Source organism: Papaver somniferum, chromosome 5 (genome assembly GCF_003573695.1).
Source record: "Papaver somniferum cultivar HN1 chromosome 5, ASM357369v1, whole genome shotgun sequence".
In the NCBI taxonomy this organism is placed as follows: Eukaryota; Viridiplantae; Streptophyta; class Magnoliopsida; order Ranunculales; family Papaveraceae; genus Papaver; species Papaver somniferum.
The window spans coordinates 92,189,579-92,261,667 of record NC_039362.1 but is presented as its reverse complement, the minus strand read 5'-3'; the positions used below and the strand labels follow the sequence as shown (position 1 = coordinate 92,261,667).

Sequence of the window (72,089 nt, the reverse complement as noted above, 5' to 3'; positions counted from 1 at the left end):
TACTATTCTAAGAAAAGTGAGGTCATCTTGGTGTACTAGGACGGGTAGGACCTAACGAGAATTCTGGTATTAACATTTGGCGACCACACCCGGAGGCTCGTGCCTAGTTTATCATGATGCAGCCGAGTGATACCAGCCCAAACGCGACAGGAAACCAACCAACCAGTCGTCCCATCAACTTGGATGAAGTAACAATAGAGGATGTGGATAGTGAAGAAGATGTTCCACTCGATGGAAAGCTAGGAAGCATCCCCCGAAATAGGGAAATAGGCATCACACATGGGGAGAGCACACAAACATCTCGACAATCGAAATCCGCGGCCCCAGACATGCAAGATATGTGGATAGAATTAGAAGAGCGATCACAAAAGAGACGAGCATTAGAAGAATGGATAGCACAAGCTGTAATAGCAGGACAAAACACCTCTATAAAAGCAGTGGAGACAGAAAGACATCAGAACACCAAAAAGACAACAACTACATGGGAGGAGATGGTAAGATACTTAGAGCAAAATTACCACATCAAGAAACAAGATGATCACCGTCAAACAAAAATCTCGTACCCAATAAACATCCGAGAGTATCAATATCCTGAAGATTATGTCCCTCCCAAATTCAAAACGTACGATGGAGAAGGAAACGGGCGGGAGCACCTTAGCCGATTCCTTTCAGTTATGAATGACAGGGCCTCTGACGAAAAGCTATGTCTAAGGGAGTTCCCCAAGTCTTTCACAGGAACGGCATTTACTTGGTATGATAACTTGAAGGCGGAAAGCATAGACTCTTGGATGACCATGATCCGATGTTCCTAGGAAAGTTCTAATCCACTAAGTGGAAGATTATGTTAATAGACTTAAGTAAAAATGGTCAGAGGATGGGCGAGGAAGTAGAAAAATATATCATGAGGTTCCGAAGGTTGGCATTGGATTGCCATGATGATGTCAGCGAGGAAGAGCTCGTGTAAATATGCGTATGAATAATGGTGCAATCCTTCAAAGGAAGTTTGATCAATTTCAGATTCCAAAATTTTGTTGAACTGGAAGAAGCAGCCGAAAGAATTGCCGACTGCATAGAAGATTTGCCCGCAACTCTCAATTGGTGCTACATGGTAAGTACCACGTCAGCAATCCCCTATAACCCGAGGCCTAACATTAATGAAAGTGGAAACCGATAATAAATGAGTGACCCTCCCCAAAAAAGAAGCATATGGAGCAGAAAATATTCAAGACCCCATCCTCCTTCGTTGCCATATGGGAGGGAACAAATAATTGGGCTCCTGAATCAATGGGTCTCCAGGGGCGAGCTCCAACTACCCCCAACAGTGATAGATATCAAAAAAATGAATAAAGATGTTGTAAGATACTGTCATTATCACAGGAGGACGGGGCACCCAACCGTAGAGTGTCTCGCAATAAGGAGTATATTCGTACGAAAATGCGAACTCGGGGAGTTTGAAGCGACGAGGCAGATGATCGAAAGCGACCCCTTCCCCCGTCATTAAAAAAAAGAGAAGAAAAAAGGAGCGAGCAACGCAGATGTAATGATACAATTTTAAGCTCCGATTCAAACTTGTAAATTGTGCTTTTCGATAAGGAGGAAGGTCATTTTTTTAAAAAAAAACTTTCAAAAGGTCGCGGGAACGACAATGGAGCCCGATCGAATGACAAAAGGTTGCGGAACGCCAATGGCGCCCAATCGACTGACGAAAGGTTTCGGGAACGCCAATGGCGCCCGATCGACTGACAAAAGGCTGCGGGGACGCCAATGGCACCAGATCGACTGACAAAAAGCTGCAGAGACGCCAATGGCACCCGACCGGCTTACAAATTTACTAAAGGTTGTGGGAACGCCAATGGCGCCCGATCGACTAACAAAAGGCTGTGAAACGTCAATGGCGCCCGATCGACTGACGAAAGGTTGCGGGAACGCAAATGACGCCTGATCGACTGACAAAAGGCTGCGGGGACGCCAAGGGTACCCGGTCGTCTGACAAATTTACTAAAGGTTGCGGGAATGCCAATGGCGCCCGATCAGCTAACAATTCATAAAAACTGCGGGAACGCTAATAGCGCCCGCTCGGTTAACACATACATCTCGCCCTCCCGATTCCCATCGAGAAAAACTAAGGGGAGGGGGGAGTAGGCGCGTTTAACATATACCCCGCTCTCCCGATTCCCATTGATAAAAACTAAGGGGAGGGGGGGAGTAGGCGTGCTTAACATATACCCCGCTCTCCCGATTCCCATTGAGAAAAACTAGGGGATAGGCGCGTTCAACATATACCCCGCCCTCCCGATGCCCGATTGAGATAAAACAAAGGAGCTCTCGAGGGAATAAACGCGTTTATCATACGCTGAGCATAATCCTAAGCACCAACGTGTAAGCATAGTACTTCAAAGCAAGTTCTTACAACAACAAACAACAAAACGAGAATAGAGAACATCCATAAATTTAAACAACGATAAAACTTTAAATATTAATCCAACTCCACAAGGGGGGTTAGAAAGGAAGAATGAAAATTGATAAAGCAAGCACAAGGTGAAAACACATCAAATGGATTGAAGAGAAGACAGTTCTTGCCGCTTCTGCTCAAGGGCATGCATCCCGAACATTCTTCTATGCGGTCTCCGCCCGGGTCATCTCATCACTCGCCACTCCTACCTCGGCAAGCAATTGGTTCATTACATCTTTCTTTTCCGCAGTTGTCACGGAACATTTCTTTAGTTCCTCATCGAGTTCAGTTATCCGGGCTGTGAGTTGGACGCGGGGGTCTTTACGATTCTTCACTTTCGGCAACATGCCCTCCAACCAGCTTATAGGAAACTTCAAATTAGTTGTCGCTCGTTCGGAAGATTCCCAGCTACTGATGGTGGTCGCGTCAATAGGACCATCCCCCACCTTGGTAAGTTCGTCGGCAACCTCCAGCAGGTTCTTATAACACAACGTCCTCATATCCTATAGCCCGGCAGTAACCATGTGGCCACCGGTCCGCTCCACAATGTCCTTGTAAACGTCAGCAAAAGATGACGGAACCCAAAACCCATAAACTAAAGTATGGGTGGTGGGGTCGATCCCAGCCGCGACAGCATCCACCACCACAGGAAATTGGAGTTGCGCGCCCGACGCCACGAGGGGAATTTCTATTTGGGTATCAGGGGGCACACCCGTCTGAGATCCACCGTGGTCCTTACGAATGCGCTTGGAACCACTATTACCACCAACACCTATGCGCTGCCCGACATCCACACTAGGGGTCTCGGGTTTGCTCCCTCCCTTACGATTACTACCCATGATCTAATAGCAAAATCAAGCTTCAGTCAAGGACGTGGGTTTCAAGAAATGACAGGATACAAACATGTACATATTCTATACCAACCTCGGACGCGGCTTGATGTGGCAGAGGATCAATATCCTTGTCACGAGATATAGAGGAACCAGAAGATGATCCTGGAACACTAGCAGCACCTGGAAATTCAAAAGTGAGTAACATGGCGAACAAATGTGCAGATTTATAAAAAAAAAAGGAGAGAGAGACATTGATGACTTCAGACAGAATATTAGTCACCTTAAAAACCACCTGTGGGGACTACCACGTGGGATGAGGACCCACCAAACAAAAACCGATTGGACCCACATGGGCTTATCGATTCCAGGACAGCATTGGGACATACAAGAACCTCACCCCTAGCACGAACAGTCTGAGCCAGAGGAGGGTGGACGGGTAACACATTAAGACGCGGCGAGACCCATCTGCCACCCTCGAACAAACTAATTCCGAGATTGTTCAGCTGATCAACAAAAGAGGGATTGGGATCCTTGACGGCACCTTGAAAAGATTGTGATACCCCCCTTTGACGAAACTGTCCAAATTGCAAGGGAGACACGTTAGCGGAGGAACAAGGGCGCAAAAGAGGATCTAAAATTTTTGCTGCTTCACGCCTAGATTTTTTAGCAAGGCTCTTCTCGGACCAGTCACGCTCAGGCATGTTCAAATATTCCTCTATACAGTAAGACGGGGGTTTCCATCCCATGTAACTGGAAGGAGGAGCATCCTGAGAACACAATTGAGCCAGTCGCCTTTCAGCGTCCAGATTGGTTTCAAAAAAAAATAGGGGGATGAAGGGGACAAGATACTAAGAAAAATAAACGATTAATAATACCTGAGCTGCCAAAGAACTCGGAGACGGCTTGGATACGTTCAAACGAGGGGGTTTGCGATTGGAAAACTTCGTCTCTTTTTTCGGCCGAATGGGATCACAATCTTCAGGGGGTCCCAAGAAGTCACGATAAGCTCCAAAGGGCGGCCCTTGGTGCCCGGAGGAAGATGATGCGCCATTGCTACGACATCATCAAGTTTAATCCTCCCCGACGCGTGGAGTGCTTTAAGGTCTTGGTAAGACAAGTCTTTAGGGGGAATTCGCTCCGGCAGAGGGAAATTCAAAGCGCGGCATCGCATCAAAATTTGATAATCATTGGAACCTTCGGTAACTGCCGAGGGTCGATACGGAAGAGGATGCTTGAACGAGAAATTAATCCCCCGATCGGCCAAGCACACCGGTCCTTTGAAGACATAGGAGTTGAAACTAGCAATGATGTCTGAGGTGTCCGTGCTCTCCGGAGGGGGAAACTAAGAGGGACTCCTTGGTAAAATCCGACTTGACGAGCCAAACGGTCGGGGTTGTAAGACACGGCTATAAATTTACCAGCATGAAAACCAGGAAGATATCCAGGTAACACCGTCATCACCGAGTCAAAGTCTGATTCCGATAATAACTGAGTCGAATCCAAATTCATGTCAAAGGGTGTAGTAAAGTCGTAGTGGGCCGGACCGGATCGACCGTCATGATAGGGAAATGGCTCAAAATCTTTAGTCGTGTCTAAGAACCCCGCTATATCACCCTTCGGTACTTTCCCCTTCTTGCGCCAGAGTGCCATGCGGGGATAACTGTAATCAACTGGAACCTTTTTCATTGATCCATCGTCTTGGTCGACATCCTCTTCGCGGCGGATTTCCAATTCATGGGTATCAGGGGAATATGGAGTAATGTGTTCCCAAGACCACGCAAGCATGAAGGAGGCAGGAATATAGGTCTCGACCTTGTGGGCCGACCCCCCCCCCCCCCGATTGAAGATCCTGGAAAAAAAATCCAAGTGCCGGTATAGGCCGCCCAAAAACATAGAAGCGAGAGGAAAGGAAACCCCACGGGACAATGACACCTCCATTGGAACCAGCTTATTCTTTATCGTGTCCTGAGGACTGTAATCGAATACGTCGCGACAGAGCCAAAGAAGAATAAAAGCAGCCAGCTCAGCTCGTGGATTAGGCTCCTTGCGCTCCGGGGGAAGCACCTTCCCTCTACCAATCGCGGGGCCCAAAATCAGATCCAAAGAGGAAAAGACGCGCGCTTGCTATCCTTGGCAACCCATTCAGAGTCAGGTGCAACAGCCAAAGCGTTAGGACCGTGAATTAATTCATATGCACGGAATGAGCTACTAAGTAGACGCTCCCCCGAGGGAGGGATCAGAGCGTTCTTCCTTTTCTTACTTTCAACAAGCGCAACTTTCCCTTTGACAGCAGCCGAGGACCCCGCTTTTCTCGCGTCCACAGTTTTTCCCTCCGTAACGACGAATTTCTTTGTTTCGCCTTTTTGGGTCGATGCCTTGTCCTTTCGTACCAGTTCAACCTGGGAAGCATCCTTGCAGTCTAGCAAATAACCCCACAGAACCCGGTCAGCCGGGGTAAGTGATTCATAGACGGCTGCCTCGTCATAAGAATGGGTCCCATGAAGAGGTAAGACAGTGAGTGCGACGACATCCTCTAAAACGACAGTGGCTTCTCCCCATGTTGTAAGGAGGGTATGAACGGGAGATACCCAGCGGCAGAAAAGTCGCGTCATGTCGCATTTGCATCTCTCTACTTCTCGTTGAAGAGAAGAATATATAGCCTCATTGATCCCATCCATGCGAAGTATGGCCGCGTGGTCAGGATTATCACGAATATAAGCTACCCAATGTGGCCATATCGGGGGAGTTTTCGATGTAGATCAGGTGTCAATATCTGGGAGCTCATAATCACCACGATGGATAGCCATGCGGGGTACCCTTTTCAACGAAAAAGTAACCATATCTGCCGGCTTTGGGCACATGAGCCACCCAGGGGCGGTTGGGTAAGGCAGCATCGGGGGATTCAAAAGACGAGGAGTGAGATTATCATCTAGAGGCATCGCGCGTTTGTCCCCGCGGAACTCTTACAGTTTCAGCGCGCTCTTTAATATAGGGGTTCCGGCGAACTCCGCGAGTGTATAGGATTTTCCATCAGCGGGGGGAGGTAAATGAACCTCCTGCTCTCCTGAGTAACAGCTCTCTTCCGAGCCCTCGCTCTTTACTTTCTCTGATTCGTCGGACTCGTCGGAGGAGCTACCATTAGAAGAACTACTGTACATTGCGCGTGTATGGGTATGATATGTGAGAAGGTGAATGATAAAAGAAGTGAAAGAAACAAGTAAATTGGAGGGCTCATATATATAGGGAATCTGAAGGCATAAAGGCGACAGTTGCACAAACGGACACGATAATTAATAAGGAACTGAAGAGATCGTGCTAGGATGAGTTTAAACGTCGCCCACGAACGCCAAGAGGGAAGATATCCAGATAATGACTATAAGGTTATCTTACGATTAACCTCATTGTCAGGGGACTAATGTTGATACATGAAAAATAATTTCCCTTAACTAGGTTGGGGTTCCCCAAAGAAGGGGAAGGTCACACAAAACATGGGGACTGAGGCCCAAGTCCATCAAGGAAGTATCCATAAGATGGAAGGGACAATGAAGGGATTAACAAGAAAGAAGAAGGTCATATTAGAGAAGGTATGTCGTTAATAGTAATTAAGGAGGTTTAGGACACATGGCAAGATGTCATAAAAAGAAGGGGCTTTTGGAAAGTCTATATAAGAAAGGAAAAGGTATAATGGAAATACAACTTTCTCTCATACTATTCTAAGAAAAGTGAGGTCATCTTGGTGTACTAGGAAGGGTAGGACCTAACGATAATTCTGGTATTAACACACATCATCAGAGGAAGAAGAAGAAGAAGAGCTTGATCCAAGAAATTTTCCCAAGGCATCTGACTTTTCTGGAGTGAACCCCTATTACAATGAGGCTGGTGACTGCATAGGTCCAGTGAAGGGAAAAGCAAAAGCTGATGCTGGTGAGAAAGCTAGTGATGGTGAAAAAGCTAGTGATATGGAGGAAGATAACAACAGTGAGAAGGATCCATGAAACTTTGTTTGTATATGTTTGCGTTATTATGTTTCCAATATTATGTTTTGAACTCTTAAATTGTGGTTTTAGACTTTTCAGTAACTCTTAAACTTATGTTGATATTTAGTTTCACTTCCTTTAGAAACTTATTCTTTTTTCTGAAGGTTTAAACAATATTAAAGTTGTAGTAAGTCGGTATGGTTTGAAATGCTCGACTTTGCCGACCATCTTAGGCTTTATGTTACAGTGTTGTCAGGGATAAGTAGTTGGCATGGTTTGAAATGCTCGACCTTGCTGACTTTTTATAACAATGTTAATGTTAGTAGTATAAAAATATTACTTATAAGTACAAAGTACAACCCATTGAATGCTCAACGTCTAGAATTTTCAAAATCAAGACATTAAGTGTGTGTTGTTATTATAAAAGTACTTTCAACTTTATATTCAACCATGCATAAAGAATGGAAGTTTCAAGTGCAACACAACCAAATATTTGTAGTCTTTGTACATTAAGTGGTCATATTGCAAATGATTGTCCCTTTGAAGGAAGAAAATACACCATTGATGGTTGTAAGGGTTCTTATTTCTCATGAAAGCTGCAATGGGAGATGTATATCAGCCCTATGCTTCAAAATGCACCTGCTGTGGGTTTTTCTATTGGATATATGAGCACCTAGATCCATATGAAGATTAAGTTGCTAAAATCAACCTTGTACCATGCACAAATCCATGTTGCGACGGTAAGATGAAGCTAATTACCTCTCCTAAAAAACTGTGTACCGGAATAAGATACTATCTATGTCTCAAATGTGTTAGGGTTAATTTTTTAAGGTTTGTATGCTCTAATTAAGTGTTGAGTGCATCTCAATGTACCAAGAATGTTACAGTCGGCATATTTTAGTTTATATAAAATGGAGACTTCTTCATAGTCGTGAAGATTGATCCATATTACTATAAGTTATTTAATTTCATTTTAGTCGGCATTATACAAAATTCTAAGAATGCCGACGGCAAAACATCCGGCAGTCAACAAAATAGTAAACGTGCCAAAGAAAGTACAGTCGACAGTATATTTATATAATACAATGCCGACTATAGTGTGTATAACATCCGGGAAAAATTGCAATTTTAAACCTTTTGGTCGGCAAGGTTGGCTTCTTCAACCCTGTCGACTAACAATTAGTCGGCATTGTAGGACCATAACCATGCCGACTATAGTGTGAAGAACATCCAGGAACAATAGCAAATTTGTCCCTTTTAGTCGGTAAGGTTTTCTTCTTCAACACTGCCGACTAACAATAAATCAGCATTGTAGGAGGACCAAGAACATGCCGACCGTCCCAGGCTTTCTTTTCCATTGATGTCAGGCATATGCAGTCGGCAACCTGAAAAATTCTAACATGCTGACCCTGGGAAAAAATTCAAACTAATTGTATAGTCGGCAAGGTCGTAAAGCAATTACAATGCCGATGGTACGGTACACGCTTAAGTCGGATGGTTAGAAAATACAAACCAATGGCGACATATATAAATTGAAAGGAGTAAACACCGAAAAAAAACCACATCCATTTCATTTCATTCATTTGTAGTACTCCAAAGTACATTACACAAAACACGAATGCGATTACAAAAAGATTCCTTATTTCCTAAGCGCAATCACCCATCGCTCAAATCTATTGGAGGGAGTTCATTCAAATCTATGGACCTTTGTTAGACTCATCTAAAGCATTCCAAAGGTGCATATTGTCCTCATAAAACTTCTTGTCTTTTTCTAGTCGGGCATCCATCTTCTTTCTTATGTATTGGCATTAGGTGAGATTCTCCTCAACCGCTCCACCTAGGTGTCCCAATTGTTGGGAGGCAACGTGAAACCCACAATTTCCGTCGTTTTGGACGTCGTCGGTACCAATAACGAACTCTCGAATAATTTCAGGAAGTTGTACGTGATACTCTTCCAATACCGGTTTTACTACCTTCCTCGGACGACCTCTTTTCTTCACAACATCTCCTTGACTTGCTTGACTCTCAATAGGTGTAATCTTTGGATCCATGGGTTTTTCTATTGGTGTGGGTGTTTCCTTCCTCATCTGACCCCTTTTCTTTACAACAACTTCCACACTTGCTTGACTCTCAAGAGGTGGAGTGCTATTTGGATTCAAGTTTGAAACCGTTGGTGTAGTTGTTTCTTTCCTCGGACAACCTCTTTTCTTTTTAGCCAGCTCTTCTTTGTATTCCACCTCAGTATAATCATGTCCGGATGGATCGCATATTGTACTCAAATACTCTTTAATTTGTTCACTTTCTTCCGCCCTTGTCTTTGTGGCGGGTGGTCTACCCGTTGGATCTTGTTTCAATGGTTCTTGAAGTTCTTATATAAAAGGTTAAACAATCGGCATCAGCTTGTGCTTCATAGTTTGTTTTTCCAACATATTCAATGTGGGGTACTTGTCGAGGATTATTCTCCCAAGTTCCATGTCGCCAAACTCTTCACCGAGATCTTCTCTTGGAGCATGGATGAAACATAGTTGCTTCCAATAAGGATCAATATATTCAATCGGAATCGGAGTTTTATACCTACCAAGTATATGGCGACATTGAAGTCTGATAGCTTTCATTATCCTACACTTACAAGGAGTACTCGGATCGTCATACTTTTAATACAACTTGATATGTTTCATCATGAAACGTATTGCCCAATGCGAGATGTTGCAATGTATACCAACAAGCAACCAATCATCCTAACTCCTTCAACTTCTTGTACCCACTTTCTTCGAATTGCTTACTTATCGTGTTGATATCATTATTAGTGTACTCATGCGTCGCATGTTGCACCGTCATAATCCCATTTTGACTCGTGAAAAGTAGACCTTTTAGTCTCCCATGAGCTTGCTCTACCATACTTGTGGACTCAAGTTTGAAATGTTTATAGTCGTAAGTAAAAGCATACACAAACCTCTCTTTGTGTGGCATCAACCATGGTCTCTTGCAATATTCCACTACTTTGGGGTAATTAGTGCCCCAATCATCCTAGAACTCTTTCAATTTTGTCTCATATCTTTCCACACTCATCGACCAAACAAACTTATCCCAAGCTTTCATGAATAACCCAAATTTGATCTCACCTTTTTTCCATTCTTCGTCTTCTTTTATTTTTCTCTTCCTCTCTCTCCTCTTTGGTTAGTTTACTAAGACGTTCATCTTCCTCTTTTTCACGTTTAGTACCTTTCTTTGCCTTTGTCTTTTGGATATGATTCCTACAATTATTTCTAAGATTGCAGTGTATGTGCCACGTGCAAAGCAAATTTTATGCCTTGGGAAAACTATCCTCACGGCGTTCATTATTGCTTGCTCATTGTCGGTCACTACAACCCCGGGAGTCTCGTCTTCGTGGTAGAGAAGCTTCAAAGTTTCCAATTCCCAAATATAGTTATCATCCTTCTCACGATCCATAAAACACCATGCCACCGTGAATGATTGCTTGTCCGATATCTGTCCTACAATGTTCAACAAAGGCATGTTGTACCTATTCGTCTTATAAGTACAATCCATGAACAAAACTTGGTAAAAGCACCGGGCCAATTGAATCATATCGAGATGCGCAAGAAAAATACGATCCATCCTCCCCTCCGATGACTCATGGTGTCTCACTGTGTAGTTGTATTTGTGGACCAACCATTGTGATTCTTCCATTAACTTTCTTTCATCCCATTCAATTCTTTTGATAGTTGCCTTGGCCGCATAAATTATAGACAATGAAAAAAGGTTAGGCGGGTCATCACTCTTGAACTTACTAAGGAGCTTACTTGGTTTAATTCCCCAACTTGTTCTTACTTGTTCGAACTCGTGTGGTTTCAACTTGGAAACTTGGGAGTGTCCAACAAGACTTGCGGATCTTTATGGTTATGCCAACCAACATCAACTCTATTCATTCTCCACATGTTATCGGTGTCTTTGTTCCTCCAGAAAATAATCTTGAATGGGCATCCACACTTCTTTGACTTCGTCTTGTACACCCTAGTCATCTTCTTATCATACACATAACCCTTTATCTTGTGACTTGCGTCCCACCCACTACACTCGCATACCATTTCAAACCGCGAATCTTCTTGTTGGGTGTTTTTCAGTAGAACGCACATCTTCTCTTTTGCTTTCTCAACAATTCAATTGATTGCGTCGTCTTTTTTCCTTCCATTCCAAATCAGTAGCATAATGCGGAAGTATCAGGACCCCTAACCCTGTGAGCTTGAGGCTGATCCGTCATTGGTACCAATGCAATCTACAAAACATCACAAGTTAGTTGATATGTACTACAATAGTCGGCATGCTCGATATATAAAACAACAACGACCAAAGAACAGCCGACAGTGTCGAAGAATACAACAGTGCCGACCAAACTACAGTCGGCAGGGTAAACGTATCCAAAACAACGCCGGCTTAAGCATGTATCAAATCACATCTCCTGAGATGCAAAAATCTTATAGTCGACAGGGTTTATATTTTCGACCTTGCCGACTAAACACTGCTCATGAAAAGCATTTGGTAATAAAAACCATGCCGACGCTTACAGTCGGCAGGGTCGATAATCGTCGACCTTACCGATACTGGGCAGCAAAAGTGGAAGAAAAAATTGATCATTTGCATGGAAAAATCACAATCTTCACCACGTAAGTTGTTTACCTGATTACTTCAGCTCCCTTATCTTCTTCCGGGTCATTGGATTCTACATTTGGCTCAAGACATTCATCACTTCCATATCCATCTTGAGTTTGAGGAAAATAAAAGTGAGGATCATGCCTATAATCCATTTGATCATGATTTGGTAGATCATCATACAAGTACTCATCTGTAGGAGGAAAATTAGAAGACTCCCCCACTTCAAAATCAGGATTAGAATCACTCATCTCACTCATATCACAAATTTCTCAAAAACCCTAACTTTTCCCCCCCAAAACTTCCTCTACTACTACATTCTCTTTCTTACTCTCAATTATTTCCAAACCACTCATATAAATCAACTAACTAATCTAATCATTTCAATTAAGAAAATGCATGGTTAAGGGGTGTCCTGTTTTACTTCAAAACGACCCAAGTTTTGTCTCATTAGGTATACCCCAATCTCGCCGGTGTTAATCATTGCAGGGAAAATTTAGCCATTTAGAAAATATATGATTAAGAGGTGTCATGTTTTACTTCAAAACGACCTAAATTTTGTCTCATTAGATATACCCAATCTCGCCTGGTTATTAAAGTGTTTTATATGATTTTGAAACTAATTTAATGTTCTTATTAAAGTGCTTTATATTAGAACCACTTACTCCTTGACCACCATCCTCCTGCAAAACCACTGCTCCACGCCTCAGTTGTTGTGTATTAGTGTAAATATTACACATATATACTGTAAAATCGTAAAATCATGTCAACGTGTTTTAATATTGTATGGTATGTGCCGAATTTTGTGTCCCAAACTTATATCTTAAAAACAAATTATATACGTACGTATACCGTTCCGATTTATAGTCGAATCACAAACCGTTGACCAGATTTTATCTTTACAAATCCGAATAATACCCGTATGTTTGGCGTTCCGTACGTTTTTCGAATTCCGAATTGCTATATCATAAAAAAAAAAAATGGCAATCACAGAATACCTAAATGCTTATAGATTTTACCTCCACAAATAGTTTTACATAGAAAGGAATCGATATGTATTTTGACCTTGTTAAATACATCATGTAAATCACATAAACCTTGAAACCTGTGGCGCAACAGCAGCCAGCAAGTAAGTGTATCCTTGCTATATTTTACTCCTCAGGTCTTATCCATAAGCACACCAATGCATGCAACGGAATTTCTTTGATAATTTAAAACGTTTATTACTGCTTTGGGGTTAGGTGAAAGATAAGATTTAAGATCTAGAAAAAAGAGTAGACAATAATAATAATAAACATACATTTCAATACTCATTTTTTTCTTTAAATAGGACCATTTCATTTCAAGGTTGTATATTGTGAAGTTAGTAGGTAACAACTAACCTTCTTCTGAGAGAGATAGAGCTGAAAAAAAAAATGGTGGTTTCTAAGTCAATGTTAGCAGTGCTAACAATGTTAGCCATGTTAATTGCTGTAACATCTCTTTTGAGTGTGGTCGATGCTGAAGAACAAATAATCCTGGATGGCGAGGAACCGCTAACCACCTTCACAGATGGTAAGTATATATATAAGTTCATTCTCAAAATTTATTTAGGATATGTTTTGTAGTTTTCTTCTCTTATTCCAGTGTGTATTGTTTTGTACTGAACACAGGTCCGGTGGATAATAAGGCTAAAGCATGTTGTGATAGTTGCTTGTGTACGAAATCGATGCCACCACAATGCCAGTGCACTGATCAGAAGAAAAAGTGCTACCCAGGATGCAAGGCGTGTAGATGCACCAAATCTTTCCCTCCAACATGCCGTTGTATGGATATCAATGACTTCTGTTATCCACAATGTTCTCCTCCTCCATCACCATCATCCAGTAGTTGCAGTCCAGACTGTAAAATGTGTTTATGCACAAAATCATTGCCTCCATCATGCTTCTGCAAGGACACACCAGCACCAACGCTATCATCTGATAAGTGCAGTGACGATTGTTCGGTGTGCAGGTGTTCAATGGACGACCCTCCTAATTGCACTTGTATGGACGCATAATTTTAAAGACAAACTTGTTTCTGTATGGTGACCGAGGTCTAAGGTTGCAGGTGATGAAGTAGTAGTTTTAGTTTGCTTGGTAGAGTAGGAATGAACGAACTTCAATGTCGTGACAATAAGATTATGTACCGATCAAGAGTAGCATGTAATTCTCAATATGCTTGAGATTATGTATACTACTTCTTGATTAATATTTCAATCAGTTTCAGTCGATTAGTTTAGTACAATGTAAGTGTTCAAACAGCCAGCATTGTACTAGTTTAGCACAATGCTGCGCTCTATAGCTAATTATAATGTAGTGTTTGAGTATCTGTTAATGTTTCACCGGTGGATTTATCTTTTCATCGATAGAGCGTAGCATCTTCTAACTCTGTCGATCAAAGGGCCGTAGCTTGTTCTCGATTACTAAACTTATTATTTCGATGCATTTTCATAAATCTGAACTGGAAAAATCCGTGTCCTCCTTGGTTACACATGGTTTTCAGGTTTCTGGCTCGTAATATATAAGCAGCCCACTTGATATATACAATTTCAAGATTCTCTCGACTCTCGAGTGAAGATAGTGGACCTTGTTCCTCTATCCCGCAGTCCTCTGGTCTTGAGGATCACGTGGCTAGAGTAGTTTTTTCTCGTGATTCTTCCGCAGTTCCAATACATGAAGGATCAAAACATATCTCAAGTAAATTTTATTAATAAAAGCAGAGATAATTTATTAATAACACACGAGATTTTGGTACTATTATTGATCATCCGATCAAAAGAAAACAACACAGTGACATTAGGCATCATCTATACGGAACTTTAAATTCATGATGCGGCACTTGATCATGCTCCGTAATTGCACTCTCCTTCGCAGTAACAAAACCTAGCAATTAGTAGGAAAAGGTACGTGACATATGCCAGCTACCTTCTTAGCGTTGTCACTATTAACATAGCTTGCGAGGCTGGGATCCTTTATATACTGACAGAGACATGGTTTCTGCTCCGTTAAGGCAGTGCAACACCCAGGTGATGGTGGAACAGCGGATGACATCATAGCCGTGAGGCATGGTGATAACCCAATGGGGTTACAAACTACTGCTGTGGAAACCCATACTTGATTACTCAAAAAGAGCAACAGCATGGCCATGACCAGAGATGAACTGAAAGTTGCCTTCATTTTCTATTTTTCACTTCTATCTGGATAAGGCTAGCTTGAGAGGATGAGGGAAGGGAGAGATGAATTTTGGCGTGAGAGTTTCCAGAATTTATAGGAGAGCAGCACCGCTTAGAAGAGGTGACCCTGAAGTGATAGAAGAGGGAAGTTCCAAACGACTTTAAAGTGAATGACAAAAATGGAACAGTATTTGGATCGCATCTCAAGGTTGCAGTTAAAGCTTGTTCAGGAAAAAAAGAAAGAAAAGTGGTTTCAGTTAAAGCCAAAGCTCGCCTCTCAGGCTCTTTGAGTTCCACGTACAGTTACAAGTGTCGTTGCGCACTTGCTAATTTAGGAATTTGGGCTGGGCCTGTACCACACAGTGGGTTGCAAATTTGTCAATATTTCGCCTAATTATTAATTTGTTCGGGATGTATCGATTCGATACTTTTTTTTATATACAGGGTGTTTAGTTATACTTCGAAGTTTCTGTAGGAGTGGAAGGGCATACAATTTATCTGATCCATAGGAGTTTAGACAATTCAAATTGATTGTGCAAATCCTTTTCCCTTTCCTGGCCTCTTTTTCTTTTTTGAGGCATCGTTACCTCTCTTCGACAATGTTTCTTTTGTTTCCTTGTTACCCTTTTGGGAATCTTGGATGAATTTTAGTGAAGTTTGTTTGGATTTCTGTCTTCTGTCGTTCATCTTGTGCCTTTTTCAGTTTGTTGTGATGATAAATTCTCAGGGTGATTATCAATAGGTTAGGTTTTTGTTCTTCTTTATTTTATCTTTATTTTCTTGATTGTTAGTGACTTTTGGTTCTATTATTAGTTGTCATATGCATGTTGTATAGTAACTCAGATCCACAATTTTGCTCCGCTGACCTTTCAGACCCCAAAGGCTTGCTGTCTTAAAATTTTTGTTTTCTTTGTTTCTTTCTCTTTTGATACTTTTTAAAAGCTTTATTATAAACTTTTCTATTTGTTTCTTAAGTCTTTGGAACCAACTTATTCAGTAAGGACGTGGTCTCGGCTAAGACGAAGAACGAATTCATTTCAAGTTCACTAGCAAAAAAAGCATCGAACATGATTAAACTTTGGGCTATACAGGGGCCTTTTTCTTTTCAAACTTCTTAAAGATTATCTAGATTAGCAATGTTATTTCAAATGTTTACTATTTAAGTTCAATAGTTTTGTCTCTAAATTAAGAATACCTTAGTTTGGATACTTCCGACTTCCGCATTGTTAGGAATTTGTCTAGATTTTTAGAGGTTATTAAACCATCACATGGTCATTTAGCTTAGGAATCTTAGATCTAGTTAATAAAACAAAATCAATAGTTAAGTGTCTTAACATTTCAATTTTTTGTACAAAGTTTTTCTCCTAATCTTTCGATTCGCATTTATATTTTGTCTTAATGCTTCCATATCTTCTGAGTATCGCAGTATTTAGTACGTAGCCATTGATAATTCTTCCTTTCAAGAAAATATGACCGATCCTTTGAAACAACATGATGTTGAAATCAATGTTGGTTATGTATTGTCTAGGTCCGGTTTTATAAACCGTGACCATTCTACTTGTATTTCTTTGGAGATACATTTCTCATTTTATAAGTTCTTGATTGCAGAAAAGCCTAAAAGGGCATCTACAATCGCCAAGAGGACGAATTAACTATCATGTACAAGCCATCGTGACACGTATGTTAATCTTGTTATTGATAGAAGGGCTCAGGACCATACTTTGATAGTTCTATCGTGGGTGAAGGCACTCATCTTCCGCAACTTGCTTGTGGAAACATACATACAAGCAACATTAGAAGACAACTCATTGGGTACCGACGGAGAATAAAGATTTTCAATGAACTTGAAGAATTATAAATGTAATTTTATCTTTCTAGGTAGTCTTACAATAGTTTTATGGACTTTCAGCATTGCACTCTTTTCCTTAGCCAGGGGTTTACCACAATGGGTTTTCCTTGACAAGGTTTTTCATGAGGCAACAAAAGTCATTCTTTCCAAGTTTTCAATTTTATTTCCTATGTATTTCTTATTGTGCGGGTGATTTGGGTTGACATTAGAGGCATATCCCTGCCTAGGGCAACCTTTAATGATCAAGTTCTAGTTACTTAGACGATTTATTAATATAAATCAATTTATTCTCAAAAAAAAAAATAAGTTAGTTTTCGAATTTTAGAAAACGAAAAGTAAAAAAGAAATAAGTTTATCATAATAATTTTAAAATGATTAATTTTTAGAAGAGTATTACATTAACTAGTTGGAAGCCTAACAAGCTAAGCTCCAACAACGTACTACTACATTAATTGAACAGGTTGTCGTGCTAGCTAATGTGGAACAAGGTAAAAGAAAGCAATACTAGATTGCTATAAGCAAGAAGAGAATAGAATTCAAGCAAGAAGAGAAAGATAATTTTTGTGTTTAATAATTTGATTGAGTAATAGATAGCTCTTACAAGACTTAATCTAGCCTTTATATAGGCTTGAAGAATAACTAAATTAGGAAACAGAAAACTAAAAGGAAATCTAAAAGAATCCTAAAAATAAGAAAGACTGAAACTAGGAAACCATGGAAGCCAAACCTCTAAGTGGAATCTTCTGGAATTGTAGTATGCCCTGCATCAGTCCCCCCTTCTAGAGTAAAGCTCGTCCTCGAGTTGTCCAAACAAACCAGAAGTTCATTGTCACCATGAAACGTAAAAATCTCTTGAACATTAAATGTGTTGGATATATTCCAATCATTTGGTAGATCAATAACATAAGCATTATCATTGATCTTCTTTAAAACCTTGAAAGGACCATATTTCTTCATCTTGGTTTTGTTATAAGTACCCACTGGAAATCTCTCTTTTCTTAGATGTATCATCACGAGCTCCCCTTCCTTGAAGGTTTTAAACCTCTTGTGTTTATCAGCATCCTCTTTATATTTAGAATTGGACTTCTCCAGTTTAGATTTTACTTCATTATGTAATTCAGTTGCTTTGTCTACAAAAGAGTCGGCTGCAGTGTTTGTACTCTGTGTGGTGGGTAAGGCTACCAAATCAAGAGTATGATTAGGTACTTTAGAGTACACAATCTCAAATGGAGTTTTCCCAGTAGAACGATTCACAGAAGTGTTGAAAGCGAATTCCATGTGTGGCAATAACACATCCCACTGCTTACTATTATCCAGGCACTTAGCTCTAATCAAATTCCCAAGTGATCTATTAACAACCTCAGTCTGTCCATCAGTTTGCGGATGTGAAGTTGTGCTGAATTGTAAAACTGTGCCTAAGCGCATCCATAAACTTTTCCAGAAATAACTCAAAAAAATTTTATCTCTGTCAGAAGTGATAGACTTTGGAACCCCATGCAATCTTACTACTTCTTTAAAGAACAAAGAAGCAACATTAGAAGCGTCAGTTGATTTCTTACAAGCTACGAAGTGAGCCATTTTAGAGTAACGATCAACTATGACCATAACAGAATCATTACCTCTAGCAGTACGAGGTAAACCAAGTATAAAATCCATACTTATATCAACCCAAGGTGCATCAGGAACTGGTAAAGGAGTATACAACCCGGTATTTTGAATAGTACCCTTTGCTCTCTGACAGACCATGCATTTTTGTACGAACTTTTGTACATCACGTTTCAAATATGGCCAGAAATATCTTTCTTCAATCAGGGCAATGGTTTTATCTCTCCCAAAATGACCACCAAGACCACTTCCATGTAATTCTCGCATAAGATGTAAACGTAAAGACCCTTGAGGAATACATAATTGATTCCCTTTAAAAAGAAAACCTTCTTGTATAAGAAAATCATCAACCCCATGAGTTTGAGAACTGCATTGATCCCATAGTTTGCTAAAATCTTCATCTTCTGGATAAATGTCTTTGATATAGTCAAATGCATAACTCTCATTACGAATTGTTGTTAATAGATGACTTCTTCTACTTAAGGCATCAACAACTTGATTCAATTTGCCACTTTTATGTCTCACGGAGAAAGTGTATTTGTTGAGTGTGGAAAGCCATCGATCATGCATTCTGTTAACTTTAGCAGAAGTATTCAAAAACTTCAAAGCATGGTTGTTAGTGTTGACAACAAATTCCCTATGTATAAGATAAGTATGCCACTGCTTAAGAGATTGAACAAGATCCAATAACTCTAATTCATATGTAGACCATTTCTTTTGTGCATCTGAATTCTTCTCACTGTAATATGCAATTGGATGACCCTCCTGTGATAATACTGCACCAATACCAACAACAGATGCATCACAATCTATTTCAAAAGGCTTGTTGAAATTCGGAAGTGCAAGAATTGGTGTCGTACAAAGCTTTTCTTTAAGAAGAATAAAGCTTTTATCCATTGCTTCCGTCCACTCAAACTTCTCCTTCTTGAGACAGTCAGTCAAAGGTGCAGAAATAGAGCTAAAGTTCTTCACAAATCTTCGATAGAAAGAAGCCAAACCATGAAAACTACGAACATCACGAATAGAAGTAGGAACTGGCCAATCTTCAATTGCTTGAACTTTAGAAGGATCGACATGAATACCATCAGTAGAAATCACATATCCCAAAAATGTTACTGAAGAAGCCATGAAGGTACACTTCTTCAAATTAACATATAAAGAGTTGTCAGCAAGAACTTGAAACACTTGTGAAAGATGTTGGAGGTGTTCTGGCTCACTGCGACTAAAAATTAGTATGTCATCAAAATAGACAATAACAAATTTACTGAGAAAGGGTTGGAGAACCTGATTCATAAGTCGCATAAAAGTACTAGGTGCATTAGATAACCCAAATGGCATGACCAGCCATTCATATAAACCTTCACGTGTCTTGAATGTGTTTTCCACTCATCTCCACCTCGAATGCGTATTTGGTGGTAACCACTGCGTAAATCCAACTTAGTAAAAATAATAGAGCCCGACAGTAAATCAATCATATCATCAATACGCGGGATCGGAAATCTATAAGGAATGGTGATGCGATTTAATGCTCTGCAATCGATACACATCCTCCATCCATTGTTTTTTTACTAACCAAGAAGGCAGGACTGGCACAAGGACTGTTGCTAGGTCGTATCAAACCCTTTGTAAGCAAATCATTTACCTGTCCCTGTAATATCTCATGCTCAGCAGGACTCAAGCGATAGTGTGCTTGGTTTGGTAAAGAGGCTCCAGGAATAAAATCGATGCAGTGTTGAATATTCCGTAAAGGAGGTAATGCAGTTGGTAGTTCATCTGGGAATAAAACATTATATTGAAATAATAAGGGCTTCACCTTTGCAGGCAACTCAATCATAGGCTTAGAATCTTCATGGGAATGTAAAGAATGTTGTGGGTGCAAAGAACGAATAACAGTGGCTACGACAGCATCAGTCTGCGCACAAGAGTTTGAAGTGGAATTGGATGGACTAAGAACCTTGGTTTTCCCATTATGAACAAAAGTGTAAGTATTCTCGAATCCATTGTGAACCGCGTGAAGATCGTATTGCCAAGGTCTGCCAAGAAGAAGATGGTTTTCCGTCATATTAATGACATCACATAGAACTGTGTCTTCATAACCCTCAAAAGAGAATAACACATAACACTGAAGAGTAATCTTCTGTGTGCTAGAGGCATTAACCCATCCTACAGTGTAAGGTTCTGGATGAGAAGTTACTGGTAGTTCAAGCTTCTTAACTACGTGATCAACAATATAATTATCCACACTGCCACTATCAATTATCATCTTGCAGATTTTACCCCCAATATAACATCTGGATTTAAAGATACTGTGTCGCTGAGACTTGCATTGTTGAGTAAGAAATAATGGACGAATCATCCCAACAAACTCATCGTCATCACCAGGTGAGTCTTCATCTTCGAACTCATTAAGCGCACCAGTGACTTCATTAATGAACTGAGGTTCACCAATCAAAGCATTGAATTTCCGACAATCACTAGACGTGTGCCCCGATTGCTGGCATTTATTGCACTTATCTCCACGAAATTTTGCATAAGTATTAGTAGTTCTCTGTTGCGGTGGAAATTGTTGTTGCCTGTTATGAAACCGATTCCCTATAGTAGGAGGAGTTGGTTGCAGAGAGTGAGACTGATGACCCGGCTGAAGATCAACTGGATTGGCTAAGATAGGTGTAGCCAGAGGTGGAGTTTAAGGCACAATATGTCTAGGTTGTCGATGTGAATGGCTAACATCATCATAAGGAGGCCTGGGAATAGTCAAAACAGTATCTGGAGAAAATTTTTGAGATGAATTGGTACCCCTGGAATTATTTTGATAACGCCCTTGTCTGGATGGATAAGTCCTAAAAGAACGAAGAAGGCGATTTTCTATCTTAATAGCTTGCTGCACCGCTTCGACCATAGTAAAAACTGAATGAGTCATACCATTTTGTATTAATCTATTCATCCCCTCAATGAATCTTGCAACTAACTGTTCTTCAGATTCTTTGAGTTGATTTCGTGCCACCAAATTATAAAAATCTGACACATATTCTTCAACAGTACGTGCCCCCTGCTGAATGTTCTGCAATTTGATGAAAAGTTGCTGCATAAAGTCTCTAGGTAAGAACTTATCCCTGATCAAAGTTTTCATACGTGTCCAAGTACGTATTTTCGGTTTGTTAGCGTTTCTACGATCATCACAGATCTTATCCCACCGGGCTGCAGCTCCTCCTTTGAGCTTGTAAGTCACAAGTTTGACCTTAGAATCTTCAGGGACTTCCATAAATTCAAAAAAATCTTCTACCTCAAAGAACCAATCAGTTAGTTCTTCAATACGAAAATTTCCAGAGAAGTTGGGAATATCAGCTTTTAGCTTATATTCGGGTAAAGAACTGTAAGGGTTGTGACCAGTTTTTAAACGTCGTTCTTCAATCCAATTCTTCTCTAGATCGTTCTCACGTTCATCTTCATCATCACTATCGAGTGTAGGAGAAACTAGCTTCTTCTTTGAATGACCTATGAACCCTTCATACGGTTTCTTAATGTTTAAAGTACGCAATACATCTTTAGGTACTTCATCATTCTGTAAAAACTGAAGTGTATCGTTTTTAGTTTTTTCTTCTAAGTCTACAAGCTCAGGCATATCCAAATCTATATTTATGTGTTTTGCAACCTTGAAAAGCTGATTCTGCATTGCTTCAAGCTTGTTATCTCTTAACCCTAATTTTTCCTCCATGGACTTCTCAAGAGTTTCAGTAATGTTTTTTGCCAAAATCTCGGTATGAGATTTGATGAGAGCTTCGATTGCTGCTAGAGTAAATGGTTGAGCAGTCATATTTTTTTTTTTTTGTGTGTACTTAAAAGGAATGAAAAGGTGTTGTGGAAGCAAAGTAAAGGATCAAGTGATAGGATGAAAACCCTAAAACTAAGCGGGTGATACCAACTAATGTGGAACAAGGTAAAAGAAAGCAATACTAGATTGCCATAAGCAAGAAGAGAAGAGAATTCAAGCAAGAAGAGAAAGATAAGTTTTGTGTTTAATAATTTGATTGAGTAATAGATAGCTCTTACAAGACTTAATCTAGCCTTTATATAGGCTTGAAGAATAACTAAACTAGGAAACAGAAAACTAAAAGGAAATCTAAAAGAATCCTAAAAATAAGAAAGACTGAAACTAGGAAACCATGGAAGCCAAACCTCTAAGCGGAATCTTCTGGAATTGTAGTATGCCCTGCATCACTAGCCTACCAGCGAGCCTCATGGATAACCTAACTAAGGGAGCCGAAGCGGATGGGGGATGAGATTGTGTCACAAGGGGGCAAGCTAACTCTACCTTCCATGTTAATTCCTGCAATATTACGCCATTGGGGACTCGAACCTGGGACCTCCAAACTTTGGGGATGACCAGCTGAGCTAGGTGCCCGTTATAGAAGCAAAAAGTTAAACTTTTGTGAAGAAATTTTTTTCGCTCATGACTTCTTCTAGGATCGGCTTCTGTTTCTAGAAAAGCAAAAAACTTCTACTTCTAGTACCGTAACATGCTCTTATACAGAGAGCTTCCTATATTTCTTTCCAATTCTTTTCCTGATATTGGTGACACTTTTTCCTCTCTCTTAAGCAATATACAATTGAACCATCATCTCAAATTAAATCTGCGTCTTTATGTCTTGTTGACTCTGCTCATTCTACTGAACCCTTTATACATGATCATCAAAGCATTGCATGGTCCACGGTTTTATTTGTTGCGTCACAAGCTCAGAGTCCTTACTACCCATGGGCTTGAGGTAGTAGCAAAATGTATTTGACATTTCAGTTAGTTGTTTCTGTTTATGTTGTACTTATGTGATTCACTGGTGTGTGAGTCATTATTTTTATTTTTATTTTTCTGACATACAAATATTTCTAATGTGTGTATGGAGAGACGTGTGTTTTTCGTTTTTCATTTTTCATTTTAGAATTTACTTTCTCTCTTAAATTCTTCGTGGAATTCAGAGAAGACATTTCTTTCGATTTTAGTTTCATAATTCAAGATCAATACAAGTTTAATCATAGATTTATCAACGGTTAGGTCAGCAAAAGAGTCTTACACAACTAGCCGATGGCTACAAGAAAAAAATATTAGGTGTACCTTGCAAGCAATACGGATGACTAAACATACCAATACACTATGCATTAACTGACCGCAAAATTGTACTGGATATTACCGGTACTAGTGAAGCTCAACGTGAATCCCCTCTAACTTGACATAAGAATACGTTCTTTTGAGGGTTTGGTTTTGGACTTCAGATTTTTCTATCCATATCAATTATTGTACTGGAAAGATAAATTTTTTTCTTCAAACAAACGAGAAATTTTAGGTATTAGCATTTATCAAGCAAAAGTCTAACACTGAGTTTGCCTCGTCACTTTGTTTAGAGCAGCTACAAACCATTTCAACATCTCAACAATCTCCAAATTAACAGCATAATACATTTTATTTATCATAGTAATAAACAAAGTTGACATAATTCATTAATAAGTAACACACAAGATTATATAGCACCCGCTATTCGCCCAACTAATTGCAACACTCAACTTTATACGATGATCATCCATGGTAGTAATCGGGAATACAGAAACACACACATATATATATAAGAGACTGACATTTGAAATAGCATGAACATCATGTTCACACAACTGTAGACCCTATCTGGTTTTCTTAGCAATTAGGAAGAGGTGCGTTGCATGTATTAGCCACTTTCTTAGCGTTTTGAGTATTAACATATTGTCTGAGGTTAGGATCCCTCATATACCCACAAAGACATGGTTTTTGCTCTCTTAACTTATCGCAACAAGCTTTCGATGGTTGAGTACCGGACGACATCATCGCCCCTAGACATGGTGCTAGTTGAACAGCGCTACAAGTTACGGCCACTGAAACCTGGATTTGATTGCTCAAAAGAAGGGTAAGCATGGCTACGACCAGAAGGGAAGTGTATGTTGCCTTCATCTTCTACAAAACAGTGAGCGAGATAGAGAGACAGGTACAACAGAGAGAGATAGAGAGAGGAAAGTTGTAGATGGAAGTGACGAAATTAGTTCGGGAGTGTTCGCAATTTATAGGCGTAGAAGTGGCACTAGTCAAAAGAAGCGCGATATAAATTAATAATTAATTTAGTGGAAGAGGGAAGTCCCAATTGACATTGCCGGACCAAAAAGGCTACTATTTTGATCACAAACAAAAGTTGCAAATTAAAGCAAAGGTGCACTCGTTGAACCCACTCATGTCAATGTGCATTACTAGTGCGATCGACTCATCGTACACTGACATTTCTCTCATTGATCGTTACGAATTAGAGTGTGCAAATTTGAAGTAGGTGGAGGCTATTATTGAAGCGTCACATTCCATTAGAAGGGCATCACCTAATAAGATAAAAATGGGTCACCCACAAGTAATATGAAAAACCTCTTATCTCAAATAATTTTGTAATGACCAAACAACTCTTATGTAGTTAATTTTAATTTAATTAGATAATAATTAAATTAAGAAGACGAATTTTGTTAGATGGTAGAGAGGGTTTAACACAAAGTGATGATGAATCTCAACCAATTGAAGAAATAAATCAACAAAGTGAAGAACCAATGGTTGAAAATCAATAGGTACACCTCTAAACTATCTCCCATGGGTTCAATTTCACTCAAAACTAGCTTAAGTACGTAAAAAGTTTGAGATTTTTAGACTTTCATGGAAAATTACGGTTGGGTTGAGCTTCGTTGCCAACCGTAATTCAATTTTACGTCTGGGTTTGGAAGAACTCCAAACCGTAACTGGTTTCTAATAGGACAAAACCTGAATTACGTCTAGGTTAGATTTGTCATCCAAACCCAGTCGTAAATAGGTTTTGCATGGGTATTTATTGCTTGTTTTATGTCTAGGTTAGGTTAGCGTCTGAAAAAAAACACTTCAAAAACCCAGACGTGGGAGAATACGTCTGGAAAAAAATTCACAAACCTAGACGTAGTATATTACGTCTGGAAAATTTATTTTGCGAACCTGGACGTAGGAGGTTACGTCTGGAAAAGTTACTTAGCGAACGTAGACGCAGAAGATTACGTCTGGTAAAGTTGCACCACGAACCTAGACGTAATCCAATTTGAAACTTCTTCTATAAAACATACAGGAAGAATTACGTCCAGGTTGATCCTATAGAAATACAAACCGTAAATTGAAATTACATCTAGGTTTACAAAAGGAAAATTTAGTAAACTAACCTAGACGTAATACAACATTGGACGGTTTAATTCAAACAAAACCTAGACGTAACACTACATGCAAATCATATTTTACGGTTGGATTGAATTCAACCTAGACGTAAGTTATTCAATTTCAAATTTTACGTTTAAAAACCTAGACCCGAACCCAGACGTAACACGAGCAGATGAATAACTGAAACCTAATTTTACTCCGATTTCATTCAATCTAGCCTATTTTAAGCACAAAAAAGAATAAACAAAGATGGGTTTGAACGATTATTACCTAACATACACCATGTGTTGTTGTTGTGGAGTTTGAAATTGTGATTCTTGAGATGCTTGGAGCAGAGGAAGAGAAGAAAGATGAAGAGGAGCAGTTTTTTTGTTGAATTAAAATAGAAAAGATTAGGTTTTTAAGTTTTTATTTTAATTCAAGGGTAATCTAGACATTTTGTTTTGGTGTTAGGATAACCCATAACCACCTTTTTGGACACTAAAAACTCAAGTGAAGCCCCTCTACTAAAGTGTGATGTCCCAATAATAGTCTTCTTTGAGTATATGTGGGTAGTATTCCAAAAAACAATCTTGTGGAAAAAGTATTTCCAAGGGTCTCATATCCATTCCATCTATGCATTGTATTGTATTCCGAAAAACACAGATTGACTTATAACTTTGGGGTAGGATCGGTTGGCACGACTGGTCTGCATGCGATCTTACAGTTTTGCCAAAAAATATTGTTTTATTTTTCTGATTGACGACAAATGAAACCTGATTAGATTCTACGAAAATATTCATGTCAAAATTATAAGATAATATCGATCGAATGGTATCAGAGTCCAGCGTTGGTGGGCGTTTTAAAATCCAAGATTTTCCTTTTCATTCATTTCAATTTTTACTGTAACCGAGTGCTTAATTATGCATCAAATTACAGCACTTCTGGCTGTCGACACCTAGTACTGGATAGTGCTAGTTATCATTTCTACGCAATTATCAGTCTCCTTAGTGCCGGTTACCTTTTCCAAGTGCAGTCGGTGACACATTCATTGAAATCATGTTTCTACAATCTGGTTTCCCATTAGATATAGTGATCGGTACGGCGTAATGTGTATATTACTACGTATTAAGATCGGATGATTGTGCATAACAAGCATCACTTAAACAGACAGCAGTCACTCAGCCAAAAATAGTACGGTTGTAGATCTCACATATTTAATGTAATTCGATAAAAGTTCTGAAAATAGAGTACATCTTTATTGGTCTCTATGTATTACTCGGTAAATTTCGTTCCTGCTACAGACGCGTTATGGGAGTGCCACACGCAAATATGCTCGCCGGTTAAATAATTAAGACCTAACAAAATTATCATACTTTAAGTCCTATCCTCTAATTGTGTCATTAATGCACTAGGCACTAGCTAATCATGTTAATGCTCGCACCAAACGCACTAAAATTAGTTGGTTGCACCTACTAGCCCCAAATGTAGATAACAAACAGTGAAAAAAGGAAAGTGATCTTTTGATGTGTATGCGCCTCATATGGAATGCCTTGAATCATACATTTAGAAATATATTCTCCGTGCTGGCCCATGTCTTGTGTTAGCCCTCGGTACGAATTCCCACTTGCATTGGATGAGGGATTCTTCACTCCACTCTCTATGAGTTGGAGATGCGTGTAATTTTCCTGCTTAATGTTTCATCGCATTAATGCAATGCAAATATCTTTCTTGCACGGATTAAATTCTCACGAATAGAAAGGGACTTTCATTTGAAAGCTTGTCTCATCTTTGAGATGTAGCATCATAGAGAGGGGTACTTTTATTTGATAAATTTCAGATGGTTCGCAGATATTTCATTTGGACCATAGACCCCTGGACATTAAAAGTCGTTGCAGCAATTTCATTCATGGAGGTTATCAGGTCCAACAATTGTTCCCACGAGTAAAATGTTTTGTAAGTACCCAATGGTGAACTCATAGGTCTAACACAACTTCTTTTCAAATGATGTTAGCAACAACAACTAGAATCGCAAAATGCTTGCGGGTGCAGCACCCTATTCTAGCTGTTGATTCTAGAATATAAATGCCACATTCATCTAAACAAAACATAGTACCCATCTGAACTCTAATCCATTGCATTATAAACTGGAGATTTGTTATCATGTTTGTGCATATCATTACATACATATAAATAAATAGACAAACCCGTACTTCAAATTGAATTCAACAACCTCACAGAGACAACGTTTTCTGTATCTTAGTATACTGCAACTGTCGTCTCTGTTATGACTGTGATCTGAAGAAAAAAAAGAAAAGTAGAACATAGACTTGGCATAAATATATGGAAACAAAGGACCGTTTGTAATCTTATGTACTATGCATGTGATTTTGGCAATCAAACATGAATCTGCAGAGCAAACAAGTTGGAAAGCGAGATGTTGGGTAAAACTTACCATGCAATACTGTCCCAGTGAAGGAAGCCGCCGTGACCTCTGGCATTAGTGAACTTATAAACAGCACCAGAAACTGCAACAAAGTGATAATGTTCAGCATAACAGTTTTCAATTCCTTGTATCTACAATTACACTATGGATGAAAGATGTTAATATCAGGGTACAGAGTGGTTGCATGAGAAAGAAACATACCTTCATAACCCTCAGCAACTGGATCCTCGGAAAGTAGAAGAGGCGTATCAAGATCAATGAATCTGCAAAGTTGCCAAAATGAGAATATTTCAGAATTTTGATGCCTGGCTATAAGGGATCAGTGGATTAAAAAAAAAGAACAAAGAAGGAGACGTTACTTGAAACACCCTAGACCAGCGGCCAGATGACCAGAAAAACCCATGGCAAGTCTAGTCTCAACCATGCCACCAATCATGAGGTCCAGGCCTGATTTCCTTGCAAGCTCAATAATTTCAAGAGCCCCCAAAACCCCAATTTTTGCAAGTTTGATGTTTATAACATCAGCTAGGTTTCCTTCGATGATTTTCTCAACATCAACCAAGCTTCGGCAGCTTTCATCTGCAGCAACAGATATCCCATACTTTTGCTTGGCAACCTGAGTCACGTGACCTAGACCCTCCCAGTCATCCCTGTGAACTGGTTGCTCAAAGAGAATCGGGGTTACACCCATTTCTGCAACAATGCAACAGTATAGAAACGTTCAACAGTGTCGACAAATATATATATCCAAATTCAGAGAGAGGTGCAAGAAGAACAAAATTTGTGGAGAATATCATGATAGCTATGAGAATTGTTCACAGCAGATGAGGAAAAATGTTTGCACCATAGTTTGACTTCATTACCATGTAACTTATCAAGCACTTTGATGGCTTCAGAGGATGTATATCCCTCATTGGCGTCCAATATAAATGAGCACTCAGGGTGAGCAACCCTTATGGCTTTGAGAACTTCTATGTCTGCATTCAGATTCTTTCCAACCTTAAGCTTCAAGGTGCTGAATCCTTGTTTACGGTACTTTGAAGCCAATTTGGCAGCTTCATCTGGAGAACAAATTGGAATCTGCACATACAACATTTGTTAAATAATGACCATAAAAGTTGATGAAAAGAGAGAACAGCGAACTGTTTTCTAGGAAGACTTGTTTTAATGATATAGCAGCATTAGTATGCAAGGAAGGAACTAAACTGTTATATCAGTTGTAATGGTGTTCGATGCACCACCAAACAATCTCCATAGTGGTACACCAATGCTTGTTGCAACTGCATCAATCAATGCCATCTCAAGTCCTGCCCTAACCTTCACACAAGCATACGGCTACATGAGAACTACAAAATTATTTTACGCATAAGAATACTACAAAATAAGCAAAACCACTGTTCCCCTCAGTTATTTCATTAAAACCATGCAAGTTTTAGTGGCTGCATAAGAAATCACCATCCCTCTATTTCTTTCTACTCTTCAGCAATCCAACTTATGAAAGACTAGTTTCACTTATTAATATGGCGGATGGAGGCAGATCCAAGCCAGACCTTTTATGGAATTTAACAATTTACACCAGATACCCGGAACTTTTTGCACATGCATTTAAGTTAAGCCATCTAATATCGAAGACCACAGCAATCTTTTTGCCACTACAATTTAACAATTGCATTAAGAAAATGAACCTTCAGAACAATATCCTTGATAGATTAAGAGAATCAGCGACCCTCAAACATAACCAAAATTTTCAATCTGAACATCATTTATATTGCATAGGACGCACCAAAATTCAGTCTCTACCATAGTTTTTAGTACAAAAGAGACTAACCATAATTAAAAGGAGAACTGAACATTCCAATAGGTAATGCTAAGGTCTCTAGCTGAAATCAAGAACCACATTGTTTAACCAAATCAAGATATAAATTTAGACCCTAACCCACTTGGGGCACGACAATTAGGCAAATTCTCTTCTCTGAAGGCTCAAACTTTTCAGGATCTCAAATCACTCACAACCCAAACTTCAAATTAAACATGCAAACACAATCAAAGCTGGAAAGTATGCATACTCACAGAAGCAAATTGATGTCCAGGGAGAAGTTGTTGAATTTCATTAAGAAGGAAATTTAGTCTCATTGGCTTACTCAATCTAAGAAACTCACAAACTTCAGCAGCTTTAGCAAGTACAGTTGATTGAGCTTCAGCTGTAACAAAAGGAAGAATAGGTGCTTCACCCCAACCAACACATCCATTATTCAATTCAACCCTTATTGCAACATTCTCAACCTTTACAAGTTTTGATGTTGCAATTGTAAATGGAGCAATCAATGGAACATTTAATGGTCTCCCTTCTGCTTTTTGTACATCTATACAAAATGTATCTAACAGACTTTTAAACCCAAGATTCATTTTTGTTTTTGTATTTGTTTCAGGAACTGCTGCTGTTGATACTGATGGTGGTCTTTTACCAGTTGCTATAGCTACAATGGGGGTCTTGAAGTTACAAAGATCATATTTTTTTGAAGGAGAAGAGAGATTGAGTAATGGGTTTGATACAAAAACTGATTTTGATGACATTTTTGGATCTTTCTCTGGATGTTTTTGATTGGGTTTTCGATTGTTTTGATGTCTCAACGAGAGGGTTTGTGAGTGTGACTCTTAGGTGAGTGAGACTGATTTAATGAAACTGAATTGTTTAGGTTTCATTTTTGACGTTTTCTGGGTATTTGATTCTGTTTGTTTTGATTAAAGTAAACAAAATTATTAAGAATCTGGAGATCTAATTTGATTTGAAGAAAATGAATTAAGAAGTGGTATTATTGTCCTCGTTTGGATCTAAGTTTTAAGTGGGTTATTTCTTTCCTTTTGTTTAGTAATTCGTAGGGTTGGGCACTTCCGGACTCTGTGTGATCGGATCTTGTCTTTCTTCCTTCAATGTGTAAAAAATAGACAGAGAGACTGTAATTCGATTCCAATGTGCCAGGTTTGGTTGAGACCAATGTAGTCGATCTCGGATTCCGGTTTGTCTCGGTCCCGAGCGAGACACTGGTACAACGTTGTCTCGGGGAGATTCCGTTTCCAAATCTCGGTGTAATCTCGGTTCCATCTTTTATATATAATTTCTACATATGTTTTTATTTACAAGTATAGATAATGACTATATAATAAATTGTAATATGACTGATGCACCGGAAATAAGTTCTTACCAATATTCTCTTTTACGCGAAGAACAAAGTTCCTGGGAAAGCAATGAAAATAAAATCAGCTGCTATTCCAAAAATCTTTTATAGAATTTTATGATTCCTTAGACCCAACAAAAAAAGAAAAAGAATGCTTAACCCCTATTCCTAAGTCCTAACATAATTCTGGGGTTAGAGAATGTAACAATATTTTAGAATCTAGTGCCTGCACTTAACTAAGAATCCTGATAATGGAATTGACTCTTCAAAAGGGTTGCTTCATGCATCTGAGTGTCCACCACGAGGCATCAGATTTGGTATGTACGACGACGGCATTGGCTGGACGAATGCCTGAAGCATGAAATATGTAACTGGCCCTTGATGGCTTCCAAACACCATCGGATTGCCTCCCCCTGGTTGAATTGCCATCATCGGCATCTGATTGCCTCCTCCTGGTTGGATTGCCATCATTGAATATTGCATTACCATCTCGGCCGGAATTCCGGTTCATTTCCGCCTCATCTCGGCCGGAATTCCGGTTCTTTTCCGGGTACTTTCCGTCTCGGCGGAATGTTGTGTTTCGTTTTATGTTGGTCCGAAAACGGAAATTCCGCCGGAATTCCGGCCGAGATGTCCGAAATTGACTACATTGGTTGAGACTTCGGGACTTGATGAACTTGTAACCAAGTAATCCTTTTCTTTAGCCATTTTAGGAGAATAATCAATTAATCATAAGATACAGTTCGGTTGTAACTTGTAACTCCATGCCGCACCCATAGAGTTTAACCTATTGGCTTTTATCTATTTTCTTTTCTTTTTTTAAAACTTGCAAAGAGATTTTGTTTACAAAGAAATAAGTAAAATATAGGATCAACTCCGTCCAAAAATAATAATGAGAGACCAAAGAAATAGATCGAAAGAAATATGACATTACAAGACTATCTGAATTTATAGAAAATCAGTTGGTATCCGTCATTTTTGATAGCGAATAAATGAACAAAGGTGGTTGATCCCACCAATGTGACCCTACAGAAGCATCTCGCTTCGCTAATAAATCGGCTAGTGTGTTTCCTTTCGTATAAATATGAAAATTCTGAATTGAACTGAAGACAAAACTTCAAATAGTTTTCTCAATGTTAGGGCATTGTTCAGTCGAATTTGCAAGTTTTGTTATCTCAAGCTTGTTGTTGATGTTAGTTGTACAAAATTATATCTTGATTTCTAGTCTACTAAAGTCAAGTCTCGGACTAGGTTTAGAGGCTGGTAGTTGAGTATCAGACATCACGGAATAACCCTCGAAGACTGAAAACTGAAGATCAAACGAAGACATTTGGCTTCATCAACAAGAGGTATGTGAAGACTGGACCATTCTATTTACTCACATGAATTACTATTATATCTATATGAGACTATGACGTATGACTTCTAGTAGAGCTAATGTTACGGATAAGAAATTTCACGTCAAGCTTGTCTTGTTAAACGTCTCGAAATATGTAACAAGCAATGGATGTTCACAGGTCCTTAGCAATCTTAGTTCAAAACAATTTATTGTCCAAGAACTAGGTTTGTGTCATATGGATCATTTAGAAATTTCCCAAACAATGATATTTTATATCCATGGCATTTGGGGATGTTCCAAAACATCAAAAGAAGGTTCCAAGAACTTACTGAAATATGGACTCAAGGAAGGTACACCTATACGCATACCATAGATATTTGAGGTTCCAGAATAAGTAGGTACGCATACCTAGTACGCATACCTAAAGAGTTTTGAATTCGAGAACGGAAAATAGTACACGTACCTAGTACGCGTATTGTATTAATTTGAGTTTATGAACAACCAAGCGGTACACATACCTAGTACGCGTATTGTTGGTCTCTGAATTCACGAATTGGTCATCGGTATGCGTACCATTTTGCATACCTACCCAGTACGAATTTGCAGATGCTTATAAACTATTTTTATAAATATGTTTAGCATTGCTACAACTCTCATAAACACCTCTAAGTGCATCATGATTCAAACCTTAAGTGTTTAAATGAACACGATATTGCTTATAAGTTCAAAAGGCATATTTGCCAAGAACTATCATTATACACGGTTCAGACACCCGGACCATAGTGTATATTCTTCTATGTGATTTCAAGACATATTTCTCACATGCTTACGTGGACTCCTTACAAGAGTTTCATCTAAACAAAGAAAATGTTTTCTTGATCTCAAATTATCTTAGCTTGAATTATAACCAACCATGGTCTTGCAAATTCATAAATAGAAAGACTCAGTCAACGGGGAAATTAAATTCCTGACACTTCTGTGTCCTAGTTGTTTGTTAAAGTCGTCCTCTACTGACCTAGGTTCCTCTATGAAACATAATTAGGTCTATGACTGAAGACTTCACTTAGGGATTCGTGAAGCCAGGTCCGACTATCTTTACCTTGATGTTTCGTATATCCAGATCTTGTTCATTATGTTATTGAGGTTTTAGTAATCTCTTTCGGGAACGAGATAGATAGAAATCACAAAGTTCTCTTCGTCTCAGACTTTCTGATTCTTCAAGATAGATATACAAAAACCTATTCTTAAGTAATTAGTTTTAAGGTTGTTCTTGAGAGGTGGTTAAGAATCCATGCTTCTCAACTAACTGAATGTAAGTGTTCCGTATTTGTGAGGTTTGCTAGCTTTGTCTATTGAAAACATATTTCCAAGCCTTGATCTATTCGATCCAAAGGGTAATCAAATAGGCTTATATGTTAGAGGCATATTGGTATCAAAAGTCTTCAGTTAGAATGAATCAACTCTTACGTTGTAAATGACGTCAGCTAAAGAAATCAATTTCGTAGAGCCTTGCGAGGTTCAAGAGACGTAAGGAGAACGACTGCAGCTGAATTTCTTGAAGGGTTAATTTGGTCTCAACTACATTCCAGTCTGAAGTCTGATGGTATGCTAGTGCTTGTAGCGGATTAATACAGTTCAGTGTTCAAATCTGGACGAGGCCCCGGGGTTTTCTGCTATTGAGGTTTCCTCGTTAACAAAACATCTGGTGTTTTGTGCTTTTCCTGTCCGCATTATATTGTTTATCTTTATAATGGGATTTATACAAGTAGTACGTATTCAATCTTAGTGGATACGTCCATATTAATTGTTATCTATTACGAGGCTCGTTCTTGTAGAATTCGTATCTTTAAAGATATATAACAAGTTCCATACTTGGCAGAACTCCAATTCAATTATTTGGGTACGACTAGATTGATCTTGGATATTGATTTTTGAGATCGTCCAAGTATTTTTCTTAACAATCAGGTTCACATACTCTTATTTCTAGACTTTCTGATTGAGAAGAGATAGATATATAAACTCTATATACATATTGTAAGGGATCACTTAGTCGGTCTACTTGCAATTATATTAGGTTTTGTCCATACAGGTTTTCGAATGAAAAAGTTGGTAGTGTAATTGTCCCCCTCCTTTTCAATTGGTATCAGAGCATGCAAACATCTTTAGACCTAATAAGTGTATGTTTGTGACGATCTTAATCTATGGACAAGAGTGCAATCTCTATTAATGTACCACCAGTGACCAGTCTTCGATAGCAGAAATTATTTATGGTGGAAAATATTTATGCGTTCATTCTTACATGCTCGTGATTTCACAACTTGGGTCTTGTCATAAAGGGGTACGATGCTCCAATGGTTACATGAGGCGGAGAAATTGTAGTGAAAGGCATATATATTTAAATATAGCGCTGACGAAATCAATGATGCTAAACATAACTCTGATGGAATAAATGCTAGCGTTTGTGCCATAAGCCAAGACCTTAAACATCATGTGTCTACGTGCACTACGTCGAAGTAAGGATATCTTAGAAATCGTATTTGAAGTGAATACTATAGAAAACAAAGCAAGGTTTCAAAACCTAACTTCTGACTGGGAAAACCTTCGTATGGCTGGCAAAGATTTGTTTGAGGAATTTAATCACAAGTTGTCTGAAATAGTAATGCGCTTGGAAGGACTAATCCTAAAAGAGATATTGTGAAGAAAATTATGAGATCTTTTCTATATCGATACGAGTCTAAGAAACACATTATTACTAAAGAAAATAATCTTATTATACACTTTCTAGGAGCAGCCTCGTCGTAAAATTAAAAAATTTTGACCATGAACAACAAACTAAAGCTGGAAAAGATATTACCTTTCGATTACTTGATAAAAATGAAAGTGTAGGCACCTCTGAGAAAAGTCTTATTGATGAATTATCAGATGAATATCTTTACAATTTAATATCTCTTATCACAAGAAAGAACAGAGATCATATCAAGAAGAGAAATAATGTTTCTTTAGAGAACGCCCCTCTTTATTAGACAAGCCACATAATCGTGTTTCTCCTAAAATGAGGGATAATGATATTGATGATGAGGATATGCCTTAATGCCTCAAGTGTACAAGGTTTGGTTACTTTGCTAATGAATGCCCAAATCGCAGGAAATACACTGGCAATAAGAGTCTTGATGCTACACCTGATAAAACATCTGATCGTTATGAGTCATAAGAGGAAGATGTTTCAAGAGTATATATCTTGGTTGAAGTGGTCAAATTTAATTAATGTAGCAATAATCTCGTTAATCTTGAAAACTTCTTTGATGATCCTTCATCAAACTCGTTAGAGGATATAATGGATTTTTCACCCACTAATGAAAATTATGCTATTATTCCAAGACTGTCTTAATTTTGTTTGTATGCAGAAACTTGTGATGCTCCTGAATCCCTCTCCAACCTAACATGTCCTTATTGTACCTTTGAAAGTCACGAACTCAAACAGTGTTTCAAGTAGAAACAAAAGGTAAGGTATGTCAACAAACTGCAGCGGAGGGCTAGTCGCTTGAAGAATGTGCTTCAATTCTTTGAAAAGTCAAACCCATCCAAGGTATGTAAGGATATTCCTTATTATCCTAAAAGTTTGAATGATTCTAAGGAAAAGGATAAACCTAAAAGAAAGAAGAGATCTAGATTTAAGCGATCAATGAAAATGGATGTTAACAAATATGTGGAGGAACCTAGTGGTGAGATCATTGATGCTCACATCAACACATCTTAGTTGTGTTAAAAAAAGTGCATTCTTGCCTCATGACAAGAACTGTGCCGCAATAAGAGTTTTTGGTCAAACTATACTTAGTTTGTGTCTTGAATATTATTACTTGAATTTTCACCTTTTTGATAATTTTTTATTATAGTATTGGGACTCTAGTTCTGATATTCCATGTCAATTGTAGCCATTAAACAAAAAAGAGAATAACGATAGTTCTTGTTGAACCCCGTTCCATTAAATCTATCCCAGGATATGTTCTTACATTTAATCTGATTTTTACCCAGTTACGTGATTTGAATGTCAAAATTTATTCTCAATGCATCGTTAGTAAGTCTATGACTTGATACTACAATATCACGATAAAAATTCCAAAAATAATAATGACTTCATGTGAATATCAATTAAACTTATGCTCTTAGTATAAAATTTTCCATACCTATCTGACACCTAAGAAAGAGGCGAGAACATGATCCATGGGAATTTTTACTTGACTAGCTAAGATTCCATGTATGCTCTTCGAAAATCTAATCATATAAATTGATATGTTAAACTTCAAACTTTTGGCATGAATTTTCAAAGGTTTCATCTTCTTGAGACACACACTTTTCTCAATTAACGTATCTTCCTTCTTCGGTGCTTTTCAAGTAATGGTATTGAAGATATTTTCCCTCTTAAGTAAGAATAAAATAGATATTTCACCCTTCTAATTTGTGGACAGAATCCTTATTTTTAAGAATTCTATTGGTACCGAAGTTCCATATGGTTTATCAATCTTCCTCCTTCTAGTCTCGCACTATTTTTGGAAATCCTCCAAAAAGGTTGCGTATGAAGTTCTATATATTTGTGAAAAATAGAGGGTACCAAGTACACCACCAATTTTTTTATTCAGCAACCTGTTTGGGAAAAACTTAATACAATCGCAAGTAGACCAACTTAATGATCCTTGATAATATGTATATATATAGAGTCTGAGAACCTGATATTAAGAAGAGTACTTGGAAGATCTATAGTCGTATCCAAATAATCAAATCGGAATTCTGCCAAGTATAAAACTTGGTATCTATCTTTCAAGATAAGAATTCTACAAGATCGAGTCTCATACTCGATTACAATTAATATAGACGTATCTACTAGAATTGAATATGTATTAATTGTCAGCAAGTAACCAAAACTAAAATAATAATAAGGAATCTTCTTTCTGATTACAGGCAAAAATAATTACATCTGCATATTATATCGGATGAAATGAACTTCCCGATTCATAACCATTGGCAGTAATCAAAAATGAGGAAGTTGGTAATCCAAAGATAAACATCCAAAACTTGATGTGAATTTCTCTAGAAATCCATCTAGTTTGCTTCTACCGAAGAAGATCAGATCAAAGAACTTAACTTGCTAAAAAACGTGGGATTTTAATTTTCTAAGAGGAAAACTCATTATGCTAAAATATTTGTGGTTGTTCATGATGGTGCTTCTATTAAAAAATCGCCGCCATAATTATCAAGAGAGATGTAGAGATACGATGTTGTTACTGTATCCACCATTAAATCTCCAACTTAAACTCATATCAACCAGGCGAAGCCCTCACATAATGGAACAAGATTAACTTCGGCCACCTTCCTACATTGATAAAAAATCGACCGCAAAAATTAAAGAATCCCAACATCAATGTGCGACGCAAACTGGTATTGAATTGGAAAATTAGATTCAACAAAAAAATCAACTCCGAATTTAACACTTAAATCTACTTGAATGCCACACAACTTACTGACATCAGAGATCCATAATCCAATGGCTTCAATCGGGAGACCGCAACACAACGTTCTTTCATACCAAGGCTACAATTCATAGAAGCTGCAACAACATACAACAACTCCGTGATCATGAAAACACCTGGATTACAGATAAGGAAGAAATTATCAACCTCATGATTGAGCACTTCACAGATCAGTAATTAACGAAAGCCTATTTGAAGTAATATCACCAAGGCTAACCCCTGAACAATGTAATATCCTAACAACCAAAGTGACCCCTAAGGAAATCAAGGAGGCGCTCTTCTCAATAGGATCGGAACATGCCCCGGGACCGGATGGATATACTAGTAAGCTTTTCAAAGTTTTCTTGGAACCGACCCAATCAGAGCTAATTGATATGGTTCTAAGTTTCTTTACTTCCCTTAGTATTCACGCTCTCATGAACCATACTAACCTCACGTTAATCCCAAAAATTGATCACCTCTAAAAACCATTCCAATCTAGGCCTATCGGGCTATGTAATGTCATTTATAAAATCATTTCAAAGATATTGGTCAATCACATAAGACCTGTACTCCCATTTTTAATAATCTCATATCAGAGTGCCTTTGTGCCACAAAGATCCATTCACGAAAACATTGTTATCGCTGCCGAACTTTTTCACTACATCATAACCTTAAACCGCACTAAAGATCCCAAAATAGCTCTTAAGCCAGATATTCAAAAATCCAATGACTCCTTGGACTGGGGTTTCATCAAACAAGCTTTTACCATATTAGGATTCCCATCTACCTTCGTGGATTATATTATGCTATGCATATCAACAATAACCTACGCAATCAATATCAACAACACTTCACATGGGTACATCACCCCAACTAGGGGAATAAGGAAAGGAGATCCTCTCTCATCCTATATATTTATTATTTGCGCGGAAATACTATCCACAAATTTGAGAGTTTTTGAAAACCAGAAAAAGATCAAAGGGCTCCGCATTTCTCAGAAGCCCCCGTCAATACTACATCTCATGTACGCGGATGACTTATTGATAACATATAAACAACTCTGGAAGGCAATACTACACACCCACACAACCCCCCCCCCCCCCCCACACACACACACACGCACACACACGCACATGCACACCCACCCACTCACCCCCACCCACCCACGCACACCCCCACCTACTTAGGAGTGCAGTTTAAATATGGAAGATCTTCCAGCCATATCTTTGCCTCAATCCTTCAGCGCCTAACTCGTAAGGAAAAAGGTTGGATGGCTAAATGCTTAAAGTAAGCTGGCAGATTCGCACTCATAAAATCGTCACTTACCCCTACAGCCATGCAAACAAAAACCCTTCCTACACACATTAACAAAAAAAAAAATTGATTGTATCACAACAAATTTCTTCTAGGGCCATGACTCTTCCATCAAGAAGATCTACCCACTAGGAAGGGACAAGCTTTATAAACCCAAAGCTCAGGGGGGATTAGGAATTAGAAGCAGCAAGGAACACAACAAAGCGCTTCTCATGAAACGAATCTGGAACATTCACAAAAAACCTACTTCTATACTAGCCACATTATATAATGCAGAATCGCTCAAACAAACACCCATTCTAGAAAACATCCCTCCCCTACCGTCATCTCTCAGCCCACAATGGAGACAACTAGCATCGCTTATACCAACCTTCAAACATCATCCCTTCCATCAAATTGTAGACGGATTAAACACCCCTATCCAATCAAACTGGATTCCACAATTTATTAAAAACATTAACTTATCCCTATGTTATCTCATACAATTGGTTGCTAACATCATCGACCCTCAACAAGGAACTGAAATCATGATAGGCTGAATCTACTTCCTCAACCCATAGTTCAACGAATCGTCACCATTCCCATCCCACAGAACAACCAACCAGACAAGATCATTTGGCATTTTAACAAAAGAGGAAAATATACGACGACATCAGGATATAACTGCCTCATCAACTAAGCTGCACAAACCCATCAAAACCCTCTCCCACCAACTACCTTCCCTTAGACACTCCCGTATCCCCCAAAAGTACAATTGTTCTTGTGGAAAGAAATTAATGAGGGCTTAACAACCCTCAACATTCTCAACCGTATCCAACTCACCAACTCCAACTTATGTCGTCAATGCAGTTCTAGTCCTGAAACGTCCAGTCACATTCTGCTTCATTGTCAAACAGCCATTGATTCCTGAAACCTCCTTCTACTTCATCTCACAAACAACCAAAACCCTACTCATAGCATACCCACCTCACTGCCCCATCATACGACAGTCTCCCTACTCCTCAAAACACAAGCTCCAACCCCGGTCATCACAGCTTTTTTCTTCCTTCTTGGTCATTATGGATACCTAGGAACGATACAGTCTATCGCTAGCAACATCCAAATCCGACGAATATAACGCAAATGGCCATCAAACTCCAGCAGGAATATATACCAGTTGGGCTCAAAACCACCTAACGTTAGTACTGCCTGGGATGCAACCTTATCCAAACCCAACGCAAACAACACTAGCAACAACAACTATCTTCGTCGGATGGCTCAAACCCCACTTAGGTTGGATAAAAATTAACACGAATGGAGCAGCAAGGGGATAGCGGGAGCATGTATTATATGCCGAAACGAGGAGGTCGGCACAATCTTGGCAATAACACAACCACTGGGTATCACCACTTCACTTGCAGCCGAAACTTGGGCCATGCTCATCGCTTCTAGAACAGTAACAGAACGGGGATGGCCACAAGTTCAATTTGAAACAGACTCGGAGAACTTAACAAGATTTCTAACCTCGGACGTCGATGCTCCATGGTATATTTCTAATCAGATTGCAGAAATCAAGTATAAGTTTACCCAAATTCAACAATATACTATTAGACACATCTACAGAGAAAGAAATCAAGCAGTGGACGGTCTGGAAAATCGAGCGGCAGATGATTGCGCTAAAGGGAAGCTCGCAACAACATTATGGGACAATGTAATTCCCCACCTATAAATTCTATTGTAATAGCAGACTCTCTAGGCATAACATTCCCGTATGCAGTTTAACTTCATAATATGTATGCTTAAAAAAATAATAAATGAGACCTTCTTTCTAATGATTACTTTAGATATGGCTTTGGGCCTTTAGGTGAAGTGAATGCCCCAGGCCCCCACCAGTCCACACTACCTATCGAGATAATGGACCTTGGTGAACGGATAAGTTAGCATTACACGGTAGATAAGTTTCTAATCGAACCCCGTTTTAGGGCATACATAAAACTTTCAGGGCATACAAATCAATAATCCCATCTAAGGTGCCCTTATAAGGGGTATCCCTTGGGTAGTTCAATTACCCATATGCCCTCCAACCGTTTTAATTACTAATCTACCCTTGCCCTTAATATAAAAACCTAAAATCAGTTTTAAGAAAATCAAAATCAGTTTCTTTTTAACTTCTTCATCTTCTCTAGCAGTCGAACCCTTCTTCTTCCTCGCGAGAAATTTTTTTTCATCGTCGATTCGCGAAAATTTGATCGTCGATTAAACTCAACTATACAATGGTTCGTAGAAAGGAAAAGGCAACTGGTAGGCGTTCAAAATCGTCTTCAAATCCCTCAATTGAAGAAGAACCAATTGAACCTGAAATCGAACCACAAAATCAACAAATCGAAGCACCAACTCCTGAAATGAGGATAAGAAAGTAAGTTCTACAAACCCAATCTCTTATTTGATGTTTTTAATCGATTCAATAGGGTTAATTCCAAAAATCTTAGGGTTTTAGACGGTTGCAGGGATAGGTTCGGCGCATATTTTAGGTGAATTTTGAGCCGAACTGTTCTTCACAATTTGAATCTGGAAATATATATGAACAGTTCGGCATGAAATAGTATACCAAATATACGCCGAGCCTTGTCAAAGTTAGGAGTTTCAGTATAGGTTCAACGTGTTGTATAATATTGAATATATGCTGAACCATCTTCTGTTAGTTTGCAACAGAACTAGGTTTAAGTTCGGCTTCTTTTGTGTTTATCGGGGTAGCCGAACCCTTGACTTAATATGTTCGGCTTGATGTTACTTTTCATTATACGCCGAACATAGCACTGTGTTACAATGGGTTCGTCTCATAATAGGTGTTACGGGGTAGCCGATCCTAGACTTTAGTTAATTCAATATGTTAATAAAGTTTTAAATTTGTTTTAGGAATAACGAAGTTAAAAAGAGGAGGAGGATGGAGGTTACACCTTCTACTTCTAAAACACCCGATCCTCAAGGAGGAGGTAAAAAGAAATTGGAGCTGAAGGGCGAGCAGCAACATTAGAAATTCGTGAACCACTTCCAGAGATACAAAGAGAAGAACAAGAAGTTGATGGTAGTCATGTTAATGAGGAACCTCAACATCAACCGAAAGAGAAGCATGTTGTTGAACGCCGGGTTAAAGGTTTGCACATTCCTGATGAGAAAAACTTAATCCCAGCTCGAGATGATGGTTTGCCACATGGATTTCCGGAAGATGGAGGAAGGGTGTTGATCGGTTACGCCGAATCTTGGGAAAAGAGAATATATGAGACTCCTGATCACAACGATGTGGTCCGAGTATTGAGACATCAGAGGGCTAAGGAATGGAAATTGTCTGAAGAGGTTCCCAAAGTCCAGGCTTACGTACAATCCTCTGCTTTATGGCCTATCATTAAATATGGACACCAGGAGTATGATAATGTCACGGCCTCCGCCTTCACCGAGAGATTTGGCCAGAGACTTATACGTTTCAACTACCATTTGGGGAAATGAAAATCACTCCCGATGACGCGAACAAGATTACAGGGTTTAAAGTGAGGGGTAGAAGTGTGTATGCTGACTATTATGATATGAGTTGGACTGAGCTATATAAGTTGTACAACAAATTTCTTGGTTGGAGTGATTATAAGACCAAACTCGAGTTTTGTCGTTCCGTTAGAGATGTAGATTCTGTTAACTTTCCAGGAGGGACAAATAAGAAGCTCAAGAAGGTTAAGCTTACTAATTTGAAAAAGAAATTTGAGAAAACAGATGAGAAAGTAAAGAATGGGGTGTTGGTAATGGACGAGATCAAAGTTAAGCAAACCGCAACTGCCTATTTGTTTTATACTCTTGGCAGAGATGTCTTCCCGGACCTATCTGGAAACAAGGTGAATGCCAATTATCTTATATTGTTAAAGGATCTTGAAACCATTAACCAATACGCTTGGGGTACCGCGGCTCTAGATTACCTTCTCGACCAAATTGCGACCGCCTCTAGGTTGACGAGTACAAACATTAGAGGGAACTTCACTTTGTTTCAGGTAATTGTCGAGTAATTTCCATTTTTTTTTCAACAATGCAATTGTGTCCTTATTCAGTGTATGGTTCGGCTTATATGTAATAGCCAATATGAGCCGAACCTTATCCAAAATTTTAGGTTGGGGATTCAGTGTATGGTTCGGCTTATATGTAATAGCCATTATGAGCCGAACTTGATCAAGCTGAACCAATACCTTTCGTGTCACAAAATTTAAGGTTTGCATATCATTTCTTATTTAAATTTTGGATGTAGGTGTGGGTATATGACCATTTCTCGACTTTGAAATTGTGCAAAACATTGGAAAAGGATGTCAATTGGGTTGATACACTTCCAACAGCGGCACACTACAAGTTTGAGGAGGGGATGACAAGGAATAAAGAGCAGTTGGTGGAAAACTTGAGAGAGAAGTTAGACTCTTTAGAGGTCAAAGACGTCGATTTTGATCTATAACAAAAGTCGGTGGAATATGAACGTGATGAAGTTGTTCTTGATGAAGACATGCTGGTAGGTTTGTACTACGGACCATTGTTTTATCCTGGTGGTTGTGTAATTTTTGATCCTCGGCGTGTACTACGTCAAGGAGGAGCTGTCAAAAAGGTCCCATTTTTTGACGAGAAATTCACGTTGATGCCAAAGAGTTCTACTGGAACTAAAAGCACCACTTCTTCATGGACTCCAAAGTATGATCCTGAGCCGAGCAATGAGCACTGGAAGAATTTAGATGCCAACATATTGAATATGAATTTGATAGCACCCGTGCCTGATGATCCTCGTGAAGCTGATCCGAGCTACATGGATTGGTACAACCAAATTTCTCATCCATTTATTATTAATAAAGAAAGTCAGAAGAAAGTTTATAAGTTGAAGGGGAAGCAAAAGGCTACCATCATCTCCAAAAATTCCACTTATGAAGAATTATCGAAGGCTTTCAAGACAATGGTAATAATTGCATTAATCTTTACTCTTGAATTTGTTATAACATAAATAAGTTACTCATAATTAGAAGTTGTTGACAAATGAAATTAGGTTGCGGCGGGTAAGGAGTTGGTCAAGAAAATGAAGAAAAAAGCTAGTTGCAAAACACCATTGAGGGTGGAGGAACAATATTATTTCATCAACGAGTTGGATGCTATGATGACCAAAGGAAAAGGACCCGAGGTGCCTATAAAAAGGCCGAAGACGAAAAAGAGGAATCGAGAAGATGGTGAAGGCACAAGTGGAGGTAGTAGTAGCGGCCCAACAGGTGATGACGGTGTGGCGGAAGATGAACGTGGAGGTGCCAGAAGAAGAGGTCGTGGAGGTGGTCGTGGAACCGGCAAGAGGGGCGGTGGTCATTGAACTTTTATGTTTTTAGTGTTTGATTAAATACAGTTTTATCTCAGATTTATTAACTTTGTTATCGAAAACTTGACTTTCCTTGTGTTTGGTAGTTTATTTCATATTATCGACAATTTGACTTTTATTTATTAATCGTGCTAAAGATAATTTTCAGTTTTCATTCTGTTAATCACATGTTCAGTGTCAAGTTCGGCTAGTACGTTAACTATGAATACATGCCGAACCTGCCAATTTTTACCTTAAAGTTGTCAGGTTCGGCTTGTTTAGTAACTCTAAATACAAGCCGAACCTGGCAAAATTTTCAAACTTTTGAAAATTTTAGCCGTTATTAATAAATGTTCGGCTTATATATAAATAATCGTACTAGCTGAACCCTGACAAAATTTCACAAATTTCAAGGAACGACTTTTTTTTTCAAAAATATAGCCGTTGAAAACCTGATATCTGTATATACTTACATATTGTTTCACATAAGAAAGCACATCTCCTGAAAAATATGACACCCCCTAATCCTAAGTTTACTCTAGATGAAGATTTGTCTCTTTGCACGAACTATGTAGCATACTATCCAAAGAAGGGTGAAGAACGACGAGTGAGGGGTCTGATGAGTATGTACTACTTGGTTCGAATTCATGAAGCATTCTCCACTGAAACAGGTAATCCTCACAACCGGTATTCGACATCCTTGTTTTGCCGAATCGAATCTATTAAGAAAAAGGTTACCGACTTTATAGCTTTAGTTCGGGTTGTGAATTGCTATCGACTCAAGGGTGAAACTACCTCCGAAATTGAAGTGCGAGCGCTAGCGGAATGGCGAAGATGGAAAGGAAAGAATTTCAAATACGAAGCTCACTACCACATTCTTAGAAAGTTTCTCATAACCCGTTTGGGATACTAGATGTATGGTTTTCTTTTGTATTGCTACCATGTTCTTTTGTAATGCTACCATGTTCTTATGTATTACTGCCATGTTCTTATATAAAATTGATAGGCCGCAAATAGTTACCGGACTTATCTCTTCTGGGTCCTCTCATCCTACCAACTTCATGTACGGTCTTTTTTTCCTTTATCTTGGTTTGTGAAGGATGCATCTTACTCTTTCCCTTGACGTCCTCTTTACCATCAAATGCTTGTGACGGAAAATTATTCTCCTTGACCTCTTTGTTACTTGTTTCGGCTTTTTGAATACTCGGACGACCACGTTTTTTTGGAACTTTCACTTCTTCCTCCTTCATCACCTTTTCAATTTCCTTCTTTGCCTTTTCATACCTTGCATCATGGATATCAATGCCGCATGGATCTCTACGGGTAGCCAATAGTGCCTTGTTTTCTTGTCTAGTTTGGAAATTATTCATTTTCTTACTCTTTCTACCTTTCGGGACACCCTTCTCCGGTTCCAAAATATTCTCTTGGGTGAATGGATACATTACCGGCAACATGTTGTGCCAAAAAAATTTTTTTTGAGATAGGAACATATTCCTATACATCTCCGCCAACTTTTTCCCTTTTGCCGTGTCCCAAATTTCTAGATCATCCTCGTCGTCTTCGGTTGGGAGAGGATCAAAGCTTTATTGTTTCCAAAAAGGATCAATGTCCTCAAATGGCATGATACCATCCTTGTACCGAACTATGTCGTGGCAGCATGGAAGTCCCATAGATGTCTTTATTTTACAAACACACTCTTCCTTCAAGTTGGCGCCAAATGTCTCAATCAAAGATACTTCTTCCATCAATAAATCAATGCAAAGATGGGAGACATTATAAGTTAATCCTCGTAGCCAAGGACTTTTGTAATCTTTGTGCTTGAACATAATGTTATGTTCGAACGCCGCTTTAATTCTCACAACATCACTTTTGAAATATTCATCAATTGCATCAAACACCGTAACAAAGATGTCAACACATCCAAAAAGGTTCTTCTTCAACCGATAATGAGCCGACACTACCATACTTGTGGCTTGGTTGTCGAAGTGTTTCTGTCGATTTTTTAAACAAGACACGAACCTTTCTTTATTAGGTTCCAAACATCTTTGAGCAAATAAATAATGACGTCGGGGTAATCGGTCCTCCAATGATTAATAAGCATTTTAACATTTTCTTCGTATACATCCTCGGTGATTGACCTTACCAAATCTTCCCATTCGCCATGGAAAGAAGCCCACAACATCTCATTGTGTTCATATCGTTTCAAGAATTCCTTCTTTGCCTTTTCTCGTTTTTCCACCGGTAGTTTAGCAATATTGTCTAACTATTTCATCTTAAGTGGTTGAATTATCGGTTGGCATTTTTTCCTCACATTGCACCATATATGAAACGTGCAAAGAAAGTTGAAAGTATCCGGAAATACCTTATTAATAGCATACATCAATGATGAATCTTGATCGGATACGAACACTTTAGGAAGAGCACTCTCCCGGAAGATTAACTTCAATTGTTCTAACCCCGAAACATAACTCTCTTTCTTCTCGTTTTTCATGAAACAAAAAGCCACGATGAACGGTTCCTTTGTCGACGTATGCCCAATAATGTTCATCAACGGCATCTATATTTGTTAGTTTTGTACGTGCAATCCAATATAATAACTTGTGGGAAGCATTGAGCCAATCGGACGCATTCCGGGTGGGCAAGAAAAAGGTGTGTCACTTGACCAAACTCATCCAACTTCTTTTGGAAAGCGTAGTTATGATTCACCCCTAACCACATGACTTGTTGCATCACCATCCTACCTTGCAAATTGAGTCTTCTAATCTTATTTCTTGAGTTGTAGATAGTTTGCATAGTCGACTTGTTATTCTTGTCGTCCCCATTCAATTTATTAAGAATCCTAGACGGTGCCATACGTGCTCGTGTCATTTTATCCACTTCTAGCATTTCGTTGGGTTTGAGTCGCGCTACTTTCTCATGTCCATGAAGGTCACGTGGACGTGGGTGGTTATGACGACAATCCATATCTTTATTCATAACCCAATATTCATCATCTTTGTTCAAGGTTTTTTTCTTGTTCTTGAGGTTGAAAACGATCTTGAAAGGGCAGCTTCTTTTCTTCGTCTTTATCCTATTCTTTCTCCCGGTCTTCCCAACATATACAAAACCCTTTTTAGCCTTGCTATCGCCGGTTCCACTTTGCTCACAAATCAATTCAAACCGATTCCCTCGGCTTTGTCGTCCTTTAACTAGTACGCAATTTATCTTCATCGCGTGTTCCTCAGCCCAAGCCAGTGCTTGGGGTTTAGTTTTCCATGTCTACGTTCACTCAAACACAAATAATTAGTAAGAAAACTTTGGAACATTCCGACAATATTAAGATAAACACAACAAGTTCTTACATACCAAATCATTTTGGAAGTGATCCCTAGTATCTTCGAGAATTATATCTACGGGATCAGGTTGATTTTCCATCGGAACAGGTCCATCAAGCACGATCTACAAAGAATATCACAAGGTAAGATACTATAATGAAAATTTAATGGAAGGGTTCGGCTAGTACGACAATATAAATATGCGCCGAACCAAGCACATTTACAAGGTTCAGCTATTACGATATTCACAATATGTGCCGAACCTATACAAAATTCTTAACCAAACAATTCTCGGGAATATAAATGATAAGGTTCGGCTTATATTCTACTTGATCACTGAGCCAAACCATGTATTCCCAACAGGTTCGGCGCATACAAATTTATCAATATAAGCCGAACTGTAAACAAATTTTGTTCCAGAAGTTACAGTGTAGGGTTCGGCTACTTATTTGTTACTTCTAACAAGCCGAACTATGGTCTAGAGAAAGGGTTCGGCTACTAAGCATAACACTTTCAGCTAGCCGAACTGTTCATCCATAGTCGCCGAACCTTAGCGGAAAAACACTAACTTTTGATGATTTTAAGCTACAAAATGAGATTAAACATAAGATAGAAGTGTACCTGTGTATTAGAAGCATTGGGTTCCTCATATATATATATTCATCATCAAGGTTTGGCTCATAAAAATGATCATATTGAGTTTGAGTTTGAGCTTGAGCTTGTGTTTGTGTAAAATCATTCTCATAATCTAAGAAATCAGCCATTTCCGGATCATTATTGTAATTGATATGTATTTTCCTAGGTTTTTTAGATGAAGAATTACCCTCCTCATCCATTGAATCAAATACAAGTTACAAGATTTTTTCTCACTTTCCCCTTCTATTTCTCTCCAAAAAAACCTAACTTTTTTTCTTACTAAATTTTTTTTATCTACACAAATTTATAACTAAATAATCTTAAAACTAATAATTAATCATTAATCGCTAATCAGAATTATTTAACTAATCATTAGAATTAATGTTAATCCTAAAAGGGCAGATTTACTATTACCAAAAATATTTGGTTAAGGGGTTTCTGATTTTGCTATTTACACTCCTCTTTTGTCCTTATTCAGTATGTCCTGAAAGTTTTACGTATGCCCTAAAACAGGATTCTTCTAATCAGGAAACATGTCATTGACTCATCGACACGTAAGTAATAAGTGTCAAAAGCAATCAATTCTACAAACAGGCCTTAATTAGTGTATAAGTTCGTAAGTCGACCTTACTTATATGGACTACACATTCTTGTCAACCTTTACGTACGGTGATGCCTCAATACTTTTCATTCAATACAATTACAGGACTTAGTGCTATACTCAGTAGTCAGTACTTTTCATTCTGCGACAATTATACTGTAACAAAATTCTTCGCATCGTGAACGTTTTATTTGCCGTGTTCGTTTAGCTGAATAACAAACTATTTGTGAAAGATCACCATTTTTGTGCTTGTAGTTCGGCTCTGGTGCTAGAGGTAAATAAGGCATCATATTCCGGACATAGCAAGATTTGTGATTTTTCACCAATTGTTTATCACTTTGTTCAGCTAAAAAAAGACTACACACTGAACGGCGTTCACGATACATCCTGCTGCAGTACAATTTGCCAAGAAAAGTACCGAGGTCTTTTCAAGTGTGGATTTTTCTAATATCGACTTGCTGCTCATCTCAAATTGAACAACGTAGAATCAAAAGCTACCACGTACTTAAAATCCTGGAATCTCATATAAACTCATTCGTTGCAAATTTTGGGCAGGATAACGCATTCCACAAGACTTGTGTGTACCCGAGGCTTATGAGAACTTGTTCTGCATCAGTAGCAAGTTTTTTGTACGACAATTTAAGGGAAAACGCCCACTTGCGTTAAGTGCAAGTGTTTGGCAGCCCACCAACATCATCAAAGTTATTGTGTAATGATTACCCTTGGATATTGTATGGGAGGGACTTTCGACTTTTTGGATTAGTGTCCTCTTTTTTAAGCTCCAGTTGACACACAACAATCATGGAATAAATCTTCTGGTTATCTTTTATTTTTTTCACTTTCCCTTCGGCAATTCAGCTGCGTATATAGAAACTTAAGCCATCAATTGAGGCAAACAACGGAAAATTGAAGATCGTGCCTTTTGACGGAAGGAGTCGGGGTACTGATATACTTAGATCAAGTTCAATGGGGTTATGTTGTACAGAACGAAATTAGAAACTGAGATGCTTTGATTCCCTTTGGAGGAAAAAAGTCCAAAAAGTTAAAAAGATATGATTTCATATAGTAAAAGTAGTAACACCATGTGAAGCAAACTTCATTCAAAGTTTGATTCATATGCAACCATGCATGTCAAAGTCATCCCTTTCCCTCTGTTTAGGTTTGCTTGGCTACAAAGCTTAGAACCCTTTGCTAATTTACTAGCTCCACATGCACTGTATAAAAATGCTAGAATTTGATCAGTAGTATAACATAAATCATCAGATATAATCAGTTCTTGCATAATCTACTCAATACATATCAGTATTTTCGTGGTAAAAAACTACTGATTTCGCATTCCACTGCTAGAAAAATCATGCCGAAATATGCAATGACATCGTCAGACTCGGATTCTGAAACTGATGGCCACAGCTCTGCGCCCGTAAGACTCTTTCATCGCGAAAGATCTCTTCATTCTGTTTTCGGGGGTGGAAGAGGTATTTGCCTATGAACACTTTAGCACGTCAGGAAGATATGATGCTACTTCCTTTCTTTTATCAAGTACCATTGGGAATTTTGTACATTTTAAAGCTGAAATTTGTTTGCTGGTTGATTTTGCAGCTGCTGATTTGTTATTATGGAGAAAAAGGAATATCTCAGCGGCAATATTGATGGGGATAACAGTAATATGGTTCCTCTTTGAGGTTTTCGAATACCAGTTTTTACCACTTTTGTGTCACTTATCAATTACGTTGATGCTCATCACTTTCATATGGTCTAATGGTGCTGTACTTTTCAATCGGTAATGTCCTTTTCTTCTGATTCTGAAGAACCTGTTTCTAATGAGCTAATTTGTATCTATGCAAATGATTTTAGAAACTTGAAGGAATAGCTATGAATTGCAACTTAGAGATAAAATTATAATGCAGCCATCTAACTGATTCATATTGCTGGTGTGTCCAATTAACAGGAGTCCTCCCAGGATCCCAGAGATGATATTGTCTGAATCTACATTTAAGAAAGTAGCTTCAGCTGTTCATACAAATCTCAACTATTTCATCAATACCATCTACGATATCGCGTGTGGCAAGGACTTACAGTTTTTCCTTCTGGTAATTAAAACTTCTACCCTGAATCGTTTCATTAGTCGGTTTACTCAAAAGAACAATGTTTAAATGAAAATAACAACTTGTTTGTCCAGGCCATTGCTTCTCTCTGGATATTGTCTGTGTTTGGAGCATATTTCAGCACATTGAATCTTATATATATTGGTAAGATACAAACTGCCCCAGACCAAACGTGTTTTCAAATCAGTAGTTTCAAGCTTTTAACTTTTTGCTTCTAAATGTGTTTCCACCAGGGTTTCTGTGTGTTGGAACTATACCTGCTCTTTATGACCGATATCAAGACGAAGTGGATTATGTTGCCAGCAAATGGAACAAAGACATGAGAAAAGTTTACAGGAGATTTGACTCCAGAGTTCTTAGAAGAATTCCAAGAGGACCAGTGAAGCACAAGAAATAAATGATTGACATGCTCAAATATTTCAAATAAATGGTTTATAATACTTGTAAAAACAATTGATATGTAAATGAACACTCATCATTCAAATAATATTACCCTGCTTTATTCAAACAGGAAAACTCATATATTTTACTAAACATGTAAGATTTACAAGAAATACTAGATGTGGCCTGAATATTACTTTTCCTTTTATCTAAACTTTCCATAGATCGCAAAACATTATAAGGTATTCCCACCCTAAATCGAATTGCTAACTCATAGTCCCCCATAACATTACAAGGGGTAAAACTGTAGATGAAGGCATTCACACTAGATGAAACAAAAATGGGACAAAAATAGGTTTCCTGATTTTACCTCTAGGTTTCTCCGTTGCCTTTACCTTTCCTAGCGAGCATATTGGTGAAGTTTCCTCTCATGAGCCGCCCAAATCTCGTGTCTTCAGCTGGGATTTGCTGGACAGTTTTTGGACTCTCCCCAGCTTCAGGTTGTTCTACGTTTTCTTTCTTTCCTAGAATCCCGCTATCTCCAAAGAAATTGGTGACTGACGATGCAATTCCTAGATGAGCACCCATACCCATAACTTTACTAATAGTTTCAAAAGTTCCACCTGATCTTTCCTTCATTATAACTTCAAGAGCTTCTTTGTGAGCTGGGTCCAATGTATCTGAGTCCTTCAATAGATTTTGTATGGCAGGTAGGAGAAAATCACGAATGCTATTCGCAGGAACATCTATTCACAGATGCAATTGGAAATTAAAATTAGAAACATACAAAAATTTCAAAAACTTGTACTACTTAATTGTCAGAAACTATGATGCATATGACTGTGAAATCGTTAAACCAACACATAAAGGTTAAAATTATGAGAGGATACAATTGTGTAATTTTCCGCCCTAGTTCTTATTAACATATCAGATTGGAACAGATTGAAAAAAGAACAACACGATATTATACGGAAACTGCTTAAAAGTGGAGTAGACTAGAATAATATGTTCCATACGGGTGAGGTAATCTAAGTTGAACACCAGAAAATGATAACAATTCAAACTTTTCAGAAAAGGGGAATAATTAAAAGGCTGCAATAGTATTGGTTCCAGATAGAAGCAAACCTGTGGTATCCAAAGCACGTATTGCTTCACAAAATCCATTGGCTCTGTCACGACGGCGCATCACATCACCTCCAGATAATGGTGTTGTTGATAAATGAAAAATCTTGGATAGAAGATGTACGACATGTTAAGGAAACGAATTGAGACATGCTGTTAATTCAGATCCTAAATTTATTGCATCTACTACTGAGATAAATTTCATGGGATTAATAACACAAGCACATGTCAGTAATAAGTAATAACGTTTTTAAAGAGATGAGCTTCAGGATATAATCTCGCAGTCTATCCGTTGTGTGTGGTACAGCAACCACCAAAGCACGGACTACAGCAATTATAGCTTCATGCGACCCATCTTCAATAAAGGCATCCATCTGAACACGAATCTTATCAACAATCTGACACATGAAAAACGCTTTGTTAGATAATATGCTTTGATCAAAACAACCCGAGGAAGGGTGGAGGTAAGACATTAGCTGCTTTCTATGAAACACCAGATACATTTACTAGTTCTTTACTATTCTTGGAACAATAAAGAATAATAACATCATGGAACAAGAAAAAACACCAGAACTTAAGAACCTAATAACAGATTTATGTACCATGTCATTTTTGAAATGCTGAGCTACAGCTCCAAATGCATCAATACTTGCATACTTCACATTCAGGTTTTGATCGGAGCCAAGAGTGACCAGAGCAGGCAAAACATGAGTTGATGCAACTTTAGCATCAACATATGGAACCTATTAAGGAACAAAGAGTTAACAAATATAAAATCAGGAGTAACAAATAACTGAAAGTTCAAGAAAAGGACAACACATACAAGGACTTTCAGCAGGGTGGCAGCATTTATCTTCATGTTTATGTTGGAGCTGACGACCATTTCCCACAAAATATTGAAAATGATTCCATGATGTTCCTCAAATGTGCTGCATTTTGAAAAGAACTCGTCACCCTTCAGCAGAAAACGTTAGTGTATGTAAGTCAAACGACAATCCTAGAAACACAAATACCAACCATAGGAAGCGCACTGCATCAATAATCTCAGCAGTACGATTTACTGAGCGGCCCTCCCTAGCTGTGCTTTGGACTAGTAACTTTCTCAAGTACTCTGCTAATTGCTCGTGCCTACTGGGAGCACCAAGAATGCCCGCTAAGAGAAGCGGCAGCACACACATTGTGGCAAGTTTCTCATCCACGGCACTTTTGGGTCGCAAACCTGAGATTAACAAACAATACAAACCAAGACATCAGTTCCTTATTTTCAGTAACAGTAGCCAGACAATACAGCTTAAAACTTTGTAGAGTTTGACATTCCCTACCTTTAATTCTTGACTGGATACCCGAGGGAAAATATTTCAAATCTGCACTATCCCCTGTAGCCAACATGAAAACAGGAGACATTATCTGTGTGACATAATGATCCCCAAAGTGTTCATACACAGCCAACAGAAACTGCAGCACCAATTCCTCTATCAGAAACTGCGAACTCGCAAGCTTATGCAAAAATTTGGGATTTCATTATGGTGAGACTATCGAGAATGCATGATAAAGAATCATACCTTGGTAATACGAATCCGCAGATTATCTTCCTTTGAGGACAGCAAGCAGGCAAGTTGAATTAAGTCAGACAAACAGTCAACATGAATCCAATCGAATGGAGGCCATTCCACATGTCCCCTAACCAGGGATAGTTAAAACCACTCAGACTACAACAAGAAAGGAGTTCATACATGGACTTAATCCAGTACTGAAGAAGTTCAGAAACAAGAAAAGTGAGAGGAAAGTATAACACACCCTGCATACAATTCGAACAAGGAGACTGTGAAGAATCCCGCTGTTTCAGAAGATGTAGGAGATCCCATTGCAGAGGGAAATGGGCAAGTCTCAATCACTTTTTGGTGCACGAATGGAAGCAGCTCTGTCAACATCCGCAATAAAACTTCAACGTTCCAGCGTTCTCTTTCACCTAAAGCGCGGAGATGTGATTCCATGGAACCTTCTACCCCTGAGAGAGGAGGACACCGCTGAAAACAGTAAAAATAATATAAGTAACTAGAAACGGGGAACTTTACAGTCTAGATATGTTTTGTTAAGAGAAACATACCTGGGCAGATCCCACGATATGAGAAAGCAACACTCGGAGCGTATGGTCTAGCTTGTTTCCCCAATTCATAATAGCAGGAATTAATTCTTTCAACGAAGTTTCAACAACCACTCCAGAAGGATCACACACCAACTGAAACATCAACTCCTCGACCTATTCAACAACAAAAAAGGAGATGTGGAAAAAGATTTTTTTTCTTTTAAATGTCATCATTAGCATGATCAGGGATAAAGCATTCAAGCCATTCCCAGAACCATGTTTTCTTGACCTGTTCTAGAGCTTACATTCAGTTAAGTCAGTTTTCTGCTCCATGACTGCCTCTGAGCATATTTAGTGAGGCTGACCTTGAAATATTTGTCCATATTTGGAAAAAGTGGAAGCAGCAATGCCAAATTATGAGCAGCAGCTTCTCGGACAACAGTTGCAGAATCCTCAACCAATTGTTGCACGATTGACAGAATTAGGGAATCACGAATCTCTGGCCGAACAAATTCTGCTAGCTCTCCACACGATTGAGCGACAAGCAGCCTACGCTCCTCATATGTGTGATTAATCTACAGTTCAGAAATAACGGACATGTCATCCTGTTTCCTTATGCAAAAAGTGGACTGTTCAGATTACTTAACAAATTGCAGCACAATAGCATTTCAAGCTTACTTGTTCCCAACACTGAGGAAGCAGTTCTGATTCTGTTCTCATCTCTCCAACATTTTTTGCCAAGCTCACACAAGCCTAATATCACAAAGAAAGCAGAAGACACAAAACTTTAAATAAAGACCATCTCAATAAGTTTGTTCCCTGGGCCAATGGACACTCCAAAAATACCTACATCCATTATAATTCGCCTTTGTTGTTCATCTGGTCGTTTAATCAAATTAAATAATGTGTGTGTCAGGGAATCCCGGGTACTACTATCTGGATGGCGCTCAATTGCACACATAATCAGAGGAAGGAGCTCCTGCAGGTAAAATCATAAACCAACACATAATCAGAGGAAGGAGCTCCTGCATGTAAAATCATACAACCACAATAGCAGAAAATTTAACCTTCCATCACAAAATTAGTAGATGTACTCATTAAGAACAAGAAATTCAGATGCAAACCTCCCGATGATTAATCAGTACGTAAGGAACAATTTTAGGCAAAGCATCAGAAAGGATCTGGATTGTTTCCAAACCCTAAGAGAGAAAAAAAGACCCTTTTAGTATTAAACAATGGATAATGATCATAAAGTTTCTACGATGGTAATAAGGTTATCAAACAAAAGGCTTACCATCTTTTCAGGATCAGGTTCACTAGAAAGGCTATCTGATTTCATTAACAGACCATTATCTTGTGGCACTTGTCCAGCATCCTGTTTGTAGACATTTCCATTATTTTCGACTAAACCATTATCAGTGGAGGAATTTGAGAGTTGTTCACGTAGATTTCCCTTCTGCTGAACATTGTTGTCCCCAAAGATCCGAGTTGTCTGATCTTCAGCATCTCGCACATCCGATACTTCAGATGATAAATCAGCAGGATCAGATATCACAGCTTTATCTTCATCTATCTCAACAACTTTTTCTTCCACCTCAATATTCTCCTCAGAAGTAACAGGCTCCGCAAGACTTTCAGCTACAGAGCTCTTAGCCTTTAAACTTTCTATTTCCCTCTCCAATGACTTTATTTCTGCTCTACAGCTTTCTAAGGACTGTGACTTTGTATGATCGGCATCCCCTGTAACCCATCCCCTACCAGACCGAGATCCTTCTATGTGCATTTTCAGTGAAGTTATCTCAGCTCTGCAGTCGTTTAGTGCCCGTCTTTCAAGCTCCAGTGACTGCTTCAAATCTTGTACCTGAAAGAAGACCATTATAACATTGTTTACAGTGACTGAAACTTTTAACTGCTTAAAAATACGGCACCAAGTGAGACTACCTGAAGCTCTCGGTCCTTAAGATCTTTCTGAAGAGCTTCCAATGATTTTGTTAGTGCCATAATTTGACCGTCAGCTAAATCTTTGTTTTTCAGCAAGGAACCCATCTCAAGATTCAGCTTTTCCTTTGCTTTTAGTAATGTGTCATTTTCTCGAAGAATTGAGATCTTCTCCTGCAATACGGGAGGTGATTTAACTTTATGCAGAGTCGAGCAGAATCAGCATGTTAAAATAAGCACAATCAGGTTGTAAAATCAAGCTTAAACAGCATAATTAGTTAGGCATATGACTGTGATTGCTAACAGCATGTTTCTAACATACTGGCCTTTCACTCTATGGTAAATGTAATGAGATCTGTATCTGAATTTCCATGTACAGTTTGATTAACAACATCTTGCTTGCTTTTACAATTCCAAGCATATATGGTCGAAACAAGAATTACCCCTTGCCGGTTATAGGTTTTAAATGTCATCTGCAACCTCACAAAAAGTTTATCCTTGTCAATTAGCAAGTTGTTGAATCATCATTTATGTTCATACCTCAGCAGCCTCAGCGGTGGACGATAAATACTGATAATAGTAATGCCGCAAAGCATCAGGTACACAAGCAGGTGTCTTCTGCCAAATATCAAGGTTTTGGTCTGTAACCTGCAAGAGGGGTATTAAGTCATTAAGTATATCTTCTTACAATAAAAATGAAAAAAAAAACACAATTCAACTAAAATGGCAGAAACAGACAAGAAATGATAGAAAACTGCATTACTCAACCTAAGTGCACTAATGCTGCTCCACCGCTGGATTTTACTTTTAAAAGGAAGTATATGGAGAGAACAGCCATTAAGGTACATAACAAAGGCTTTATTAGTATACTGCCATGAAAATATACTATTTTGGAATTTTGTTTCAGATAGACAGCACAGCCGCATAGACGAGTGGAAGTAACACTTAAATTGTGTATGCCATATGTGAGTGATGTCACTGATGTGTCCACGTGTCCATGCACTGGAAACAGACACACGACTATTTTCGAAGAGTCTGTGCTTCACAGTAGCACCTACGTGATATCTTGGATTTTCAACCAGGATTAAACATGATAAGGAACAAATATTGCGAAAATAGTGCTTACGAAACAGAGACACAACATTGGATGGTCCAAGGGAAAACTCCAGATTTATATATGTAAGGGTGAATGATTTTATCCAAATCTAGTGTTTACAAAAGGGATACGAGATTAGCTAGCCTAAAGGAAGACTCCAAATTTATATACGTGAAGGTGGACGACTTGATACGTTTGTTTCCTATACAAAGAGTGGTAACATTAAGAAAAGTAATCTAAATATTTTGCATAACCCTTACACACCTCTTCATAAAATGTCATTGCAGTAAGCCGATATCCTGCTAAAAGTAAATATTCCTTTACAGCACAGTTAAGATCTTTTCGCTCATTGTCCTTCAAAGGTCCCAGATCAGTAAAGGAAGTATACCTCTTTCCCTGTTCAAATTCCGGACCCTCGCCTGCACAATCACCTGCTTTGGAACCTGCAAATGACCAGGACAAAACTAAGTCAATTTGTGGATATAGTTCTTTCAGGAGTTAGTTCACTTGCTCCATCCGAGTGTTTGAAATGATTAATAAAATATGCTTGTCACCGGCATACATGTTACGCCATAAAAGAAAAGATGACTTTGCGAAAGCAAATTGCTCCAAGTAGATGCAACGAAAAGGAAAGTTTACCATTCGATTCACCCGAAGATGGTTCTCTTCTCTTCTCTAGCTCTTCCTTGAGCCTCAAAATATCTTCTTGAGCTAAACGAAGGTCATACTCACTGATGGCCAACCTTTCTTCCACAGTTTCTTTCTCCTCTAGCAAGCTTTGAGGGTCTGCAACTGTTACAAAGATACATAAAGGAAAACAAATATTATATACTGAAGGGTATAAAGGAAGAGCCATGAATAAGTATTTCTATTACTTAATCAACATAGCATAAGCAATAAGCAGAAACAGTAACCGACATATTCATCGTATATGTGGTGCAGTAATTTGTAATGTGTTTCTCCCTCACACTCCCGAGATTCTGGTGCTTATCCACCAAGAAGAGAAAACATATAAAGATAAAAGTAAGCTAAAAGATGTTTCCCATGATCAACAGGGTGCAATTTGAAGCAATATCTAGCATAATTTTCAGACAGGATCAAATGAATGAAGCCACCAAAAACTATTTTACATGTACAACTAGATAAACAAAGCTGATTCATATAACAGTCTCCTTTCTGGACACTTTTTTTTTCTCCAACCAACCGAAGCTCCAGGTATTCCTGTAACACCTGCTATGTTGATTCTTTTTCACTGTTATAAGACATCAGACCCCTACTACTTGTACGACCTGATACTGATATCAAACCTGGGATAAATCATTCATTTGAATCTTTTCTGAACTCACATAACATTTACGATATGAGTAACACATGATGACCTGACATTTATTAATATCATATCATGTTCTAAAATTTAATCATAAACTCAGGCAACCTCCGAATAACCTGTATCTAGATTAAGAGCTGCAGACTGTCTTGCACAGGGGAGACTCAAAGACACAGGGCATGATGGTAAACACCTTAGGTTCAAGTTCTCAATGTATAAACATCGAGTACAATCCTGAAACCTCACCTAGTTAGACTCAGAAAGTTCGTCCAGACTCCAAACTACAATTACCAACACAACCAAGAGACGTCTAAAAAGATGCATTACTTGTTAATTAACTAATTTCCTTCCGGTCTTCGAAATTTAAGTGCTGAATCATACTCACAACATGCCAGTGATACTTATATACTAATTGCAACTCATCTCAGTTCAATTAACACCTATAAGGATAATGATCTCCTAATTAGATCTTGTTTTACGAGATCGAAATCAATTCAACATTTCAAGAAAAGTAAAGCAAATTTTAATGATCCATAATGAGAATAGTAATATAGTAGAGAAGAAGAAGTAGTAGTAGAGTACCACGGAGAGTGTTGAAACGAGAGATCTGATCAGGAGGAAACTGAGATGGATCTGAGAAGAATTCTTTAAGTCTAATAGCTTGTGCATCTCGACCATCATCGAGTAATTCATGAAGTAACTCAAATGCAGAGAGTAAGTAATTCTCTTCGAGAAGGAAATTCACAACACAATTACACAGAGATGACTTTTCCACATCCATTGTTTCTCATGAGATCTGTGTGTGTGTGTGTGTGTGTTATTGGTGGATCATTTCATGTTTTTTTTTATCTTTGATTTTACGGAGATTGGGTAGGGTTTTGAATCGAGATTATTATTTTTTTCTGCATAAAAATTAAACGAAGTCGGAAAGTGAGGGGAGGGGAAAGATTTTATTTAAGCTGTTCGTAATAAATGAGAAGTGTTTGTATTTGGGAATTGCTGCAACTCCTCCTTGGGGGAAAAGATCAGAAATCAACGAGTACAGCGGGAACTCGAATAATTACAACCAAACCAACATGGTCAGAGTCAGACCACCAGTAATACTAGACCTCACTACCTTGTTTGTTTTTATCTTCACCCGGACCTGAGTCTGACTCGCCATAAGTCAAAATATCGTATCATTGTTGTTCTTGATGGAGATGATGGTTTTGTGGACTCTTTAAAACACCATAGTAGCGTTTTTTGGTCCATATCTTGTGGATCATCCAAGACTTATGGATGAATTTACTTCCCATAGGAGTTTCCTTTGTATTACTCATCTCATGTATGACTCGAGATCTGACTCAGAAAAGTTATCTCATCAAGCAAATGTCTTCTGGATCTTAAAAGAAGTTACTCCTATGAGAATTGGCTATTTGAAGTTTTTGTTAAACCAACAAAGTGGATGAGCAAACTTGATTTTCCACTATGGTAAACGAACTGGAAGGCCAACGAAGAAACACGACGATATAGATAAACCAAGCGATAAGGAGAAGATCATTAGCGGTTGAGGCTAGGTTGCCAACGGTTGCGTCTAGGCTGCTGGCCGAAGTAAAGACGCCAACGGCTAGAATGCTACATTCAAAATACAGTTACATTTTTATCACTTCAAATACTCCACTCATTCGCACCAAAATTCACTTCTCTTGAATTTTCTTTACTAAAGCTTTTCTAATTCTTATTCCATTGTCTTAAATTTTTCAAGTAAAATGTGTCAAAAAGCTACTCCCTCTGTTTATGCAAAAGAGTTACTATCACTTTTTTAATTTGGCCTAGTTTTCGGCTAAAATGAAAAAGTGATAGTAACTCTTTTCCAGAACGGAGAGAGTATTACACCTTTTTGTGATGTCATATTTGAAGCAGTTGCTTCTAAGATATGTCGTAACTAAATTTTTTTTTGAAAATAATGAAAAGGAAGTGCAAGTTTTAGAAGTTAATCAAGACATATGTTCTGCTAAAAGACAAAGAAAAGTTCCAGCTTTGAAAGTGATCAACCGAAAAGGAAAAACCGCGGCATTGAATAGAAGTTACGTCAAATGAAGAGAACCAGGAGGCCAAAGGTGTACTAGGCTTTTATTGAAGTAATTATTGAAGTTCTTATTGTCTAAGTTTATATTTTATAAAAGAATGAAAATAGATCTTAAATTAGACTTCCATTTTATACTAAACGATACTTATTACATCTAGAGTTCCATATAAAGTAACTTGATTTCATAACGTCGACAATAACATCAAACCACATTGGATTAAAACAACTAAAATGGATCAAACCTAGGAACATACAATTTAAAAAATTCATAGCATTCTAAATGCTTATACTTTCCGATGTTTTCTTCAATAAATTAGGCTTTAGCCATGGTTTTCTAAATAATAGGTAAACAACAAGCTAATATACTGTTCAAAGCAAATTATGTGTTTTTTGTCAACAAACGGAGGAGACAGCAGACCACATTTTCTTGCATTGTACATATGCTGCAGAGGTTTGGAGTTTCTTTATGAAGGCTTTCAAGGTGTCTTGGATTTTCCCTGTCACAGTGTTGCAACATTTTGAGTCTTGGAGGATGAATAATCTACAAGGAAGATGTAGGAAGCTTTGGTGGCTGGTGAATTATGCAATACTTTGGCATCTTTGGAAGAAAAGAAGTTCAAGAGTGTTTGGAGGAAGACACAAACAAGTGGGTGAGATTATCTTGCTTATTATAAACACTATCATTTTGTGGTGTTTTGAAAATGAGGTTTTCAAAGGTTATAGTGTAAACCAAATTTTATTTCATTGCGATCTTGTCATTCATATGTAATGTATGTGAGTGACCTTGGATTGGTTTTGTACATATTTTTCTTTGATATAACCTTCTTTTTTTTCAAAAAAAAAACAACAAGCTAATATGATTTTAATTAAACTATGATGAAATTGTTCAAAATGAAGACAAAAGATACTCACTAGTTCTTCGTTGGACAATCCAGTATTATCATTGTGAAGCATCCATAAAACTTATATATAATTTCTAACATCCTTATTGATGAATGAAAATCTTAGTTTAAGGCTCTTGTTGGTTCTTGAATTTTTAGTACGCCACGCTACAAACCTTTGAAACACACTTGTCCATAAATATTGGCTGGTCATATTTCTTCTTACAATATGTAGCCAGCATCGAGTAAGAGCAACATCTTCTTCCATAGTATACATTCGACTGTAGTCTAGAATGTGACTGAAACGAATGATCTTTAATGATGTTAAAACAAGCTTCGTTGAGAAAAGGTTTGTCGTTAGTTTGTTGTTATACTTCTAGAGTTACCATTATATCTATTCGGTTAGTTTGCTTTACCTGAGCAAGAATGTAACACCCCACTTCAAATTCTAGGTCGGACGCCCTAAAATCCCAAGTGTGGCATACTCATGGACCACTTTACACACTCAAACCGTTAAATCAACAAATGGAGATCAGGCTATTGTATGGAGCACATTCACAATAAAAAGTATAAATGAAATATATTTAATGAAACTGGTGAAAAGATCGTAAAGTTTAATAAAATCTTTAAAAGAAAGAAAAATAATAATAATAATAATAATAATAATAATAATAAATAATAATAATAATAATAATAAAACTGAGCTCGACCTTTCTCCCTGAGAAGAACGTTCATACGCATCTCAGTTTATTTTCCTGTTGTGTTCATGTCTCGGACTCGAGCTGGGACGTTTAACAGCTTGAAAACTGAGCTTACCGGTCCTTCTTCCTCACAGACATCATCCCATATTTGATACCCTAGAGGTTTTAGCCCACCACAGGTGCGGATACTCTTAGGGTTTTGGGGTTTTCCTGTGGTTTCATGAAACAGAGCTCGACCTTTCTCCCTGAGAACTTCGACCTTGCTCCCTGAGAACGTTCAACAACACAGACGTCAGTCTCAGAGATGTTCATACGTAGCTCAGTTTAGTTTTCCTGTTGTGGTCATGTCTCGGACTCGAGCTAGGACGTCTAACAGTCTGAAAACTGAGTTTACCAGTCCTTCTTCCTCACAGACATCATCCCAGGTATGTGTTCCTCCGGATTTATTATCGCAGTCATCTTCACAGGGGTCAGTTTCTTCCCAAGGACAAGGTTCTCAGAGGGACAAGATTCCTTGTCCGTTTGAGAGTTACGATGGCTGTAAGGGTGGAAGGGGAGGTAAAGTCTATGCCCGGAGTGCTATATACCGTCACCTTATGGATCATCACTTCCCAACTGAACATGCGAAATCAGTTTGCCAAAACCGGATAACATCGACTGAAAGCTGTTTCGCATCATGGGAGAACGTACTAAGGGATATGCAGAGCTGGTTATGCTTGGAATGTATGCACATTCACGCCTGGAAGATGTCTTGCAGGTCACAAACTCATCCTGCGAAGGTAGTCCAATGTCCTTTTAACGGTGTAGGAGTAGATTTTTTGATCTACGGTGCTGTGAAGCCAGTTGGTGCGGTTCAGAAATGTCCTGCTGATGTTGTTGTTGAAGTTCATAGACCACCTATATATCCTGCTGATGTTGTTGATGCAGTCCAGAAGCCACTACCTGATGCAGTCCAGAATCCATTGCCCGTTGATGCTCTCCTTTCTGCTGTTAGCACAGATTATGCTGTGAAGCCAATGCAGGTACACGCTGTTGATGCAGCTGTTGTTGGTCCGGTTTCAGCTGGGTCAACTGAACAGTCGGCTGAACCGGTGCTGGTTGGCGTAGTTATGGCCATTACACAACGTCTATTCGCATTCTTTCGTCCAGTGGTGTGGCTCCTCCAACTCCGGACACATTATTCGAACTTCAACAAAAACATCCTCCTGCTGGACTGCCTCTGATACCACTGGAAGACATCTCGACACCAGCCTTACGTGTTATTCCCAAAGATGTCCTCCTTGCGCTCAAAAGCTTCCCTAAAGGTACCTCGTGTGGGCGAGATGGCCTCAGGGCTCAACATTTGTTGGATGTTATGAGTGGATCCAGTGGTGCCGTTGCTGAGGAGTTATTGTCGTCTATTACCGGTGTTGTTAACCTATGGCTCTCTGGTAAGTGCCCTTCCATTCTGGGTGAGTTCGTAGCTAGTGCGCCCCTAACTCCATTACTCAAGCCTGGCGGCGGTCTTAGACCAATTGCAGTCGGTACCATCTGGCGTAGACTTTGCTCAAAATTGGCTGCCACGTCTGTCACAAAGGATATGACCGAATACCTAGCTTATCAGTATGGTGTAGGTATTCCTTTTGGTGGGGAAGGTATTTTGCACTCTGCGAATAGGCTATTGGAGATAATGGGTGTCGACCACACCCGGTCTATGTTGTTGATAGACTTCTCAAATGCTTTCAATCTTGTCGACCGTTCCACTATAATTAAGGAGGTGAGAACCCATTGTCCAAGCATCTCTTATTGGGTCGAGTTTTGCTATGCGAAACCAGCTAGGATGTATTATCAAGATCATTTTCTCTCTTCTGCCATGGGTGTTCAACATGGTGATCCCCTTGGTCCTCTTTTATTTGCTTTGGTTCTTCATCCTCTTGCCGAGAATATTGCTACTAATTGTACTTTAGACTTCCATGCTTGGTACTTAGATGACGGCACTATTGCGGGTGATATTATGGAAGTGTCTAAAGCTCTTAAAATTCTCCAGGAAGATGGACCTAGCTCTGGTTTACACTTGAACATCGCGAAGACGGAACTGTTTTGGCCATCTTATGATCCGAGACGAGATTTGGACAATGTCTTTCCTACCAATATTGGCAGACCAGCGGGTGGTGTTACACTTCTTGGTGGACCGGTCAGCTTGGATATGGAGTTTTGCAGCAACATTGTTCGGGGTCGGGTGGATAAAACCTTGCAGCTTATGAATAATATTCAAGAACTACAAGACCCCCAAAGTGAGTTGTTGCTTTTGCGTAGTTGCGCTGGTGTCTCAAGGTTATATTTCGCTCTTCGCACCACCTGCCCCGAGGCACTCCAGGTTGCAGGGTCTCGCTTTGATGACCACCTTATGCAGTATCTGCGCCGGCTTGTGGTTGGAGATGGGGCTGGTTTTGGTTTGATTCAACAACGATTAGCCACCCTTCCAATCAAAGATGGTGGTTTTGGCGTACTCACTATGCAGGATACTATGAAGCACTGTTACTTAGCATCTCAGGCTCAGACTCAACACTTGCAGAATTCAATTCTGAAGCTGCCAGCAACAACTGAACTGTCTCAAGGTTTTCAACACGCGATACAAGGCTTCACCCAAGCTTGTGGTCTATCCTTATCCGATTTCAACATCAATGACGCTGCCCCTCATTTCATGAAGTCTCTGGCAGTTATCTACTTCGGTGTTGTCAAGGAAAAGGTACCCTCTTGCTTCTCGTTATCTACGCGTGAATCCACAATTTGGAAATGTAATAGGGAAGAGCATGCAATGGATTTTCTTAAGTCTATCCCTATTCCAGGGCTTAACCAAGTTGTTGGGCCTAGACAGTTCAGTTCTGTCCTACAGTATCGTTTAGGGATACCTCTCTTTGAGAAGGATAGCAAATGTGCATGTTGTGGTAAACATATGGATATTTTTGGAGATCATGCTATTCATTGTGCTAGTGAGGTAGGGCTTAAATTTAGACATGACATGGCCAAAGATGTCTTAGCGGATATATGTTACAAAACAGGGATTGTGGCTAGGAAAGAGGTTTCTCTAGGGCTTATTTCAGCAGACAACAAGGAACTTCGGCCGGCGGATATCATGGTCTATAACTGGGAAAACGACAGAGATGTGTGTATGGATGTCACCGGGGTTTCTCCCTTTACTAGTGCTAGGACTCGCAACTTTATACCAGGGTCTGCTATTTCTGCAGCCATCACTCGCAAGAACAATAAGTACCTGTACAAGTGCACTTCACTCGGCTATGGTTTTGGGGTTCTAGCCTTTACCACTTTCGGGGAGCTTAGTCCTGATTTAACATCCTTTTTAAAGAGATTGAGAAATTGTATGGCTAGACATGATGCTAATTTTAAGATAGGCAATTCTCTTTTTCACAGACTAGGAATAGTTATTCAAAAAGGTGTTGGTGCCCAGCTTGTTGCTAGGTTACCCGCCTTCCCCTGTAATACTGATTTTGATTCATAATAAAAGCCTTCGTGGCCCCTTTTATAATAATAATAATAATAATAACATATTTGGAGACCATGCCCTATATTGTGCTAGCGACGTCAGACTCAAATTCCGGCACGATCTGGTACGTGAGGTTTTTATGGATATATGTATCAAAGCCGGTGTCGCATCACGTAAAGAAGCCGCCTTAGGTTTTCTTTCTGATGAGAATGCTGCTTTGAAGCCGACCGACCTATTGGTACACAACTGGGAAAACGGCAGAGATACATGCTTTGATGTCACAGGCGTTTCTCCCTTCACTGGGGATACTCGTTCTTTCACTCCGGGTCAAGCTCTCTCTAGGGCGATTCTCCGTAAACGCAACAAATATTTAGAGAAGTGTGAGTCTCATGGTTATGGCTTTCATATTCTTGCTTTCACTACATTAGGTGAACTAAGTGAGGACACAGTGGCTTTTGTAAAGAGGTTAAAGAACTGTCTCTCTCACAATGACGCAAATTGTGGCACTGTCAGTTTTCTTTTTCATCGTTTAGGTATTGTTATTCAAAAGGGTGTTGGTGCCCAGCTTGTAGCTAGGTTACCAACACTTTTCTTGTAATGTTACTCTTTTCCCTATTTTCAATAAAAGCCCTCGGAGGTACGTTTTCATAATAAAAAATAATAATAATAATAAGGCGAGGAGAGAGGCTCTGGGGATTTTCAGGCGATTGAAAGTCTGAAGATTCTTCCTCGGTTTCCTCAGGATTTCTCCACAGAATCCCACCCCTTTTTCCTCATTCAACTCGTCTTGTTATCTCCTAGCATATGACGCTCTATACTGGTCAGGATTTTCTCTCAATTTAGGGAAGTTACGGCAATTATCTTCATCCATTATGCGTACAACACGATCTAGGAAATCTTCATCTTCAACACCATACGACCATGCTTCATCTTCAACCGTGCCTCCACATGAAAATGCATCTCCTTTGCCTTACCACAACGCCTGCTCTCTGTCAAACCCCCAAAACACATCTCAAGACACCGAACACATATTTTCCCAACACCCATCTACTTCATCTCAAAGTGACAAAATTCCTTGTCCATTCAAGAACTATGATGGATACGTGGGAGGTGTTGCTGGCAGAGGGTACGCTAAAAGTGCGATTTACAAACACCTACATGATAAGCACTTTCCCACTGACAATGACAAAGAGAAATGCAGGGATAGAATACGCAACAACGTTAACTGCTACTTTTCTTGGGAAAAGAGTTTGCATGCCATGCAGATGTGGCTCTGCATCAGATGCCTGCATACTCATGCTTGGAAAAAATTCTGTTGTAATCATCAACCTGGAGACATAATCCCTGGTCCATACAATGAGGGTAGAATTGATTTTGTAATTCATGGGGTTGAGAAACCTTCAGAGTCTAATAACCCTCCAATTAATGATTCACAGATTGCTCAGGATTGTGGCCTTACAGTGGAATTACTTAATTGTATTTTTCAGAAACGTATAATCACCACTGTAAGTATACCTCCATCATGCAGACTGAACTTTTCTCGAACCCTAAAAGCAGTATTGGACAAAGTCGTTGCAAACCCTTCTAATGTGGAGTCCTGGTTGCAATTGTTATTAATGCCTGTGTGCACTTTAAACCTCTACATGCCTAAGAGTTCGACTGAAGCACGATCTGGCAACAGAAAGAAGCTTCAAATTGCTGCAATCAACCAATCATTGGCTCAGTGGAGGGAACCCAATGGGTGCATCATTCTGGCTCAGCGGTTGCTCACATCTTCTAGCCAGAATGACAAGCAAAAACAACTCAGTGGCAAGAAGAAGAAGAAAAAGAACTCCAACGTGGACGCCTGCAGGAAGAAATTAACATACGGCCATTATACTGCAGCCATCCGCATACTCTCCTCAGATGGACTAGCCCCTCCTACACCTGACACATTACACGACCTCCAACTGAAACACCCACAAGCTCCACCACCTTCAATTCCTACGGAGGACATCAATGCTCCTGCTTTATCAGTAGACGCTGCACAAGTTCTGACTGCTATCAAAAGTTTCCCTAAGGGCACCTCATGTGGCAGAGATGGCCTTAGAACGCAACATCTACTAGATGCCCTGAGTAGTCCTGCTGCAGCTGTTGGTGAAGAGCTCCTAACCTCAATTGCAGGTGTAATCAATTTGTGGTTAGATGGGAAATATCTTTCTATACTAGGAGAGTACATTGCAAGCGCTCCACTAACTCCACTACTCAAACCGGGTGGTGGCATACGACCCATTGTCGTTTGCACGATATGGAGGAGACTTTGCTCCAAGCTTGCTGCAACTGTAGTCTGTAAAGACTTGGCTCCTTATTTTGGAACATATCAATTTGGAGTGGGTGTGTCATGTGGTGGTGAAGCCATATTGCACGCTGCAAATAGGCTGCTAGAGATGAAAGGTGAGTGCAATACTAATACTATGATGCTCATAGATTTCAGCAATGCCTTCAACCTTGTAGACAGATCCACATTGATTAGAGAAGTTAGAACCCATTGCTCAGGCATATCTCGCTGGGTGGAGTTTTTCTATTCAAAGCCTGCCAGGCTCTATTATAATGACTCCATACTCTCATCAGCTCAAGGCGTGCAACAGGGAGACCCCCTTGGTCCCCTATTATTTGCTCTAACATTACAACCTCTCGTCAATATGATTGCTAATCAATGTAAGCTAGATCTTCATGCATGGTACCTGGATGATGGCACCATTGCAGGCGATACAATGGAGGTAGCTAAGGCTTTGAACATCAAACAGATGGAAGGGCCTAAGCGAGGACTACAACTGAACTTCAAGAAGACTGAAATTTACTGGCCATCACCAGATCCAAGATGCAGTCAAAAGGGTGTCTTCCCAAGAGATATTGGCAGGCCATTAAGTGGTGTAAAACTCTCAGGAGGCCCTGTTAGCATAGAATCTCAATATTGCAGTGATATTGTTCTTCACGGGGTGGATAAAACCATCCAGTTGATGCAGAAAGTACAACAACTACACGATCCACAGTGTGAGTTGCTGCTACTGAGAAACTGTACTGGGTTTCTAGACTCTACTTCGCAATGCGCACCACCTGCCCTGCTCATCTGCAAGCTGCCTCTACAGTTTATGATAAGCATCTACTCCAATACTTGCGGCAGCTAACGGTAGGTGATGGTGCTGGGTTTGGCTTAGTCCAACAACGTTTAGCCACCTTGCCAATTAAGGATGGAGAGTTCGGCATCTATACTATGGCAGACACTTCGAAGTATTGCTATTTGGCTTCTCATGCTCAGACCAAACATCTGCAGGAAACCATTCTTCAACTCTCACCGCCTGTTGACCTCAGTCCAAGTTATGTACTAGCTCTTCAATCATTCACTCAAGCTTGTGGATCTCCTGCTTCCATTTCCAACGTCATTGATGCCGCCCCTCATCCCATGAAATCATTGGCTGCACTATACTTTGGCGCTGTTAAGGAACACTTACCTGCCAGCTTCAACCTAAATGAACGAGAATCGTTAGTCTGGCAATGCAACAGGCGTGAACATGCAATGGATTTTCTTAAGGCAGTTCCTATCAGTGGACTGAATCAAACTGTCGCACCGAGGCTATTCCAATCCATTCTTAAATACAGGCTTGCCATCCCCTTCTTTGAGGAAGATAGCAGGTGTTCAGTGTGTAACAGACCAATGGATGTTTATGCAGACCATGCAGTCCACTGTGCAAGTGAAGTGGGTTCAAAATTCAGACATGACATGGCTCGTGACGCTCTTCTTGACATATGTTACAGGTCAGGTGTTGTGGCTCGTAAAGAAGTCTCTTTAGGGTTTCTTTCAAACTCTGACAAAGAACTTAAGCCGGCCGATATCATCGTCTATAATTGGGAGGACGGTAAAGATGTATGTTTTGACGTCACCGGAATTTCACCTTTCACTACCTCCAGAACACGTAACACTCCTCCGGGTCAAGCCATCACTGCAGCAGTGAGTCGTAAGCGTACGAAATACTTAGATAAGTGTACTGCACATGGTTACGGTTTCAAGGCACTAGCTTTTTCTACCCTGAGAGAATTGGGAGATGACTTAGTTATATTTCTTAAGAGGTTGAGCAACTGCCTAGTTAGTCACGATGTTAATTACAAAATAGGCAGTTCTTTGTTCCATAGGCTAGGTATTATTATTCAAAAAGGTGTTGGCGCCCAGCTTATTGCTCGGTTGCCTTCTACCGACTTGTAATATACACACTGTCGTCTTGCTAATAAAATGCCCTGAGTAGCTCTATAATAATAATAATAATAATAATAATAATCTTCGACACGAACAAACGAAAATGTCATCTAAAAAGAAATAAACAAAACTTTATCCAAGCACCTTAAAAATAATGAAGTAGCTTTTCGGAACAAAATGCAGTCTACAAGTTAGGATGCTCCTCGATCACAGTTTCCTGAAAAATAGTAAGTTGGGTCAGACCCCAACTAAAAGTAGGCTTTCGCACATTTATAGCCTCGATAGGTTAATCCAATAGGTTAAGATCATGATCGAATTAAGAGAATTTAAAATAAATTATTTTAAATAAAAATTATAATAACAAGCATAAAAGTGGTTTAGTAAAATGACTCTTTCTTATCGAAAGGGACAGGTATTGTATTGTAGCGAACCTAAAAATTCTCAAGATCACCCATAAGGACTAACCCGAACTAGAACGTGTAAATCCCGCTCTCTTTATTAGTACAGACCACGATGTACACTATCAATCTCCGTAGCGCAACCGCCATATATATACATCCACCGTTTTGGTCCACTTTATTAATCAATAGTGCATTAGAGAAATAAGTGTTTGCATCGATCCCTACCATTCCAATAGTACCATTAAATGTTATGCGACTCCTCGATCATCGCATTTATAACTCATGGAAATCGAGCCAACCACGGCATCAAACTCACTGGCGGTAACTCTATTCATCTTCTTAAAACATTACCACATAAAACACATCACTAGATATTGACCACTAACCCGATTATTGCATTATCACATACGCACTCATCAATAAATCACACGGCTCCCTATATACATGAGAACAATCTTAATTTTAGCATTTCTTAAGTACCATGTACTCTCGTCACTGCACTCTCGTAACATGAATTCAAGTACTCATAAATCAAAAGCAACAAAACCAATATATAGTTTGATCCTAGTGATAACAGGTACTCATCGTACAGAAAGAAATAAATTCACACGATACATATCGAGATCGTTACGGGAAGAGTCCCAAAAACATTTCAAAGGGAAGAAATGATTCAAGGTTAACTTGCATAATTAGGTTGTTAAAAAACCGAACTCAAACCCCCATATCCAAATAATCTTGGAACTCCATAAGATTAAACTAAAAACACCATAAACGATAGAAAACCTACCTGATCCGGCGACAAAAAGAAATGAACTCTATTAAACTTGGCTATTA

General features: G+C 39.0%; 5 protein-coding genes across 6 annotated transcripts; 2 read left to right on the top strand and 3 right to left on the bottom strand.

Annotated features, from left to right (window-relative positions):
* The first annotated feature begins 13,276 nt into the window (after positions 1-13,276).
* On the top strand, positions 13,277-14,294 carry LOC113277643 (Bowman-Birk type proteinase inhibitor-like). The gene is made up of 2 exons (XM_026526691.1): positions 13,277-13,466; positions 13,565-14,294. Exons 1-2 carry the CDS (start codon positions 13,328-13,330, stop codon positions 13,948-13,950), a joined length of 525 nt encoding a protein of 174 aa, XP_026382476.1. The 5' UTR covers positions 13,277-13,327; the 3' UTR covers positions 13,951-14,294.
* Positions 14,295-23,935: 9,641 nt separating this feature from the next.
* LOC113282217 (non-specific lipid-transfer protein 2-like) lies at positions 23,936-24,624 on the bottom strand. The gene has a single exon (XM_026531191.1). It carries the CDS (start codon positions 24,528-24,530, stop codon positions 24,240-24,242), a length of 291 nt encoding a protein of 96 aa, XP_026386976.1. The 5' UTR covers positions 24,531-24,624; the 3' UTR covers positions 23,936-24,239.
* Positions 24,625-27,879: 3,255 nt separating this feature from the next.
* LOC113282216 (L-Ala-D/L-amino acid epimerase-like) lies at positions 27,880-31,127 on the bottom strand. Of its 2 annotated transcripts, XM_026531190.1 has the most exons (7): positions 30,283-31,127; positions 29,419-29,529; positions 29,076-29,292; positions 28,572-28,905; positions 28,414-28,475; positions 28,222-28,294; positions 27,880-28,064 (listed from the first exon to the last, which is right to left on the bottom strand). In XM_026531190.1, coding segments are annotated over exons 1-7 (1,302 nt in total). In that variant the 5' UTR covers positions 30,787-31,127; the 3' UTR covers positions 27,880-28,063. The 2 variants fall into 2 exon arrangements, with proteins under 2 accessions (XP_026386975.1, XP_026386973.1); XM_026531188.1 differs by lacking the exon at positions 27,880-28,064 and having other exon boundaries at positions 28,218-28,294.
* A 19,242-nt stretch (positions 31,128-50,369) lies between these two features.
* LOC113282215 (reticulon-like protein B9) lies at positions 50,370-52,059 on the top strand. The gene is made up of 5 exons (XM_026531187.1): positions 50,370-50,909; positions 51,034-51,214; positions 51,383-51,524; positions 51,614-51,683; positions 51,773-52,059. Exons 1-5 carry the CDS (start codon positions 50,789-50,791, stop codon positions 51,934-51,936), a joined length of 678 nt encoding a protein of 225 aa, XP_026386972.1. The 5' UTR covers positions 50,370-50,788; the 3' UTR covers positions 51,937-52,059.
* On the bottom strand, positions 51,955-60,556 carry LOC113282214 (RAB11-binding protein RELCH homolog). The gene is made up of 20 exons (XM_026531186.1): positions 60,072-60,556; positions 58,802-58,954; positions 58,427-58,605; positions 57,607-57,714; positions 57,070-57,240; positions 56,423-56,989; positions 56,253-56,327; positions 55,979-56,107; positions 55,807-55,881; positions 55,494-55,703; positions 55,150-55,302; positions 54,840-55,069; positions 54,605-54,722; positions 54,365-54,497; positions 54,060-54,261; positions 53,866-53,971; positions 53,645-53,785; positions 53,317-53,440; positions 53,046-53,162; positions 51,955-52,666 (listed from the first exon to the last, which is right to left on the bottom strand). The coding sequence occupies exons 1-20, from the start codon at positions 60,268-60,270 to the stop codon at positions 52,293-52,295; spliced, it is 3,564 nt and encodes a 1,187-aa protein (XP_026386971.1). The 5' UTR covers positions 60,271-60,556; the 3' UTR covers positions 51,955-52,292.
* Positions 60,557-72,089: the final 11,533 nt, after the last annotated feature.

What these genes read in the sequence shown, in the direction of transcription:
- LOC113277643 (XM_026526691.1), top strand. Translation starts at nt 13,328, where the DNA reads ATGGTGGTTTCTAAGTCAATGTTAGCAGTGCTAACAATGTTAGCCATG. An exon ending in GCTAACCACCTTCACAGATG is followed by an intron (nt 13,467 to 13,564) that starts GTAAGTATATAT and finishes TACTGAACACAG; the next exon opens with GTCCGGTGGATAATAAGGCT.
- LOC113282217 (XM_026531191.1), bottom strand. Translation starts at nt 24,530, where the DNA reads ATGAAGGCAACATACACTTCCCTTCTGGTCGTAGCCATGCTTACCCTT.
- LOC113282216 (XM_026531188.1), bottom strand. Translation starts at nt 30,786, where the DNA reads ATGTCATCAAAATCAGTTTTTGTATCAAACCCATTACTCAATCTCTCT. An exon ending in CTGGACATCAATTTGCTTCT is followed by an intron (nt 29,530 to 30,282) that starts GTGAGTATGCAT and finishes GCTTGTGTGAAG; the next exon opens with GTTAGGGCAGGACTTGAGAT. An exon ending in AGTGCTTGATAAGTTACATG is followed by an intron (nt 28,906 to 29,075) that starts GTAATGAAGTCA and finishes GCATTGTTGCAG; the next exon opens with AAATGGGTGTAACCCCGATT.
- LOC113282215 (XM_026531187.1), top strand. Translation starts at nt 50,789, where the DNA reads ATGCCGAAATATGCAATGACATCGTCAGACTCGGATTCTGAAACTGAT. An exon ending in GGTGCTGTACTTTTCAATCG is followed by an intron (nt 51,215 to 51,382) that starts GTAATGTCCTTT and finishes TCCAATTAACAG; the next exon opens with GAGTCCTCCCAGGATCCCAG. An exon ending in ACTTACAGTTTTTCCTTCTG is followed by an intron (nt 51,525 to 51,613) that starts GTAATTAAAACT and finishes TTGTTTGTCCAG; the next exon opens with GCCATTGCTTCTCTCTGGAT.
- LOC113282214 (XM_026531186.1), bottom strand. Translation starts at nt 60,270, where the DNA reads ATGGATGTGGAAAAGTCATCTCTGTGTAATTGTGTTGTGAATTTCCTT. An exon ending in TTCCTCAGTGTTGGGAACAA is followed by an intron (nt 55,704 to 55,806) that starts GTAAGCTTGAAA and finishes TCTGAACTGTAG; the next exon opens with ATTAATCACACATATGAGGA. An exon ending in AACGGATAGACTGCGAGATT is followed by an intron (nt 53,163 to 53,316) that starts ATATCCTGAAGC and finishes AACATGTCGTAC; the next exon opens with ATCTTCTATCCAAGATTTTT.